Below are 72,089 nucleotides of genomic sequence, written 5' to 3' on the forward strand. Positions count from 1 at the left end.
AGAAGAAGAAAAGGGAGACTAATATTCTTCTTCTTCTTTCTTCTTCCTTCACCGCAAAGAACTACACCTTGCACTTCTCGCTGAAGAACTGCTTCCTATTTGCAACTCTTATCAGTGGGGCTCTTATTCGTGAAATCAAATGGGCGTGAAATGAAGCAATGCTTTGTTTCGCGGCTGTGGAGATGAGAGGAGATGGAACTAGTATCGCGACAGAGGGTGGCGCCGATTCGCGAAATGTATGAAGGAATGAAAGCGGGATGGTGAGATCGGCGGACCGGGTTCCATCATAACAGAAGGTTGAAGCCAAAGAGAATATTGTGTTTTGATTTGAGAAGTACAAACAAAAACAAGGAGGAGAGATCCAAACTAGAGTCACTGCAAGCTTCGTGGAGCAATCAGACCGAAGAAACAATTTTAGCAAGCTTATCAAAAATTGATTAATAAAATACAGTTATCATGAGAATAGTCTTGCACAATTTGCTTCTAACAAAAGCTTTACGATGACATACTAAGGGTTACCGAGCCCAAGAAAGTAGCAACCTTATAGTTTCAAATCTAACACGAACTTGCAACTTACTTGACACCAATCTAAGATTCTTATATGTTATGAGAAGATCAAGGGATAGGCTACGTGAGTTGCAAGATGGGAGACAAAATGGTAAATAGTGATATTGAAAATTCGACGCTACCAGTGGTTTGACAACAAACTGGAACAAAAAATAACTGATCTGAAGCAGGGGTTGGCAGTGCGGGAGGACTCCAAATGTCCGGGAGAGTTTAACACCTAAATCCAATCAAATAACAAGCACACCAAATGAGAGAGATCAAAGGATAAAACATTCCGACAAGAAAGAAACTAGGATGTATTTAATCAAAATTTGCTTAAAGCATTTAATCTTCATGTGCTTATGAAACACATTTACAACTTTGGGCTCTAAATGACTCAAATTCCACACAATATTTAAAAATAAGATTAGTGGTAATAATAATAAGGCCATAATTGCATAGTAATTATAATGAAATTAGTTAAAAAGCCAAGAAACAACTTGCAAATTACAATATCATGTAAAAATAACCAAGCTCATAACAACATTGCCTGAAAGTCTTGTTTTACATTAAATGACTGCATGTTTGGTTGTTTGCCTAGAAATACAATTTAATTCTTGTAGGATTTAGTAAATCATTAAAATTCATGTTTCAGAAACCTTAAAATTAGTTTGACATGAAATTATTAATGCTTCATTTAGTTATATCCATAGATTACACCATATCTTACTAACATACACCAAGTAAACTTAAAAAAGGAAGAGAAAGCTAGAGAATAGCTTTGGGAATCTTAATATACTTTTGTCTGACAAACAAGAAAACGTTAGAACATGCTAAGCCCGTCCTCAAACCCAAAACTATAGGTTTAGGTTCCGGTCAACATTCAGTACATAGGAATGACTATTTTAGAGCAACACAAATAAAATAAAGCATAATAATACTTGTTATAAAAATGATTAAATCTTCTTTGGTTATGGTTGTCCAAATATTTGGGCAAATCTCAATCAGTAGTTGGAGAAGAATTCTCTAGTGGTTAGACATTGAGTTCTCTGAATGAATTCCTTTTCAGTAGATGAGTAGCTTTAGGCGAATTAACAACTTCAATTACCAAGTTTAATGGGAGAGTATGTAGTTTCTCTTGGAGAATAGCATAGAGGCAAATAGATTTAAGCAACATGACGAAATTGCATCTCTGAATGAGTTAAAGCTTTTGGAAAATTTGTTGAAGTGTCGACATTATACCTAGCAATATGAATTTAACCAATCAATTATGGGTGTAATGGAATATGGTTAAACACTAATAAAATTTTTGCTCATTTGTTTTGGGATTTAAGATTTAAAAGAATAAAAAAGTAAAACAAGGCAACATAGGATGATCAATAGAGGGCAAAAGTATCAACTACCATAAAATAAGAGAAGGAAGAATGTTTTTCATTATCGACACAGTGAAAGGAGAGTCCAAAAGGTTGAGGCTGGGAGAGGAGACATATTTGAGAGGAGCTCAAGGGGAAATACAGAGAGATCAAGACGAGAACAAGGCAAAGAGAGGGGTGATTGCAAGAGAGACAAACATAGAGAGGCAAATGCGAGTGGGAGAGATGTTAGCGAAAGATTGTGATGAAGAAGTCAAGCAAAAAAGGTGAGTGTGTGAGACACTGAGGTCATTGAGATCGAGATTCACAAAGAATTCATAAGAGAGGGAGAACAACGATGATGGTGGAAAGAGAGAGAGAAAAACATACAAGGTCAAGTTAGAGAGCATGAGTTATATCTATAGATTTCGTTTGGATGCAAGCAATATTTAGCTTAAATCTTGCCAAAAAGTTGGGTGGTTTTAAATTATGTTGTTTTGATATAACACGTTTCAACACTAAGTTTGGTCCATAATTAGTAAAATCCTAAATCCTGAAATAATTAATTAATCAATAATAGTAAGGTTTAATTTATTTATATAGAAATAAATAATTAATCAATAATATGTAATTTGTTCATATATTAATTAAAATAATTAAAATTATAAATTATAGATTAATATACAATAAACATATATATTAATTTTTGTTTAATAAAAATAAATAATATAAAACGCCCCTCATAACGGCAATTAATGTTAACCACCCCTAAACGGGCAATTTATCTAGAACACTTTATTTATTTATTTTTTAGTTCGCGTTCCTTCCACAGATAAAATTATGTGCTCCTTTATACAATTTGATCCATTAATAAGATAACATAGCAATCTGACAATTTTAATTTCTAAAATAATCCTATATAACGAAGTTGTTTATAAAACAGAAATTTTAATTTCTTATACACTAAATAATTTAAAAAATAATGATGAAAATTTATTAGTTTGCCTCTCACAATGTGTGACATATTAAATAAAATAATGGAAAATTATCCCGCGCACCATACTGTAAGGCCAAGAGTACCGCGTACCCAGGTCTGTTGATTGGTATCCACGGTATAAAATCCCTCAGGTCGGAGATTTTAATCCCCTCTAGCACAACTTAAGAGGTGATATTTGAACTATTAGACACATTAGAGGTGGCAGGAGACTCATATAATAACCTCTCATCATTCATTTAAAAAAAAAAAAACTAATTACTGCAATGCGAAGAGAGAGCTCTTTTTAAAAGAATAACTAATCTCTCAAAAATTAACTTTTTTATGTAAAAATTCTAGCGAAAATAATAATAACACTTAAACTTTCAAGATTTTAAAAACCTTTTGCTAGGAAATAAAAAGGTTAGAACAAGAAATTTGGATATTGGAAATTTCACTTATATTTTAATTTAAAATATTTACATAAATAGCAATTTAAACATTGTTATTATGGTACAATTACATATAGACCACCCAAAACTTACTTTTTACTAATCAACCACCCTCTTTCATCCATTTTTCAAACTCACTCAAATATCAAAATTCATGATGAAATCACAACCCATATTTTTTTCATTTTTAACAAATTTTCAATTGTTTGACCGTGGCAGATTCGGAGGTTAAAAAAAAAAATCACCTATCAATATTTCAGGTGGTTTGCATGTAAAAAAAATAAAATATGGGTTGAAATTTTTTAGTGAATTTCGAAAATATGAGTAAGAAATTGAAAAATGGACAGGTTCGTTCTGTAAATAGCAATGTTTCAAGTTCCATGCATGCAATTACCCTTTAATTTTAAAATAAAAAATAATTCCAACTAAATAATTATTTTTAAGAATAAAAAAAATAGAAATTAATGAAATAAAATCCTTTATAAATCGTGACGTGAAACTCTAAAAACGAAAAGAAACAAAATATAAAAAGAATATTAAGGGTTTTAATAATTAAATATTCTAAAAAAAATACACAGGAAAACAAAAACATGTTAGTACTGTAATTTTCAAGTTTCTGTACCTCTGCTGCAATTTTTTACATATTGGTTGCTTTAAATCCTCTTATTTTCACCTTCAAGAATATAATGAACTTGATGCCTGTTATCTACCTTTGTATCAGATGACTATCTAGAAGAGGGTGTTGCAGATGTTCGTGCGGACCACCTGAACTTCTATTAGCCGCTGTAGCTCTGTCAATAAAACATGAATTAACTGATACAGCAGACAGCATGTTCATTAGCAATGATCATGAATTATTTTGGGTTTTGATCTAATTCTTATGTATTTACATATCTAGCACCTAAAGTTCATTATATATATATATATATATATATACCACCTAACCATGCATTAAAAAACACATTTTACGTCTTAAAAGTTAAAATAGTGCTATTTTTTACCTGATACGAAAAGATTTGGGTGGTATAAATGTTAAATGCAACATTTAGGTGTTAGATATGTAAATACATAGAAGATGGGTGGCATGTATGTAAATCTCCTATATAGGAGGGCATAAAAGCTGGAGGATAAATAAAGTTGAAAAATCAAAATTAAATCTCTATATATTCTTAAAAATTACAATTAAATTCATTGAAATCACCAAGCTATACGAATGAATAATTTTGAATATTCAAAATGAATTTTTCATCCCTTTCTTCGAATAAAATAAAAAGAGAGAGATATCTGTGTCTAGATTTTTTATATTCTGATCAAAATAATAGAAGTATCAAAGGCAGAAAAAATTAATTATAGAGAACTTTGCATGCTAGCATGCAAATGAAAATCTATGATTGTATGAGAGCGATAGTTTTATCACCCAAATAAAGAGCATATTGGCTAGTTATTAATTTAAAGGTTTGCATAGTTTCAAATATAGTATTAAAATCACAGCAAATGAAGAATAACAACCCTTCCACCCACACAACATAAGGGTCTGTAAATTTAATAACTTATATTTTTCACTAGCATGTATATATATATATTTGAAAGTTGCTGTCCCATAACATGTTAATTTTTATTTTATATTTAATATTTATTTTTGATGATATTGCATTTTAAGGAAATGTATTTTCATATTTTTGTTGCAGGTATTAAAGGTAAGAGAATTTGAACGAATTAGAGAAAAAACGGAGACGGAGGAAACATTAAACTGGCGCCTAGACACCACTCCAATGCGCCATATATAGGCACTTAGGCGTCGGACTTTCCCAAAATTCCCAAGAAGATGACGCTTTGGTGCCACATACTGGCAACTAGGCACCAGTTGTTTTACCTGGCTATCCGAGCAAGTGACTCCAAGGCGCCACAGACTGGCGCCTAGGCGTCAGAACTGTCCTAGACAGTTTTTGGAACAGTTTTACACGAATTTGGGGGTTATTTTCAGGGGGAGGCAGTTCAAACGGAAGGAGGAGAACATTTTGTGAAGTAGAAAGAAAGCCAAGGCGTGCAAGAAATGGGAGGAGAGATCTAGGTATTCATTTCTCTTACTGCATTTCTTTTGAGAGATGTGAGAGAAATTAGTAAGGGATTGTTGTAGCAGTGCAAGGAGGACTCAGAGATCACCTGGAGAGAAGTTTTCAATTCTTTTCTCAGGGAGAAAGATAAGTATTTTGTTAAACATTGTGTTGTAATAGTGTGAATTCATCTTGTCTAACTTTTATTTATTATAAGATGATTAGTTCTTGTGTTTTATTCATGCACTCTGAGAAAATATTTACTCCTTCCTCTTGTGATGCAATAGTATGTGGATTCATTTAGAATTAATTTTTACTCATGCTTGTGATGGCTTTTACTTAAATCTTCATTTACATATCAATCCGATCATTTGGTGTGTTAATATTTGTTGTGATTCCATTAAGATCTGGGAAGGCGATGGAGTTAACAACTAAGAAAAACCTCATTAATCTTTGAGGTGAAGAAAAAGTAATCCGTAAATCAGAGCAAATACATAGGGAGATACATTTAATGGGGGTAACTTTGAGGTTTTTAGGGTGACAGACATAAACACTTTCTTAGTTAAGCCTAATTTCTTTGTGCACTTGAAAAAGAGTAAGGAAAATGAATGCCCCTATATGTCACAAAATTTCAATATCATTTCTAGGTCTTCTACTTCTACACATATTACTAATTTCATTGCAAGTGGATGGTATTTTTAATAGCTTGAACTATCTTACTTTATTTGACTTTACTAAAATTAGCTTATTAGTAAATTTAGAGGATTAGAACTAAATGAAAATATGACACTAAATAGGGCGCAATGGAGAAAAAGGAAAGGATTCATGCATGTAGCCAACCCCACCTAGTGGGATTAAGGCTTTGTTGTTGTTGTTGTTATTGTTGTTGTAGTAAATTTAGAGGATCAATGATACTTTGATAGAATTCACTATCTCACTTTAAATCAAACTTATTTCCTAGCTAAGACTACTTAAATTCAGATAGAGCTTTCCTTAAGTCTTTACGATTAACTGTCTTACATGTGGGATCGATACTTTAGACTAAAGAAAGTTTTATATTACTTAAACGATATGTGCACTTGCATAAAATACCTAGGGAGTAGTGCTAAACCGTGGAAAAACTCTAGTTATAAAATTTATAAAATATATTTTAGAATTATAATATTTCATCCCTAATTCACTAGGTACTCCGTAGATCGGTCAAAAGTCACTTTGGTTTAGTTGTTGAGAGCCTTGCCTTTCAACTAAGAGGTTTCGAATTTAAGGTCTTGCATATGCGGGATGCATGAGTGTTGAGAGGAAAAAAAAAGGTGGAAGCTAAGGAAGCAATTTTTTTAGTTCGCAAAAAATTTGCATTTTTTATATCTGTGTTCCTAATAAGCAAAACTAATTAAGCAATTGGTTAACAAACTATAAAGAGAATTTTATTTAGAAAAGGCAGCAGTAAGACCTTACACTGGTGGTTTGAAGTTCCATGGCAGCTGAATTATCATTCTCCTGAAAAATCCAAGCAGCATGCAAAGTGTCAAATTTCTTAAAGAGGCTCGCCATTTGAACAGTTCAGTAGAGTACCTCAAATAACAAATCCTTCCTGGTGATCAAACCAATGACTCGAGAAGGGCGTGGTACAACAAAGATGTGCCTCAGTCCCAATTGTCGAAAAAGATTGTACACCTATACAATTGGATCAAATAAATAAATAAGGAAAAAAAAAACTCCATCTCTTCTCAATTAAAAAAGTACATAAATAATCCCTGAAATCAAAATAAGTCACCTTCGCCAAAGACATGTCCTCTGGTACTATATATGGGCAAGGATTTAGGAAGGGGGCAAGATCTAGATACATTTCCTTCTCATCCTCCGTGAGATGGATGTCATCAATGGTCATTCCCTTGCTAGAAATAGGTTTCACAAAATCGGTCCAGATGTGCCTGATTAAAAAAAAAAATCAACACTTGTAAAATGCTTGGAAGGGATAAATATGAGAAAAAAATGTTAGGAAACAACATACCTGCTTGTTACACCACTAGGATCACAAGGAAAAGGGCTGCTCTGGAAATCTATCTTTGAATGTAGAAGTACCAATAAGTGGCTTAAACAGAACAGAGACGAAGGAAAATCAGGCTTCCCATGCATAAATCTCAACAAAAAAGGAAAACCAAAACTACAATCTAAAAATTGCATCATATCAGAGTACAAACACAACTGCTGAAACACAGTAGGTTAGTGGGCCATACCTACGAAGCATAAGGCCGATTACAAGTTCTTCCCCATTCCGTCCATGACTTACCACCTTTGATTAACAAAGAGTGTGATAAGGATTAGGTAGGAAAAAAAATTAAAACTACCCATTAAAATGTTGCTAAATAAATGCATACTGTACAAAATAAACTCACCGGAAAGCCATTGTGCTTGTTGCTTCTTAAAACATATAATATTTCGGAAACTTTAACAATGCGATGAAAGGATATAACCTGCTTGATACCCAAAATATGACATTCCAAAAAATCACGAAATGAAAAATTTTTTTAAAAAATTGTCAATTTTGACAGAATTATAATGAAAAGAGTTTTACTTGTTGATTCTTGCAAGCCTCCTGTGCTATCATATTTCGCATAAGCTGTTTAGGCCTAGATTCAAGCAAAGGGATGCCCCTCAAGCGAGCCTGCTCCTCATACAATCCTTCATTGAAAAAATCACCGACAGCCTGACAAAATATGACTCAGAACTCTCTTCCAATAAGTTGTAAATCACAGTTACATAGACCTAAAAATAATACCTTGGATATAAGAAGAACGAGCATGATTAGAGGAAGAAGTTTTAAGTTGTTTGTGATCTCAACCATAATAACACACAAGGACACCGTCATTCTCATAGACCCTCCAAGAAATGAAGCTGCGCCAAGCAGTGCATAACTACACAACAGGTGATTTATCAATAGGAAAATCATACAATAATCCGTTTTTTGTCAATAATAAATTTTATTATAAGCAAGATCTGTGTGCAAAGCAACAGAAACATTAAAAAAAATATGCAATGAGGGAAAATAAATTGCCTGTTTAATTAAAGCTTAAAATTGCATTGAAAAAAAAAAAGACTAATTTGAATGCCAAAAATGAACCTAATTCATGGCAAATGTTGTAACTAATGGAAATGATCGTAATTATAAAAATAGTATTTTCCATTCAAAAATAGTGTGTTAACAACATACTAAGGAAGATAACAAGTTCACTTCCAACATAGAGAGTAAGCATTATTAGCCTAGGATCGGGCTGCTTAACAAATATTCAGCTCTGATGCACACTCATTATTAATCATCAAAATATTGAACCTCCGAATCTTATGATTTACCTATAAAACCCAGTTTTCAAAATTCAGTCACAATGATGCAAATGGAGCAGTAAACCGGAAAATGTAGTGAAGCCTGCGGTAGGTCTGCAGTCCAAGTGGCCACATAAAAGAAAAATTCATTAGTACGATCGTTTCAGGTTTTTCTCTGTTTTAAAACATGCCTATGACGATTCTAATCACCTTATTGGATTTTAATTTTGCCTTCTACAAAGATATGATTTTTTCTTCTACAAGTTATTGTGGTACAGCACTCATTAGATTCCCTAGTACAACGTATGTTCCAGATCCTTTCTCTTCTCCCTAAGGCTGTGGAATCCTTTATTTCCGTAGCAGGATATGGAAGGTTAGCAATCAAGCAGAATTATTTTGATACCGGAACTAGCTAAAACCAATGGAAATGGACGCAATTTTTACTAAGCAAATGAATTATGGTTACAAAACGACTCAAAATGAAAATAAAACACAACAAACTCCAGTATCCGGTTAGGATCAAAGAGAAGATCCGAAAACGGCAGTGGTGTCGGCATGGTAGTTGAGAGTAGTAGTGGTAGGGAATGGGGAATAGGCGTTGGAAGATAGGGATGGTGGTGGCAAGTGGCTAGGAGTGGGGGAGAAAAGGATAGGTTGGTTGGCGGTGGAATTGGGAGAGGCTGCAGGATGTGTTGGTAGGTTATAAGGGATTAGGAAGGGTTAGTAGCTGTACAGTGTGGCTGGAGAGGAAGGACAATATGTATGGCTAGGGAAGGAGGCGACAGGGAGCTGGTTGGCAGCTAAATAGGCTGTACAGCAAATGCTGCTGCTGGAAATGGGGAGGCAGGCCAACAGGTAGGAGTAGGAGTGGCCAACAGCTAAGGGGAAATAAAGGGGAAGAGATAGGGAGAAAATCAGAGAGAATACAACAAAACCTCGGAATAAGATACAGTCAGAGCACAACCTTAGAGCGGGATACATATTTTGATAGAAGTCTTATAACAGGTACTATTGCAGGGAAAGGGGCCCAAGCCAATGGAGAGGAGTAGGGTTGGCCGACGGCTAAGGGGAGATAAGGGGGAAGAGGTAGGGAGGAAATTAGAGGGGATAGAACACCACATTGGAGAAGGATTGAGTCCAAGCACCGCATGTAGTCAAATACAACCCTCACAAGGAAAAACAAATACTTCTACCGAAATCTGAAATGAAACTCACCAAAACATAACCATAATTCAACAAACACCCACATATGTAATAGCTAATAGTAAAATAGGAAGGGGAAGTCGCGCCCTTGGGCGGCAACCAGAAAAGGAAGGGAAGAAGAGGTGGGAAATAGACGCTTGAATGGTGGATACGCGATATCTCTCGCTTCTAAGAAGACTGACCGATCCAGAAGGGGTTGGACCAAGATCCATGCTGGCCAGTTTAGCAACTAGCCAATTCAATCGGCTCTAAATCACAGAGTGCCGCTTCACAGGTTCCGCGTTTCCCGTGACCTGCCTTCCTCGCCCGCATCTTGTCTCCCAGCCCAACTTCATATTTTCATTGCTTACCCTAGTAAATACTATGAAATTTGAGATTGATTTCATGTTCTTGTCGTGACATGTGGTTATAGAGCTATATAAAGCTGTTTTTTGTGGTTTTTACCCTATATGTGATACCTGAGGAATCGATAACATAAGTAGGAGGTATAAACCTCTTCCATGGATATTGTGTGGAACTAGAGGGTGGCTTTAGTGACAACGAAATTGATGATTTTATGAGGGAACTATAAAGTTGAATTTTTCCTATGCGTCACAATCATGTTTTGAGAACATATCATTAGTTTGTAGCTTTATTTAAGATTTGTAATGTGAGCAAAAATAAAAACATAGCTCTATTTGGAACAATAAACCCTGAATTCTATAATAAAGAGGTTGATACAAAGTCGCCAGCTCAGTTTATTTTACAATGCAGTACACTCTGTCACATTATTTTTATATGATGGGAAAATGAATCACCTAGCAATCTCTAATGCTATGGACATGACAATTAGTTAACTTAGAATATGTTATGCACAGAAAATTGTAACCCTAGGCAACCTAGACAATGATAGAAAGAAAAGTCTTCCAAATGGGGAGTCACAAAAATTTAACTGCTAAAAAAGAAACCTCCTTGACATACAAGAGAATACTTAATATTAGTTTTCCTTGAGATTGATAACTTCATTTTAATAGAATTTCTCTTTACATTAGACCTTGGTTTAAAATGATCTAGGTCGAACTATATATGGGGTAATGACGCATAGTTGATTATCCCTCTTGCTCATGAAAAGCATTCTAGATTAAAAAGATTTCTTAGGCTTAGATTTAATATGTAGGTTTGAATTTCATTGAGATAAGAATGGTGGGGTTGATGAAGACAAACTCAATAAGATCCTTGATTCCATCATCCAACGTCTATTTGTGAACCAAACATGCTAAATGGAGGGTTTGATCCAAAGAGCATGACGAGAAATCACGGGTTACCTGCCGAACAAATCAAGGTGACAAACTAAGGAGATTCTTTCAAGAGAGTCAACTTATTTATTGACATGGGAATGGACATACCTATTTCATTAAATGCTTCAAAGCAACACGGCTTGGCCGCTTATGATTCAGAGGTATTAGGCTGAAAAAAGAGCTAAAATGAATAGCATAACTATCATTTGTCCACAAATTTCAATATAACTTAAAAAGTGGGTTTGTAGCCAATGAGACTTGATTGGTTTATGTAATTTTACCTGTGGTTTTGATTTTAACTAGGGTGCCAAGCCGAGTCAAGCTCAAGTCAAAGTCAACTTGAGCTTGGCTAGTTTGCAAAACAAGCAACTCGAACTCAAGCTCGAGCTCGTGTTGAGCCCGTATTATGAGCTCAAACAAGAACCGTCAGTTTATTAACAAGCTCAAAAGCTTGACTCGAAAAACTCATGCCCGCGTTCGTGGTTCAAGGCTAGAGCTCGCCAAAGGAAGCATCGCTGAGATTGGCCATGAATAGGGTTGTAAACGAGTCGAAATTGAGAGAGCTCAGGCTTGGCTCATGTTCGACTCGTTCGAAATTGCTCGTGTTCGAAATTGGCTCGTGAACAGCGTTTCTGTTTTCCACTCAATTTAAATATTGCCAGTGTTTGAATTAAAATTGGCTCATTAAAATTAATTGAAAAAAATAGATGTAAAGTGTTGAATTCGAACCTGCACGAAATCTGTACAAAACAAGATGACCACATGCCCATACAAGATGTTATGATTTAAACTTAAATATAAATATAAATTATATATATATATATATATATATATATATAATTTCTTTATTTTGAGCTAAAACGAGCCGAACATGAGCGAATAAAAGGTTGTTCATGTTCGGCTCATTTACTTAACGAATAATCCGAACACGAGCTGTTCAGGAACAACGAGTTTTTTGACAACCCTAGCCATGGGGAATCGTGCTGGTAGAAGAAACGTATGAGAAATAAATAAATACTGGATATTTTATATATTTAATTTATTAGTACATTTATGAGTGCATTGAATGCAAAGCCAACTTTTCCTTTTTTTTAATTCCAATGAATTTTTCAAACACAAGTCATAATTTTATTTTTATTTATTATATTAATTACTTAATTATAAATACTTAAGTTTTGCTCAGTCAGCTCGCAGACTTACGAACCAAGTTTTACTATACTCAAACTCGAGCTCGTTTAATATATGAGCTTGAGTTTGAGCTTGACCACAAGCTCGTGACTAAACAAGCTCGACTCGAGAGCTCGATAGTGAGCCAAGTTCGAGCCGGCTCGGCTCATTTACACTATAATAACTGAATTTTAATAATAATAATAATAATAATAATAATAAAAAATAACCGGGAGAGCGCGTTTAGGAGTCAAAAAAGTTGTTTCTATTTGTTCTATATTTGTTCTCAGATGTTGAAGGAATTTCAAAATTCAAAAACTTTCGTACTATCATTTGAATAAAAGAACCATATATTCTAATTTTGCGTCAAAAGCCACTAAATCTTAGTCAAAATTAAAAAGTATAAAATTGATACAAATTATCATCTTTTATGTGTTTCTAGACACGCCAAAGTTACACATTGGAGAACCCACCCTAGGACTTTCAAGTGCAACATACATTGATTTATGGAAACTGTCTATTTGGAGATGAAAAAATTGTGCTGGCTCTCATCAAAATTTTAATATACGTGCATAAACTGTTATGAGTTAGCAGAAAGTGATGTATTTATCATTGACTCCCTCATAAGTGAAATAAGATCATTTATTACAAATTTACAATATGACCCAACGGAAGAATGTAATTCCATGTTAATGACATGAACAAATAGAACTAAAGAGAAATTTGTAGAGTCAGAGCCAATATTCTCACGAGCGTCCAGAAAATTGCCTTAAACAAGTTAAACTAAGCTCCGAGTAAAGGTATCCCAACCATACTGAATGTTGACCTGACATAAACAATGATTCTTTTGTTTTATCTATTACTCTCAGAATGTCTGCCAATTTACATCTGGAACTTGTTTTGTTGCTTAACATGAGCAAATAATATTATAACTTCATAATTTGAAAGGACCAGAAATATCTGATAGTGCATGGCGAATTGATGCTGCCAATTTGGTCCTACAAAGCAATAGGGAATTGGACAACCGATATTTGATTGAAAGAAAAATGCATGAGAGCGAACTTTACATCTTTAGTTTTTCATATTTTCTTTCATCTCAGAAACTGAGCCCATCCTACTGAACACAAGCTAATAACATTGGACGCACAGTGCGCTATAGTTATATCGGTGGAAATGGAGAAGAATCATTACTGTGCGCCATAGTTATATCGGTGGAAATGGAGAAGAATCATTACCCAAATTTGAGGAATATTAGGAGAAAATGCATCAAAATCAAATTCTCATATTTCCTGATAGATATTTAGCCTCACGTAATACTAAGCTTCCAATTTCCTTCCATATCAAATTTTAAAGGTGAGGCCAGAACAAGAAAGAGCTTCTGCTCATTGGCTAATAGCAAAATCAAACTGAAATTTAAAGAATATTAGAAGGACAAGCCATAATTAGATAGAAGAATATTATACTCACGTTCCTTCATCGACATTTAGTTTCATGTAATATTTAACCACAAAAATCCCCACAAGCCGTCCATAAGTTGAACCAATCATTATTCCAGGAACAAACTGGCCAGCAGGAACAGCAGCTCCAAATGTCACCACAGCCAAAGAATAAAACATAACCTGCAATGGATTAAGAGAAAAAAATTACAAGGGCAATTTGTTTTCGAATTTCCAATATACTAACTTATAATTACTATCTTCTTTTCTTCTCGAAGTATCAACATGAATATCCTGGAAGATGGAAGAGGTTTAGGAACGACATAAGTACGGAAATTTGTTCTTAAGGCTTTTGATTTTGAATGTCTAAAGTAAGCTTTTATATTAAATTTGCACTACCATATTTCTTCCTTTAAATCGCCAGACACTAAACACTTGGAGCCATCATACAGAGTACAGGAGCACAAGTTACTGGGAACATCACTCTATCGTAAAGAAGAGTTTTCTTAAGTTTTATTTGGATTGTTCTTTCTTTACTTTTTTCCCTTTATGTAAATATCTTGAAGCATGCAGCTACTTTAACTTACGTAACACCTCATTTTATCTCCTCGAGATCGAAAAGAGGGAGCTGAAGAGATTGGCCGAGAACGTGAAGGGGTGATTCGTCCTATAAATTATCATGTATGAGGAAGGCAGAGGCAGAGGCAGAGACAGAGGTGAGATAGAGAGGCAGGAGCCGACCCTAAGTGAGAATGACTTACCGGGGGAGTCAATCAACACGTATGAGGCAGAAAATCGACGAGCCGGGCTCAAGCTTCCTCATGCATCAATCAATGCCGAAGGTGAAGACGACAACTGACAACGACGTATGTGATCATCGAACATAAGGAGATGTGACACTAGGCTTAATGAGGACGACAAAGTTTTTGATTGAAGCCTAAGGAAGAGGTGTCGAGCGGCTCTGGTGCGAAGAAAAAGTGAAGCCCAAGCGTGCGGGATAGATAAGTCAAGAAGGAAAGTCCGTGAGATTTTGTTTCACTCGAATAGGAAGAAAAAGGTGAAGAAGCATCGAGTAGAAGAACAGAGGTGGAGGCGAAGTCGTGCGAGGGAGAGGGAAGGAAGCGGTAGCAAGCTATTGAGGTATAAATTATAACTTCTATATTTTAATAATATAATTTCTTAAATTTGTATTTATGTAATAACATAATATATTATAATAATAATAGTATAAATATAAAAATAAAGTTTACAATTACTTATTAAATTTAAAGTGAACATTAATTGAATACTAAATAAAATATAAATCATAGATGTTCAGTAAGTTGTAATTTTGTTAGTCAAATTAAAGTAACCTGAAGACTTAAAATAAAAGTTTCTAATTAATAATTAAAATAACATAATTAATTAAAAGATTGATTGAACATAATTAATAATATTCTTAAAATATTATTTTTTATTATATTTTAGGTAGCTAACTATTGGAGACAAGATTAAACGTGTTTGAAGATTTAAGACAAGTCATATGGTTTTGAGGCAAGTACTCATATTCTTATGCTATAGTAATATTTTACTTCTCAACCAAATGTATTTATCATTATTGCTATATTTATAACACTGCATACTCATTATTTATGACTCTATTGAATTTTGTTCAAATTGTAGAAATAACATGCACTTAACACTGTTTAAATTATTATAGATATTGAATATTATACAAGTATATTGACTTTTATACTAGATAATGCGTTATATTATGTTGGCATGTGCATGCTTTGCTGTGGTGGAGTTCACTTGTTTATAATACTAGCAGAAGAACACTTAGATACACATACATGTAAATGAAAAAAAATATTGATATTAAAATATCTTAGCTGGTATAATATTTAGACTATGCTCCTGTGACAGTTGTACAAATATAAATGATAAATATTATAAAATATAGTAAGTGATCATATTCATAAACTATTAAATGTTTTATTACTGATTTATTAAGGATTTATTTGACATGCATATTATTCTCTTTCATTATGTTGTTGTAGTCTAGAAGTTTGAGTATTCATTGGTTATCGTTAGCTCGTTTTTTTAAACTAATATTTCATATTTAATTAAGTGATTTAAAAGAAAAGCGACAGAAGATGAAATGTTTATGAAAAGTGTGGTGAATCAGTAATGAGTAGGGTTGTAAACAAGCCACATCGAGCCGAGTACATCATTGTTCGGACTTGGCTTGGCCTAATTATAAGTTGTTCATGTTTGACTTGAGCTTGTGTCGAGCTTTCATACATTGATCAAGCTTGATTTGTTTAACCTTTTTAATATTTGAACTTGATTTTTATTTGATTTGTTTATGACAAGTGAACGAGCATTTAAATGAGCTAATAAACGAGTTAAAAATTCAAACGAAAATTTAGTTTTTCATATAAAAAATTTAATAAATAATATTGTAATTCTAATTGCAGCTACTAATTTGTCGATTATGAACTCTAAATTCTTTGAACTTTAATAATCATCTACATAATTCATACTGATAGAACTACACTAGTTCAAATTTTGGAAGTGAAAGAATTAAATTGATCTGAAAATTTATAGAGATGATCATTTACTTAATCATATTAATAAAAATAATAATAGCAATAAAGCAATCCATATTAATATTATTGATAATTGCAGTGTGATGGCCATAAAAGATGAACCCATTACATTCAAGGTTATGAAAACTTCACAAGAAAAATCTTTTATGACACTCTTTAACTGTAAATATTTTATTCTAAATTATCATTCACTTATTAATAAAAATAAGTATATAATTAATAATTGTACTAAAAAAATTATTGATAAAATAATGTATTACTATTAAATCTATAATTAAATAAATTCTAACTAATTAAATTTTAATTAAATTTTAATTAAATAGTGTATATTATATATAATACGAGTTATTATCGAGCTTAATATCAAGTATTTAACAAGTTACTTGTTGAATGACAAATGAGTTTGCTCGTGAACATATGAACAAGTTCGACTATGTTCATGTTCAATTCGTTTAAGATTCGAGCTTTTAAAAATCGTTCAAGCATGTTTATTTATTAATTTGAGCGAACATGATCGAACCTTAATCGAGTCAAGTTCAAGTTGGTCATCGAGTGCATTGGTTCATTCACAACCCTAATAATGAAATTTAACTGTACTACTTTAATTTACTTTCCTTAATGACTATTTCATTAACTAAATGTTAATTATAAATAAATATACAAAATTTTAATTTCCATCGTTTGACCATTTGTACAAGACTTGGTTAATTTCAAGCTCTGAGTCGAGTCGTGATAATTTAAATATATAAATTTAAACAGGACATAACGAGTTTCACCAAAGTTTCATCAATGCAAAATTCAATGCAATCAAAAGTTAAACTACTCATTAAAAAAAAAAAAACTATTGAAGTACCGTGAGTACAAAATTTTGATTTCGTATGGTAAGGAAATTTTATATAATTCATGCAAGTAGTTTGGTGAAAGGTTATGAGAGTATAATGTAAAATAATACCATTTTTTAGAAAGAAGAAAAAAAAGGGTAAGGCCTAAACCAATTGGTTCACACTCGCCATTGAAATCAGGGAGAAAAAGAAGAAACCATAAAGGAGGTATGCAAAAAGTAATTTTGGCACCAGTGCAAGCAGAAGGCTCAGGGCTGACACACAGGAGAATCACTAGATACACAAATTCCCTCCCCCCTCCCCCCTCCTCGCTTTTTTCTCTTCTTCCTTTCGTGAATTGGAATATCAAATACTTGCAAGTGTAATTTAAGGTACCATAGCTATGGTAGCGAAGAAATTCGATTGACTGGATTTTAAACAAATGAATTGGGCACAATACAGTTCTTGAATGTGCAATAGAATGAGAAGTGTCAGTCTCTTGAATCGATATAGACATAATTGAGTGCCAGACCGATGGCAATAAAGGAGTGATGAAATGCAGCTTTAGATCTCCTTAGGTATTTTATGAGAAAGAACATTCGACAATGGAATCCATGCCCATTTAGAGAAGAAGTCTCTCCTATCTGAGGAAAATGACGTGGAAGCCGTTCGTGCGCGCAAGAATGCAGAATGGAATTCCACGAAACAGGATCCAACATTTCACGGTATCACGATCCTACAATAGCAGCCACCAGGCATTTTCTTGGAGCTTATCGATTTCATTAAATTTCAACCTATATTTTGGGAAGTTTTCACATACTATAACTCTAAACATCTTTATTTGCATATCTCACACTCAACAATTTTAATTTATGGATAAAACACTTCCGTTAACTTCCGTGAACATACTCCGGCTCATCTATATATCCTGCACTTGGCCACATGCCGACGCATTCTGACTTCCTTTCAGTCAGACGGTCTCTCACTGCGGCAAAAATGAATTGTCGGCTTCCACACTGTCATCTCGCTGCGACTGCATCTTAGCAGCTTCTTCCTGCCGGTATTAGAGTGCATGAGGCTAAGGAAAGCCGCTGTGAGGATGGGCATGCGAAAGATAGAAATTTAGTGGGGAGAAGATGAAGCTGGGTCGAGAGAGGATTCGATGCGGCTGGGAATAAATGGGCAGCTGATTCTCAAGCTTGTCGGAGATGTTTGGAGAAAGAAATGATGGAGCTGCTGTCTCTGGCAGCGTGATTTGCTGGGTGGAGTGGTGGGCTGCTTGGACAGTAGAGAGAGCAGGTAAAGTGTTGCCGGCGGGATGGTTTTATGTGGGAGAAATGGATCGCTGAGAGGATTCCAAAGAAAGCTGTGGTGAGTGCGGGAGAGATGAGCTTTGCGAGAGTATGTGACAGACGATAACCGAAGTGCTTTATTCGTAAATCAAAAGTTTATAGTGTGAGATTCATAAATAAAGATGTTTAGAGAGCTATGTATGTAAACACCCCATTTTTTTTTCTTTTTGGTTTATTTCTTATTCATTTATATCCATTTTATTTCCTATTTTACTAAGTAAAACTTTTACCGATAATTGTTATTATTGGGGAGATGTTATATGTTTTATGCTCTTTGGAATATTGTATCATTTCATTTTAACAAGTGGTCGATTTGTATCTTGCTTAGGAATAGGCGGTGGAACCAACTTGTTGCCCATACATTGTCGTTTCGTGGTTCTTCTCGCTGTTTTCAACAACCTATCCCCATCCAAACATAATAGGTCTCTCATATTTTCATTCCCTTGCTGTCCCACAACCACCTCCCCGTATCCACTTCCCAAATACTTGTTAGGAGTCCTAGAACGGTGTCACTTATCCTTCCCCAAAATGTGTAAAAATAAAGAATAATAAGAAATATTTGAACGAAAAAATTTCAAATAAAATTTTTCACATCCATACTTCATTGAGAACTTCACATAGTGATGGAAAAACATGGTAAATTCGGTTATCTGGGTAATTCTAACTAAGGAAATCCCGCAAACAAAGATAACATAAATGGAATAAGAGAATCAATTTCTTATAATATCCTAGAAATTAATAATATGTAGGTATATATATATTGAAGCTTTTTAATATCCATCAAAAATCAATTAACAATATAATTTAAAGGGTAAGTGAAAATGGAACTAGCCGCGCCACAAAATATACAGTAAAATGAATGACTGACACCAGTCTAAGCTAATAATTACAAAAGAAACAAGAATCACCGTTTAAAGATTGCCAGAAAGTCAGCAATAAATAAATGCAGCTAGGAAAGTTAAGTACCAAAAAGGTAAGAAGGCTTTGGGCACTATACTCGTGAAATGTTTTTGCACTAAATAAATTTCGAATTGCATCATCCTGCACAGAAGATATGTTCACTATTTGAATATAAAAAGAACTGCGTGGTTAAAAAAAAAATAAAGGTGTACGATACTTAAAAAAGGCTAAGCTCTTAAAAAAGAACCTGGGTATTGAAAAAAATGGTTGCAAGATCATTGTATTCTTTGTTTGTGCTGCAGAAAAACTGCTTGCAACATAAGTAACATGAAAAAAATAAAAACAAGAAACAAATAAGAAGGGACATAATATAAACCAATGTACAGCTGTAGATTGTAAAGTCAGCCGGATCACCCGGAAAAAAAAAGTTCAAATATATCTTACATTTACGAAATTTCCATCAATTCCAGGTGGGCGAGGACATTCAATATCAGGATTGGTTTCTGAATTAGGGCATGGGCTGCATTTCCTTAGAAGTGGTAAACCAAAAGAAATTACTGATGTCATAAGAGATATAAGTAAAACTTCAATTATCTGTGACAATACAAAACAAAAAGTAGTATTAGTTTTCCATCATCAGATGCATGCTAACAGAAGAAACTTCTAGTGACGGGCTGTAGCATACCCTGATCTTATTCCCCTTTTTATGTAGACAGTTTCTGCGCCAGCTAGATATATACAGAGTGAGCTGATTGAACAGAGCCCCTAAAAGGTAAAAAAAATAAATAAAACAATTCTGCAAAAATACCTAGCTAATTGGTAAAAGTCTGATATGAAGACAAGTAAAAAATTGATTTAAAAAAAAAACAGCACTTAAAGAGTGACAGTGGTTTAAGGAAATGATTAGAATATGTATCATAAAAGAAACATACCCAAAAGGCCTCCAATAATGCCGATTATAGCCATGGGCAGTAACTCCTGAAATGAATAATCTTCTTGACCACTTTGTCATTAACAAAATTAATTAGAATGCAAGATCAGTGTGAAACAAAATAAGGAATAACTTTTAATATCACAAAAAGTACTAACCCAGATATATCCCAGATGATAAAGCCACCAGACCCAAAATGGCCACACTTTCCACTCTTACACCAGGCCATTGCAGTTCTTACCACAACAGCCACGATAGCAGATGTAAAAAACACTCTCCACATAAGCTGGCTCCGCCACCTTTAGGCATAAAATGCATGCAACAAGTAAATAAAAAGCTATAGAATTCAAAAGAGACTGGCCAAAACATGTTAGAAATAAATGAAAAACATAGAAGAGCTTTAAAACGTGACTGAGCACCATCAGCTGTGCAATGGATCATGAACTGCAGGGTTGATTTAGCAAACAACTAATCTCAAAATTAATAAATAGAACTTACATACATACACTTAAATCTTCTCTAGTTGCATATTTAACACCCAATTCTACAATTTAATCTTTCTATTTCTCAATATTCAAACAACATAAAAAATAACATTAATCCAACAGACTTCCTCCGTCCCCTCACATGCATCCACACCACGAGTGCCTTTCCTGGTCAAGCATTTTGTAGAGCAGTTGTTTGATTCTCAAAGTCGATTTCTAAAATAGTTTCTAATTTGTAATATTATGATGATGAATAAAGATTTGATAAAAGTCTAATTTTTGGTACATGAAGAATAATGAAGTTCCTAGAGAACATAGCAATGGTGGAAAAAAAATGGGCACAGAAGAATGCTCATTAGTAAAAGTGAGCCTCTTATTTTATTCTTTCAGTAGGTTTCATATGCTTTCATTTGTTTGTGTTGGTGAAAGCTTTCAAAAGAGGTGAGAGAATTAGAAGACGGAATAGAAGATGACTAAAAGATTGGAGCAAGATTTAGATATCTTAAGTTAAGAGACTTTCATGTCTACTGAAGTTTGATGTCTGTTTTACCACAATTATTGCCAGTCTCCCTCAAAAACAAACTGTTACGTCTATGCCTAATTTAAGGGAAAGTTTGTCTTTTGTATGGCTAAGAGCACTTTAGTCTTTTATTATTACTGTTATTGGGTATAAATATGTTTATTATGTCTAGGGTTAGTTTTTATGCATGAGATTGAGTTTTGAGTCTTAGGTTTAGGGTTTGGGAGAGAATTCCAACCTCTCGAATTGTAGGAATTGGGAGAAATCACGTACATCTTGAATCGTAGGTGCTTATCTAAGTATTCTCATTGAGTTTTTTAAATTACTGAAATAAAAAATTTGTTTGATACTAGTTTTTGTGGAGAATTGTTTCGATTTTCGTTTTGAATCATATCAAATTGATATCAGAGCATGTTTCTGAGAGCTCAGAAGTTCCTTTGTGACTGAACACCTCCGACATCAAATCCTAGCAAAGAAGGCCTTGACTTGATCGCAACCTACAGAAAGTTGTAACACGCGTCTTTCGTAAGTTGTGTCGTCTCTTTCCCATTTTTTCCGCGAGTACAACCATTGCAAGGCAAGCGATGAACGGATCACGACTTATTGAGACCCGAAACTCCCTTCTTCGCCTCCTCCCACACCGTTTGCATAAAATCACAATCAGAGCGAGCCGGGAAGGCCCCGTCATGAAGGAATTGTGGTTTACAGAGACCCGAAGCTCCCATCATTTATCTCCTCCTGCGTAACATAGCCGCATGCAAGGCATGTCGAAAAACGAAGGAATCGTGGCTTACTGAGACCCGAAACTCCCTTCTTCCCCTCCTCCCGCGCCATTTGCATACAGTTGCGATCAGAGCGAGCTGGGAAGGCCTTGAAACAAAGGAATCATGGCTTACCGAGACCCAAAACTCCTTTATCTTCCTTCTGCTCCGTCGTTGCTTACGGTCGAGATTAGAGCTAAATAGGCAAGCCTTCAAAAGAATTACAGCCAGTCGAGGATCCGCAACTCTGGTCCTTTTTCTCCTCTGTCTTCCCAACACAGACGAGATTAGAGCTAGCTAAGATGGCCACATAGGGACTGCGACGTACAAAGACCACAAACTTCTGTCTTTCTCCTCCTTCCACTCTGTCCTCGCAATACACTAGCGAGATGCTGGTGTCAACATCCAAGTCCCCAGAAGTCAGCGACCAAATCAGGCGTACCCTCGGAACGAAAGCTCATGTAATGGGAAGCTAATAACAGAATTACGAATTCCTGTTGGGATGCAAGCTAGCTGGGAAGCCAACCACAAGATCGCGAGTTTAGAAATCCTAAAAGAAACAATAACAGTAAAGAAAGTAGATGCTTTGGAGGATAAATTAGAAAAAGGTGTGAACCAAATCAAATTCAAGATGGAAGAAATGTTCATCGCCATAGAAAATAGATTTTTTTCCTTAAAAAGTCGAATGGAGGATAAATTTAAGCACACAAGGGAAATGCAAGAAATAATGAACAAGATAGTGGAGTTTCACACAAAACCAACACGATTCTCCACAAAAATTAGTACAAAACAGTTTTTTATTTCAATAATTCAAACAACTCAACGAGGATCAAAAAATAAGCACCTACGATTCGATTCGAGAGGTAGGTGATCCTGATCCCTCCCAATTCCTATAATTCGAGAGGTAGGAAATCTCTCCTAACCCCTAAATCTAAAATTCATAACTCAATCTCATGCATAAAAGCTAGCCCTAAATATAATAAGTCTATTTATACCCAACAATAACAATAATAATAAAAGACTAAATTGCCTTAGACCAGGCATAGACGTAACACAAACCAAACAGATGTCTCTCCTCCCATAAAATGTGTACTAATAGCTTCACTTGTCCTATAAATGACACCAACGTCGTTTTGTGAGTTCTATAGAACCTATTATCCAAAAGATTTCTTTTCTATCTTAGGTCAATGAAGGTGTAAAAAAACTCAGAGAGAGAGAGATATATAGAGATCCGAAGCTACCCTAAAATAAAAAACTTTTCACGCTATATCATTAGCAAATGTCTCTTACAGAGGTCTAAAACTAGTCAAGATTCTAAAAACAAGAATTTCATAGCTTGAGAGAAAATTAGAGGGGTCACAGGGGCTCTTTCTCCAGTGCGGTGCAATAGGGTAGGGATGCAGAGGAGATGTGGCCAAGTGAGGGGATGGAGAAAACTATGGGAATTAATGGAAGCGAAAAATAGTAATAATTGTAATATTGTCTAAATAGTTAATTGATAAAGGAGTATTCCATAGAATTAGCAGATAAATGCATAAAGAAAGTGGATTTAAGTGTCATGCATGTAAATCCGCCGAATAAATATTCATTGCATCAGAAACATAAAAGATTGATATGCCATGTCACATGGATTGAATCTCCTCTAGCTGAGTTTTATGTGAAATCCATAAATGTATGGACAAAGAAGTATTTGAAAAGAAAAAGTTAAAATCCAATAAGAAAATAATATTTCAACATTAAATAAAACGAGAAGACTCCTTGATCAGTTTTCTTCAAAATTCGATGGAGTAAGAACATGATACAATAAGAGCATATAGGCCTTAGTTGTTTGTCCGCAAAATTGGATTTTATTCCGTCTATCATTATAATAAATGAAAAGTAACTATTTTGAAATGTTGGTTGCTACATGCCAAATTTACCAAATAACATTTTAGATACCAAGCTCTAAGGATCAGTTTCATGAAAGTAGGTGAATGGTTTAAGATATTCAAATTTCTTTTTAGCAAAATGAAATGCAAGAATATTAGATCAGTTAAAGAAATTGACTACCTATTGCAGGGTAAGGATCAAGTATTAAAAGATGAAGGAGAGAAATGAAGAAAGCTTAAACGCAGCAAATTGTGTGAATGATGACATGACTAGGCCTGAATGACATGACTAGGTCTTCCCTTTAAACAACCAAAACCAAAACCAGTAAATTACATGGATTGCAGAAGATAACGTTAAAAAAACTCAATAAACTATTAATAACAGAAAGATGGGATTGGGTGAATCAGGCATAACATAGTTCACTAATGCACAAAGTTATAAAATAATAGTGGTGAGAACATTTAAAATAATAGAGGATATCTATTAGTGCTTAAGGCTGGTCATAAGACCATGAGTGAAATCCAAGTAAGCATATTGTTGCTGAGGCAGCATGTAGCATGATTTGCAGCCAAAAGATATCATGCCTACCAAGATGTTACATCCATGCCTAGTCTAAGGGCAAGTTCGTCTTTTGTACGACTAAAGATAATTTAGTCTTTTATTATTATTGTTGTTGGATATAAATAGGCTTATTATATTTAGGGTTAGTTTTTATGCATGAGATTGAGTTGTAAGTCTTAGGTTTAGGGCATGGGAAAGATTTCCAACCGCTCAAATTGTAGGGAATTAGGAGAGATCTCCTACTCTCGAATCGGAGGTGCTTATTTTTGTATTCTCATTGAGTTGTTTAATTTATTGAAATAAGAAATCTACTTTGCACTAATTTCTGTGAAGAATCATGTCGATTTTTATTCTGGATAGTATAAGAATTGACACAAGTCTCCAAATAAATTAGTACAAAAAATATTTCTTATTTTAATAATTCAAACAACTCAACCGAAATACAAAAATAAACACCTATGATTCGAGAGGTAGGTGATCTCGCCCAATTCCTAGAATTCGAGAGGTAGGAAATCTCTCACAAACCCTAAACCCAAGACTCACAACTCAATCTCATGCATAAAAACTAACCATAAAAATAATAATCATATTTATATCCGACAATAATAATAATAAAAGGCTAAATTGCCCTTACGAATACAAAATACAAATTTGCCCTTATACTAGGCATAGACGTAACATAAACCAAATAGATGTCTCTCCTCCAATAAAATGCGTACTGATAGATTCCCCTCTCCTATAAATGACAGCTCCGCCATTTTGTGAGTTCTATACAACCTATTATCCAAAAGATTTCTTCTCTAACTTAGGTCCATGAAGGTGCAAATGAACTCAGAGAAAGAGATATATATACAGATCTGAAGCGACCCTAAAATCATAAAATTTTCATCCTATATCATTAGCAAATGTCTCTTATAGAGGTCTAAAAACAAGAATTTCAAAGCTTGAGATAAAAGTAGAGGGGTCACAGGGTAGGGATGCAGAGGAGATGTGGCCAAGGGAGGGGATGGAGGAAACTATGGGAATTAATGGAAGCAGAAAATAGCAATATTTGTAATGTTGTCTAAATAGTTAATTAAAGGAGTAGTTCATAGAATTAGCAAATAAATGCATAAAGAGAGTGGATTTTAACTGTCATGCATGTAAATTCGCCGAATAAATATTCATTGCATCAAAAACATAAAAGATTGATATGCTAGGTCATGTGGATCGAATCTCCTCTAGCTGACTTTTTTTGTGAAATCAATAAATGTATGGACAAAGTATTATTTGAAAAAAAATTAAAATTCAACTAGAAAAGAATAGTTCAACATTAAATAAAAAGAGAAGATTCTTTAACCAGTTTTCTTCAAAATTCGATGGAGTAAGAACATGATACAATAAGAACGTATAGGCCTTAGTTGTTTTCCAGCAGAATTGGATTTCATTCCTTCAATGATTTATAATAAACGAAAAGTCACTATTTTGGAAAGTTGGTAGCTACATGCCAAACTTACCAAATAAATTTTTAAACACCAAGCTCTAAGAATCAATTTCATGAAAATATGTGAATGGTTTAAGATGTTCAAATTTCTTTTAAACAAAATGAAATGCAAGAATATTAGATAATTAAAGAAATTGACTACATTTTGTAGGGTAAGCATCAAGTATTAAAAAATGGAGGATTAAAAAGAAGAAAGCTTAAATGTAGCAAATTGCCTGAATGAAGACATGACTAGGCCTTCCTTTTAAGCAACCAAAACCAAAAACAGTAAATTACATGGATTGCAGATGATAACATGAAAAAACTCAATAAACTATTGATAATAGAAGGATGGGATTGGGTGAATCAGGCTTAACATGGTGCATTATAAGCACGAATTGACAATGTTATAAAATATGAACGGCGAGAACATTCAAAATAAGAGAAGATATCGATAGTGCTAAAGGCCGGTCATAGGACCGTGAGTGAAATCCAAGTAAGCATACTGTTGCTGAGGCATCATGTAGCATGACTTGCAGTCAAAAGAAATCATGCCTACCAAGATGTTACTTCTTCTAAAGCAAAGAGCACGCCGCCAACTGGAGCTCTAAAAGCAGCAGCAACCCCAGCTGCACATCCACAGGTCACCTTTCAAAAACCAAAAAAATGAAGAAAAAAAAGTTACATCAAATCAAAATTATATACAGGAGTCAAATCATAAGGATAGTCTGTATTGATATCCGTTAAGTTTCAATGCAAGCACTAACCATTGAAAAGCATGATATTCAATGGCCCGTGGAGGAAATTGAAAGATTTATACTTGCATTAGATATTGCAGCACCAAGCATGCATGCAAAAGACTGAAAAAAATCATTGATGTATTCAGAAGAACTTACTTCAGTTCCTTCCTATTTTGATTGAGATAAATTAAATCATGAAAGAGAGAAAGAGAAACAATGGGCTTATTTTTTCAACCAAATTAATGATAATATGATAAAAACAAAGTTTAGCAAGGGCAAGTTAATAAATCCAAACAGCTAGCATCCACCACACAGCATAAACGCCTACTCCTTTGTTTCCTACATGTCCCTCAGAAGCTTGGACACACATTTCTCAACCAAAAAAAAATGACACGCTCCACACTGTTGACTTCCCACAATCTCATTTTCTCCATATTAACCAACCATCCGTGAGTAGCCATACAATTGAGGATGATTTTTCCAAACAATTGTATATGCAGCAATGTAGCCATAACAAGATCATCAATTATTAAAACATAATTCCTGTAAGTTCAAAAAATAATATTCTTTACTTTATAATGTGAAAATGGATTTTTATTTACCAGGTTTTTATCAATGCCGTTAATAGCTGAGCAAGTACCAGCAGCAGCGTCCATATGCAACTTGCAAGTATGAATTACCATCCACAACTTTCATCATCTGTTCGCATTCTCAGGAAGTAGTCTATCGTGCATAATTCAGTTAAAAGTTGAGCTTTAAGCAATACAAATCTTTGAGAAGCCTTGCCACAGCAAGCCAATCTATAGAAGTGTATGTTAACACGATTTTTGGGTGCATTCTTCACACTAGGATCCTTTATATCTCACCTATTCTCTCTAGCCTATTTAGGAGATATCTTTCAAACATACACACTTAGATCTTCTATTGCGGCACATACACTAGGGCTGTCAAAAAAGCTCGTTGTTCGCGAACAGTTCGTGTTCGGTTCGTCAATGAGTTTGTGTTCGATTTGTTCGATAAGTAGACGAGACGAACATGAATAAATTATTTTTGTTCGGTTAGTTAAATGAACCAAACACGAACAATGATGCGTTCGTTCGTGTTCGAATCGTTATTGTTCGAAAAATAAAATAATTTAAAATAATTATATATAAAAAATTAAATTTTATAAATTATAATATATAGTAAAATAATAATAATAATAGTATATTAATATACTATATTAGTAATATGCTGAGATATATATTATATATTTATATAATATAAGTTATATAATTAATTTTTATATATTAATATTAGGGATGTCAAACTAGCTTGTTGTTCGCGAATAGCTCGTGTTCGACTCATTCGTTAAGAAACGAACACGAACAGTAACTTCACGAACAATTTCAAACACGAGCTTATTTCAAACGAATCGAACACGAACACAAGCTTTGTTCGTTCGTGTTCGGTTCGTTTACACCCCTAACATACACCCAATAGAAACCTTTCAAAGTTTATGGTCAATCAACTGATATTCTAGTTTTGACTCATTCCAATCAATTTGGATTACTAAAGACCTCATAGATTCACTCAATTTTTAGTACATACACTAACTGTTCGCTAGTTTCACATTCTCCTATTGATTGACTTAGTTAGATCTCTTTTCATATATTGGATTTTCTATCCTGGTCTTTTTATAAATCGAGCCCATCACTGACCAACTCATTAACCCAAGTACTATATACTACTTTGTCAACCTACGACTGACAAATCGACTACGCCAAACTCACTAACCTTCCCCTTACTAGACCATTGGCTTGGTCAAGTCCACCCATCACATAGAGACAAAAAACTCGGAACATACACGCAGCCAAATCAGCTCACATCCTACATTAGAGAGACCCAGGCTAATCAAGCTAAACTATAGATCAATCCTCAGCAAGTCTAGAGTTTAGACCATACAATCCACCCTGTGGCATAACCTAGGACTCCTAGGCTAGCCAAAAGACACTACATATTAATTCTAGACTCCTTAGACTTGGCTTGGCGTATCAGGCCAATTATAACTACCACCGAACCTTCTCTATTGGTTTTATGTTAACCCTTGGCCAAACCAATTTGACCTGAACCATATCAAGGACAGTGAGACCCACTCTCATGTCTCTAATCCAAAATGACCCACTTAGGACTCATTAATCAACCTTAAGCCTATTAGGTTAGATCGAGTCAACTTTAGATCAAATAGGTCTCGATTATCAAACATTGACCGATTACGACCTCCAAGGGTAGATTATAGTCAACTATAGCAAACCATAAGACACATTGCACCTGAACAAAAATTGTGTTAGTAATTACTTGCAACGAGAAACAAGAATTTCTAATAAGGCTGCAACAAAAAGGGCTACAAAATAGAAAATTAGGTGGGAAAAAAAGAACTATAGTACTGAAGATTTATAAGTTCTAGGCATTAGAATGATAAGAATATAAATTTTTATTAATAATGAGGCTCACTAATTCATGGGCTATCCTATCAATCAATGAGATGATAGCAATGATCCCATCAATCATGCGCTGAACGAGAGAATAAAGAGAGTGAGCAAGCAGATAAAATGGTTGGTAGGCTAGTAGTGCCAACAAAACGCATTTGTAAAGGTAGAAGACTTGTAAGATAGAAATTTCATAGTTGGGAGGCAAACAACTGCCGAAGTAATTCTCAATATTATTTATTTAAATATACCAAAAACTTATATTATGTGTGAAAGCTAATGTTCGCAATAGAAAATGTGGCCTAGAAATGATAAATTAGAAGGTTCACTTTGAAACTCACTCGACACGGCTTATTTGTCATTCTAATTCAAGAAAGTCTCACTTAAGAAAAAAACGAACGGTTTCCACCATATGATCAACCATAAATAAAATAGAGTTTTAGAAGTTTATCATTAACTATAAAATATCTCCGCGGAGCAAAATATTTTTAGAATTTTCAACTATGCCTATTTAAAATAAGGAACAAATTTTTAATAATTTAAATATATGAAAGGCATCAAATCGGATAACAATTTCATTAACATTACTAGTAATTTAAAAAGCATTAATTATCTATTTTTTATAATAGTTTGAATAAAATAAATACCGTCCCTATAAATTACCTAATTCATCCATTTTTTTAATCAATACTACAAATAAATATTGCTAAATATTCCACTAAAATAAAATAATAATAAAACTTTAGTTCCAACTATTTTTATTCCTAAAAACATATCTACATATTAAATTAACCACATATCAAAGCAAGCATTCGCCAAAGTGCCTAAGCAGCGGGCTCCATCACTATGACATTGCCAAGAATAGAACATTGATACAAGGTGCATAGCGTAAGGGCTCTCGCCTGTGTGATTAATTTTTTTAAGTATCCACAATCATATTATAACATGGAGAACTACAAAACTTGTAGCGCTCGGCTTTTATGTAACACTAGTGTTACAATCAAGAGTAAACAAATCAAGCTTTTAAGAGAGGATGGGTGAGGGGTAATTGAGCAAGCACCCTTAACTCTAATTATGACGAATTCAAAAGAGAAAAAACAAAAGGCAGAGTAAAGTGGATCGAAAGAGGAAGAAAAAGCAAATGGGATCGTGTGTGAGATCGAGAGCAGCACAGAGCGATCAGCGTTGCGAGACAAGCCAAATTGAGCTAGTGAAAGCAACCTTAGGCTTGTGTTCGAATACCCAAATCAACGAGCTAATGTGTGTTAAATAGAAATCCAATAACGAAGACGAGAGTGGCATGTATCGCAGGGCAGAGTAGATCGAGTGAGCCTTGTGCTCATGTTGGATATGCAAGGTGTTTGAATGGGGTAGTAAGAGATTGCAACCCCGCATGCTATAGCAACCGAGCGAGTGCAATTGTTGTTTCAACATCATGAATTGTAGCAATTTTTTTAGCAGGTGTTATGGTGTGTGCGAGGCCAATGAGCAGTGATATGGACAATTGAACTTTACGATTCTTGACTGAGTCAAAGCTTCTTGAGCACAAGCTAACTGAATGTCAAGAGGTAACTTATTTTATCTTAATTTGGTTATTATTTATAAAATGCATTATGGACTTTTCAATCTTTAGTAATGAAAATTTCATATTGATATATGATTCTATTAAATCAATTAATTTGATTAAGAAATTTTAATATTTAGAGCATAAATTCAAAATATCAAAAGACTTGAAATAAATTTCAACAACAACAAGACTTTATCCCACTAAATGTGGTTAGGTACATTAATTATTTTTCTTCGTTGCATCCCATTGAGCGCAGAGTTGTGAGTTTAGCTCGAAGATCGTTAATCATTCAAAAATTGATTTGAATTTTGGCTCTGATCGAAATCAGATCGAAATAAATGAGTCAAGCTACGAGCCAAAATTTTAGATCGAATTTTTTACAAGCCAACCCCAACTCAGCTCAAAATAGAATGGTTCGCAGCATTAGTGTTGTCAGGGTCATGAATTTAGCAAATTTAGCTTGAAGATCGTTAATGGCTCAAAAATCGATTCGAATTTTGGTTAGGATCGAGATCGGATCGAAATAAAAGAGCCGAGCTACAAGCCAAAATTATGGATCGAATTTTTTTCGAGCTGGTTTTGAGTCGACTCCAGCTCAACTCGAAATTGGATGAATAACAGCCCTAATTGAGTGTCATATTTTCACTGATTATAATAGATTAAGATCATTTTTCATATAAGATGCCCAAGACTTTTTAGGTCTACCTTTTCCTTTCTTAACATAAGTCGATTCTAAAACATGCTCTCATAATTGGGTCATCAAATGATCGACGTTTAATGTGACCAAACCATCAAAGATGATTCTCTCTGATCATGTCCGCCTCTGGAGCTACACCAACCCTACCTCGGGTATATTCATTTTGCATTTTGTCTATAAGTTTCAAGCCACTCATTTATCTAAGCGTTCTCATCTCAGCAACAATTAACTTTATTTAATGCTTCTCTTTTAAAGACTAACATTCTGCATCATAGAACATTGCAGGTGTCATCGCCATCTTATAAAATTTTCCTTTAAGTGGAATCAAAATATTAATCAATTTAATAAGAAATTAACTTAATTATTAAAAAGAGCAATGAGAACCAAAATACAGAAGTAAAATAATATTAATAATAATAATTGAAAAATAATTTAATTAACAGAAACTTGTTTGAATCTTAAAGTTTAATATTATGTGCTAAAGGTTCTTAGGGTTAACATAAAAGTTATCGTGATGTCAAGTTGGTAACTCAAATATTGAAAATTTAACGTGATAATTGAGATAAGTAATTATACTTCTTAATTACAATAATGTTTCTTACGTCTAAATTTATTCCCGATTTCAAATTTTCCCATTTATATTCTATACCAAAAAAATATAAACTACATCGTATCCTTCATATTGGCAAACATGAAAATGTGTATTTTAAATAATCGTATAATAATTTTTCTAGGAATGCATAAGTCTTTTACATGACTTTTACATTCAATTAGAATGATATTTATTCATTAATAGATGAATATATAGTGTCTCATAAGAAAATAATGTGTTTTGTAGAATAAAATGTAAATGTTGCATATATGAATAGTTTGTATGTGCATGAAGATAAAAGTTCACCCCCTTATGATACTAGTTGGAGACAACCGCATCGTAGATATGTTTCTAGCAACTTAAACAATCGTGAAATTTAGATCATGAATCATTATACTGACAAAAACATATCAGTCATGGGTGAGTAGGTATATTTCTATCTCAAATAGAAGACATGTTCAAAGCCCACCATGTTGATGGGGGTATCAATCGGCCAAAATTGTTTTATGTTATGTTTATAAGATGTTCCTAAGACGGATGTACAAATTTAAAAGTATGAAGTATAATAAAAGCTAAAACATTAAAAAATAAAACAAATGTTAATGCCTATAGAAATTATAGATTTCTTTCATAAGAAAATGACATTAATATTATTATATGATTTTTTTACGATGTAATAATACGATCACATATATATTGATTTCTTTGTATTGAATTAGTATAGATCTACTAGGTTATTTTAAATAACTCATTATGTTCTTTTAATATTCTAGGATAAAAATGAGAGATAGAAGACTAGATCATTAATGGGTAAACACAAGACCAAGGTATGCTATTCGAACACGAATTTTTGTTTTAACCAACTTTTGCTCTTTCTTTATTTTTGAATTTAAAATTATATAAAAACGAATTTCACCGTCCAAACATCGATTCTCGCTTCGAAATTCCAAGTCCCAGGGGTCGGGCCATGAAAAAAAGAACATCAGACAAAAGATTTAGATTAATAACATAAAACTAAATAATAGAACTAATATATTTGTGATTTTTAATCATAATTAATTTAAGTGATTTAAGTTAGGTTAACTCTAACTAGATAATTTTATTTTTATCTTAAACATATGGATGCTCAAGAGAAGATGAGGGATGCTCATGTGGCGGGAGAGAAATTATCACTCAAAACAAATGCTTCTATATCAAAGTTTAAAGAAAATAGAGGTATATTTGCTATGGATAAACATTTGAAGATTTTTTAGCTGATTTAATTTGAATGATAAATTTTTTAAGTGTTTTTAATTGTTAATTAAAATTATGATCAAATTTATACATTTTAAAGTTTTTGAACAGACTAACTGTAAATGCTGTCAATACCAGCTTATTAAAGTATATTATAAATATATGAAAAAACATATCTTTATATTAAATTTATTTTCAAGAAAATCAAATTAGTTTCGAAGTTCAAATTATATTATACATTTTTTTTAATTTTGAGTTGTTTAAAATTTTCAGTTTTAAACCAAATTATCAACTTATTTAAGAAGCAAATTTAAAAAAGTTAAAAATATAATCTTTTATTTATCATTTTATTATTTAAAAATATCAACTTTTCAAAAAAAAAAAATAAAACCGTCAATATCAATCTCAAGCTAAGATGAAAAAAATGAAGATATTTTTAAAATTAATAATTTGTGCCCTTGTTGAAAAAAATTTGCAGGCGTAGCCCCTGATTATATACACGAACAGTTTGTATATGTATCATGATAGGAATTCATTGTCTTGCGATATTGGTTGGAACGACAATGCACTCGCACATGTAGATGTTTTCCAACTATTTAAGATAATTATGAAATTTAGATCACAAACTATTGCGCCAACGAAAATATATCGATCAGGAGTATGTTATGTTATGTTTAAGAATATGAAATACATTAGAAGCTAAAATATTAAACTTCGAAAAAGAAAAACAAATGTTAATGCACATAAAAATTTTAGATTTCTTCCATGAACAAAAGACAATGATATCATTATATGATTTTCTATAAGATACTTAATAAATTCAACATACATATTGTTCATTGGTTTATTATAGTTTAGAAGTCTAATTGCTTCATTGGAATATTTTAGATAACTCATTATATTATTTTAATATTTTCATATAAAAATAAATGATATAAGAGAGACTGTGTATCGTAGACGGGTCAAGGCTAGAGCAAGGTATGTTGTTTTAATATATATATATATAATATATATATATAGCATTTTTTCTCTCTTTCTTTGTTTTTGGATTTGGAATTACTAATTAAAGTTGAATTTCATAGTTCAAACGTCTGTTCTGGTCATGAATATTTCAAGTTCCCGAGATGGGTCATGACAAATCTAATGATAGGAAGAGAATATGGGTGATAAAGAAGATGAAATAGATACTAGCAAAGATTAGATTAACAATTTAAGTTTTTATTTGCTTGTTCAAATCTGAAAAAAAAAACTTTAGAACCTTGTAACTTTGCCTCAAACACTCTACCCAATAAAATTGTTATTTACATAATTTGAATGAAACAAAAGTTGTAAATATTTTTTCCCCATCTACATTTTAATTATGTTTTCAGAGAAATATCATATTTTATGCTATAAAAGTATGAAATTATTTATAGCTTCAGTTCGCCTAAGTTGATGCCTAATGCCTTCGTCACTGGGATGTCTTGCCACCCTGAAGGCGTATAGCATACTTAATAAAATATATTTTATCATTAAATTTTAGTAATTAAATCCTTAAGCAACTTTTTAAATTGTTAAACTTTTAGACTAAAATAACCTTGTGTATTGACATTGACATTTATAATTCAACATTATTCTGTTGATTCAAGAAATACCAGTAACGCAGAATAAATAAAAAAGAAAATATAATAAAAAATAAGACAGCATGAATTCTAAACACAAAAATAGAAATATCACTTCAAATAGTGTGCATAGAGATAAGATGCAAAATAGCACCAATGCCTCAAAGCAAATGCATGCCTTCATCTATGAGTTATTGAGGTACTGTTAATTTTAAATTTGACTCTCATTTATTAAAAATAGCAATTAAACAGAAATTAAAGTAATTAATTTACAAAACATATTCCATGTAATCAGATTCGATTGGCATGATTAGTTCAATGCAACACGCATGCCAAGAGTTACAAGAGACTCATAATTGCCCGCATTGTAATGCAAAAAAAATTGAGATTAGACCTCAAAGCTCACGATAAAAAGTTAATAACCATATATTAGGACTAATTAATTTTTCATTTTAGTGCTTGACAAAAAAACCATTGTGAGTTAGGATGTTATTTTAAATTTAATTTCTATTTCACAATAGTATAATCATAAACTATTTCAAACTGTTATTACATGCAAATTTAAAATATACTAACTTTAATTTTTGAATGAAAACATTGCCTACATGCATTTAGAGAATGGACATTTTTCCTGGTTCAGCATAAAAGGCCATGAACAAAAGAAATTTAAGGTTCAGCCATTTCACATTCCAAAGGATCTAGAAAAAACAAAAACAAAAACAAAAAAAAACTAAATATTTTTTTATAAAAGCAACTTACGAGATCACGCCTTTCTCGATCACTCTCAAATGGGCGTAGCCATGATGAACTGAAATGATATTTTGTAGACCCGCCCTGCAGTCAGCCAAATCATTGTGATGCAACCATGTTAGCCAAGTGGAAAACTATATATTAGCAAATAGCAATTTGCTAAGATACAATCATCATTAGAGTAGAAGCATCTAACCCGCCTTCAGGTCAGTGTCTTACTCCTTCCCATTTCAATGTTGTTTCGATATGTCAACAAAATGTTTCATATTAATTTACTTTAAACAAAACTTTCAGCAAATTTTATTTTAGTAAATAAAAGAAATTATATGATGAATTCTGGAAATATAAAAAAGAATGTGTATCAAAACTACAAGCATCAAGAGAAAGCAAAACTAGTATAATAGAATTCGTCCTAATCAGCATCATTACTGACCTTACCCCAAAATTTTGCAGCCAGCACTTAAACATAAGAACCTGTAAATACATTTACACATGTGGAACTATTTTATTTCATAAAAGCTCCTGGAATGGCACAATTCAGAAGGAAGATGCAGAACTTTCTAAATAAAGTCTCTAGCAAACGATTAACCAAAAGAAAAAATTAAATCCTGAAACTTCAAAAAACATACAATTCTTAAATGCAAATTGGTATACAAATTAAAAGAAACATCCTGGTTGTGTTCAAGATGAGGCCTGCAACTAACTAGTGACGACAGGGACTTTATTGAAAAACAATGAATCCGAGTGATTCATATGGTGAGAGAGATGAATGGGCCAACAAAAAATGAAATTCCTTTCTATAGATGAATGGGCCAACAAAAAATGAAATTCCTTTCTATGTTCATGGATTGAATGATATGCCTTGTTACTAAAATCAGCGAACAAAACACAACGAAACGGCAATAGATAGGAGGAAGAAACACAAACAAGGGCTGCTCCTACGAAAATCAAAGTAAAACAAGCAATATACAAGGTTGATCTACTTTCAAGAGGTAGATCATCTCTCCCGCACCCTAGACGTCGTTAGGAACACCACGAAGAAAGAAAAACAAAAACAAGCATAAAAGAAAGCAAACACTATGTTCCCCTTAATAGAATCCCCTTATAGCATTTCAAAGATTTCCCTTCTTAACTTTACCTGCAAACTCCTTTAATTTATCCTCCTTACATAGGTGATTATGGCCCTGGTGGAACCCAAACTTTCCTTTCTCTCTTCTGCGACTCCATCAGTTTGCTCCCTTTCTTCTCGTCGCCAATACCGGCCAACCTATGTGTCGGTTCCACTGCTTCCAGCTGGACTGGTGCGTGTAAGGTTTAAGAGGACGTAATAGTACTCCCTTCCCAAAAAAGTGTCTTGTTCTCAAGGTGGAGGAACTGAAACTGCTTCTGGATCACCTAGCATTCTCTTCCATTTGACCACTACCTCCTTTGCCCCCTAAACCTTGACACACTGATTCGATCTCTAACGGTTCCAAAATCACATCCAAGTCTTTTGTCAATGTTGGCGGTAATGTAGGCGAGGGTGTACTGTGATACATGGAAGACCGATTGTAATGCAGATAATGGAGGTAACCTAAAACGGTAGGTTACCGCCCTGATGCGTGTCATCACCTCATAAGGCCCACAGTATCTTTGTGACAGTTTCTCGCTCCTCATAGCCAATGTATTTTGTCGGTAGGGCCTCAGCTTCTAAACCATATTCCCTGTCTGAATTGCACTTCCTTCATGTGCCCATCCGCTTTCCTCTAAATGATTTTTTGATCCCTCAGAGATGTCTCTTGAGTTTTGCTAGTATCCTGTCCCTCTCCTCCAAGTATTGATCAACGTTGGATACTTATGTAATGTTATACTCATAATGTATCAAGTGAGGTGGATCTCGCCCATACAATATATTGAAAAAGGTTGTATGTTCTGCGGTGTGGTAACCAATATTTGGCGCAATCCACTTAGCCCATGACTTCAAAGTATCATATACAAAATAATGCGGGCATGTCTCCACACTTCTGTTGACCACATCCGTTTGCCCATCGGTACGGGGATGATATGCTATGCTCCTCTTGAGGACTGCCCCTTGCAACCTGAACAACACTTTTTAGAAGTGGCTAAGAAACACCTTGTCCCTATCTGAAACAATTGATTATAGTACTCCGCGCAAACAGATCACTTCCCAGATAAACATCGTCACGACTAAGACCGCTATGTTGGGATGTCGTAAGGGAATGAAATGTGCATACTTACTCAGGTGATCCACAACCAACATGATCATCGTGAACCCTTCTGATCGTGGCAATCTAATGATGAAATTCATCATCACTTTTTCTCAAACCTTCCCCGATAATGCTAATGATTGTAGTAACCCTCCCGGTGTCTTGGTCAAGTACTTGCACCGCTGACATACATCGCATTTTGCCACCATATCCTCATTGTCTCTGAGCATCCCCATCAAAATAAAGTTCTGCCACCAAACATTTGAAGGTCTTCTGCGCTCCTGAATTTCCCTTGATCACACAACCATGAAACTCCTGTAATAATCTGGGATTATACTCCGACGACTTAGGTAGAGCACGAATCGCCCCTAGTGGAGCAATTGTTGTCCCCTCAATGCATATCCTGGGCGATTGTTCGGATCTTGTAATAACTCGGCTCTTATCATCCTCAGCTCCCCATCCCTTACATTCTCTTGTCTCATGGCTTCCCAGTCTAGGATGAATCAAATCGATAAGGTCTTCAATTGAGGTTTATCCACCTTTTTCGGCAATGCGCCAGTTCTCTTGTCTCCAATTTTAGCCAATACTGAATCTCAAAATCATACCCAGTAGCTTAGACAACAATCTCTTATGCACATCAGTCACCATCCGCTGCTCCAGAAGATTACTTTAAACTCCTCTGATCTGTCCTGACCAAAAAAGTGTCGTTCTAACAGGTAGGGCCGCCACTTATGCATGGCCAAGACAATTGCCATTAATTCTCATTCATACATTGACTTTAACCTCACTCTAGCAGTAAGAATCTAGCTGAAGTAAGCAATCGACAACTGATCTTGCATGAGCGCTGCTCCCAATCTGTAGTCTGATGCATCTGTCTCCACCACGAAATTTTATTGAAATCTGGAAGTGCTAATACTGGGACGTTTCAGCTATTCAAATGTTTATGTTGCTACTTCCCCCATTTGAAATAATATTTCTTCAGATGTTCCGTCAGTGGTCATGCTATCATCTCATATCCTCTCACTAACTTCCGACAGCATCCGGTGAGACCAAAGAATCCTCTCAACTTCTTCAAACTCCTCGATGTAAGGATCAATCAACACTAGCCTCGATCTTGGACCAATCCACCGTTGCCCCCATTTTGGATGCCACATGCCCTCGGTACTTCACATGCAACTATGAAAGAACATTTCTTCAAGTTGACATACAACTAGAGCTCCTTCAATGTATCTAGAATTGTCCTTAGGCGCCCCACATGCTCTATCTCTGTACGACTGTAGATCAAAATGTTGTCAAAGAAGACTAGGACAAATTTCCAAATGTAAGGTTGGAACACCCTATTCCTGACGGACTGAAATGTCCTCGGAGCGTTGGTGAGGCCAAACGGCATCACTAAGAACTCATAATGTCCTTCATGTGTCTTGAACGTTGTCTAGTGCATATTCGTTGGGTTCATCCTGATCTAGTGGTATCCCGACTTAAGATCATTTTTTTTTAGAAAATGACTAACTCATAAAGCTCATTCAATAACTCATCAATCATAAGAATAAGAAATTTGTCCAACACCATCTCCTTGTTCAATGTTTGGTAGTCCACGCAGAATCTCCAGTTATCATATTTTTTTCACAGACAGGACGTCACTGAAAAAAGGACGCACTAGGCTTGATAATCCCGATCTCGAGCATCTCTTTGATTAGCTTTTCTCTCTCATCCTTTTCAATCTGGGGGTACATGTAAGAAATAAATTTGATGGGAAAAAAACCCTCCTTCAATGTAATAGTGTGCTTGTGCTCCATCGAAGAATGTAACCCGCTTAGCTGCGGGAAGACATCGGTATACTGCCGTAGGAGCTGTTGGACCCTTCTCTACCAATTCTGAATCTTGAATCTCCTCAATGCCCTGCAACTCCACCAAGTAGCCCAGTCTCGCTCCCCGAATCGACTTAACCATGGTTTTGAGTGACATCATGGTTATACAAAAGCTAGCATCTCCTATCAGCATCACTTTCCTACCTTCCACTTGGAACTCCATCATCAAGGACTTTCGATCCATCTTCATCTCTCCAAATGTTCACAACCACTTCATCCCCAAAATCACATTTTTGTTGCCCAAATCTAAAGGAAGTCTTATACCACCCGTACGTCATGCAGTGTTAGAACCCTTGTATTATCCCCAATTTTTTTACACATTCCCTGTTCTAATAAGGATGTCGAAGCTCCCTGTAGTCACCAGCTTCAACCCTAGCTCCTTCACAGTCTGATTTGAGATAAAATTATTATATTTAGCCCTGCTATCCACCAACACCACCACCGGTTGTTCCCCGATCTATCCCCTCACCTTCATGGCGTGATTCGAGGTAAATACCATCATCAAATTGAGGGACACCTTCACCACATCCAAATGCATATGCTCCTCTTCCGTTGTTACCTCCTTCTAGTTCCTCACTCTCTGTATTCTACTTTTGAACAAAAAGAACCTGAAGGGCGCGCTACTTGCAAAGGTGTCCTGGGGCGTATTTCTCTTCACAGCGGTAGCAATTGCACTTCTACATTTTTGAGGCGTTTGAAATTACCCCTAGGCCGGTGTCTGGTACTCTTTTCCTTCAGCGTCTCTTGCTGAAATGACACCGTCTAGGTCCTCGGTATCGTGACTGTCGCGGTGTTCTTGTAGAATCCTCTAATGTTGTCACCATTGTCAGTCTTCTCACATGTTTCTTATCCTCTATCATATGGTCGAGCTCCATCATTTCCCTCAATCCCCACGGCCTCGAGGGACAGATGATTGCTTGTATGTCGGGCTTTAGGCTTTTTAAGAAGTTCCCTGCCAGTCCTGCTATAGAAATCCCCCTCAATCTTCCTGATAAGAGCTTGAACTTCTCTTGGTATTTCATAGTTGTTCCCTCCTGAGTTAAAGAATATAATTGCTCGAGTAGATCTCCTTCCCGAATGGCTCGGAAACGCTCCAACAAGCGATTCTTAAACTCCTCCCACGAGTGCATAGGATACCTTGCCTACATGCACTGGAACCACGCTAAAGCCTTACCTCTAAGCATAATCCCGCTATCATGAGCTCCTCTTCCTCAGTCAACCAGTTGATTACAAAGTATCGCTCCACACGATATACCCATCCATGTGCATCTTCCCCTTCAAAGATTGGCATCTTTAGTTTCCCGACCCTTGCATCTCCACCCCAACTTCCTCTCCCTCTAAGATTTCCCCCCATATATCTAGGGTAAACTCCCTCCTGCAGTCATAGGCATACCCCGACTTCTGATTCTCTCATTCCTCCATCATACTCTTTTGTGTCCCTTCCACCATCCCTTCTCTAAATTTTGGCCCATGCCCTCCATCGGAAGTCTCCACTCCCACGCCTCTCGGAATCCTAGGGGGACGCCCTTGTATGTAGATTATATCTTCTTTATGGTTTTCTCGCTCGATCTCCTTCTATTTTGACATGGACAAGGATTTCCTGATTAACCCTTGGTTAGGATTTGCAATTGGAGTGATCGACACGGCCTTGGATTGCATCTTCGTGAGCTTTTTCATCATCTCCCGCATTTCCCCTATGTCTTCAAATCCATCATTCATTCGACATTCCATAAAAGAAAATTTGTCCTCCACGGTAACAAATATTTCTTCCATTCCCAATCAGAATTGTTCTACCTCTCCTTCTAGCAAATCAATTTTCTTTGTTGTCATCCCACCAAAATCTATGCTCTGATGCCAATTTGATATACCATGATACCAAAATTAGCGAACAAAAACAACGAAATGGAAAAAAAAAGGTGGAAGAAAAATAAACAAGGGCTGCTCTTACAAAAATCAAAGGAAAACAATCAACATAAAAGGTTAATCTAATTTTCAAGAGGTAGATCATCTCTCCCACACCCTAAACGTCGCTAGGAACATCACATAAAGAAAGAAAACAGCAACCAAACAAAAACAAGCACAAAATAAGAAAAACCCTACGTTCCCTCTCAAATAAAATCCCCTCACAGCATTTCAAAAATTCTCCTTAACTTTCCCTCCAAACTCCTTTAATTTCTCTTCCTTGCATAGGTAATTATGGTGCTAGTGGACCCCACCCTTTCCTTTCCCTCTTCTCCCTCTATCCACTGCCCTTCATCCCAACGCCAAGACCGGCCCCCTCATAGCATTTCAAAAACTCTCCTTAACTTTCCCTCCAAACTGCTTTAATTCCTCCTCCTTGCATACGTGATTATGGCCCTAGAGGTACCCCACCCTTTTCTTTCCATCTTCTACGGTTCCCTTTGTCCGCTCCCCTTCTTCCCAGCGCCAAGACTGGCCCACCTATGGGCAGGCTCCACTGCTTACAGCCTGAGAGGGCATAACATTGACCTCCAACTGGAGGAAAGAGAAAAAATTCGCCCATGAAGCGTCTACACTTTTGCTCATTTAGTTCATATTTTTGTATTGTATGTTTAAGAAAAAACATTACATAAACCGGGCAGCTGCGCATGAGTGCATAAAAGCATATGTTTTTTTATGAAAAAAAAAGGGGGCTCTCCAAACATGAGCAAAGAAGCAGTGAACAGGTAAGAAGTTTGCTGTATGGAATAAAATATATAGGCGCCATTTTGTATGATGGATATGTTTTGGACCATGTCACGTCTATCAGCCTACTTATCATACAACAATGACTCAAACCACCATAAGGCATTTGAAAACTAGGACACTGTTTTCACATATATATAATGAAGTGGAATTCAACTGGAGAGTAGATTGAGCAAAGAAAATAAGCACCAAAGCTATACTTGACCAAGAAGAGAAGCAATACAGGCACCAGTGTGAACAAGTGGACCTTCTTTGCCCAGTGCAAGCCCTCCTCCAACTGAGCCAATGCTTCCAAATATCTGCAGAGCAAATAAAAGAAATATTTTATAATGTATTCACCATTAGCAAAAAACTAATAAAGGGCAGGGAAGAGGAGCTGATAATCCAGACCTTTCCAATCAAAGTTCTAAAGAGAAGAATTCCATGTGTATCAACTCCTATATCAATGTTCAACTTCATCATAGTTCCAAAAAGAATCTCAATCATATGTAAATAAATAATACAAACCGTTTAGGTAACCCTTAATCTCTGGGATACCAGATCCTGCTGCTGCTGGAGCAAATTGAGTCACGATAAATACAGAGGTAAAAACTAGAGCGACGTTGAATATAGCATATACCAAGAAACCCAAAATGTAGGAATGCTGTATAATAGAGAAAGTCACGGCATATTTCCAGCCAGAGAAGTTCTCAACAGCTAGATTAATAAACACTGCAGCTAATGCAGTCCCTGAAAAAATATAAAGAACAGAGGGAGGGAAAAATTAATCTTGAATGTGGCAAGCTATAGAAAAGAAAGCAGTGAAGTAAAATACCCAACATGTATGTAAAGTAGATAAGGCTAAATCAATGACCAAACAGCTAGCAAAGTAAGAAAGCAGTGAAGTAAAATACCCAACATGTATGTAAAGTAGATAAGGCTAAATCAATGACCAAACAGCTAACATATTAATGGGATTGAAGGTAGAACTTGCTAAAATACCATTGAAATAACAGGGGATTTAGCTGGACTTCATTGAACAGAGAAACATGACAGAGCTCTTTAAATGATATAGGACTAACTATAACTTGGGTATATTTGAACAACTCTCTCACCTAGTTGCCTCTGGCCGCCCCTTCTTTTCCTAATACTTTCAAATTTAATTCTACCTTCATGCTTTCTTAGGGCGGTGATTGCTCTAGTTGTCCTCAATTTACAACAAATTCAACATCACATTCTCAATTTCACCACATGCTTTTTGCATCAATGATATTCAGATGACCAAACACTAGGATCCATATAGCATAGTCAATCTAATTGTAATTTATAAAAACTAACCATTTAGACTTCAAAATACATTATGATCACGCAACATTTAAGAAACACTTATCTATTTTAACCAGTCATGAAAACTAAGCTTTCAAATGTTGAAGATTATTTGATATTCAACAGCAATATTCGAAATTAACCTTTGATCCGTATGATGATAAAAATTAAAAGATACACTTTATTTATATTTATTGAATAAGCTCAGCTCTAATTGATTTCATGAAGGTGAACAGAAGAAGTAGCTTCACACTTCTAATGTCACAACAAATGTTGCTTGGTTTTATAGTGCTAAAAGCACTTGCATTAGTTTATAATGCACCAAAGAAAAAAGTGGGAAACTTCTTGTCATTGCCCTTGCCAAGCAAGCACTTATAGCTATAGCCAACCAAAGCTTTGAATCTACCCTTAATTAATATAAAAAATTACAGATTTCCCTTACAAGCAAGAAAATTGATCGTAAAATTATAAAAACAAAGCCATTGTAATAATTTAATCTTTCACTAGCGATTAGAAATCTGATCCAGAAATTGGAAATGGAGTCAAAATGGTCATTACGGCTGTAATAGGTGCGGTAAAGACTGCATTGGGGGTTGAACTTTTAAAACATCAATAGTAATGTAGCTTCACACTTCTGATTGTCGCCACTAATGTTGCTTGCTTTTATGGTACTTAAAGCATTTGCATCAGTTTCAAATGCACCAAACACAAAAGTCGGAAACTTCTTGTCATTGCCCTTTCCAGGCAAGTACCTATAGCTATAGCCAACCAAAGGGCAAAATCTAACATTCAATTATCATAAGAAATTACAAATTTCCCTTGCAAGCAAGAAAATTGGTGGTAAAAATACAAAAATAAAGCCATTGTGATAATTTAATCTTTCATTAGCGAATTGAAATCCAATCTAGAAATTGTAAATGTAGTCAAAACAGTCATCACGGCTGTAATTGGTGTAGTAAAGGCTGCACTGGGGGTTGATATTCTAGAACATCATTACTATGGATACATTCCCGCAACATCATCTCACCCCACGTCCTTTAAAAATAAAAAATCATTAGAGTCCTATTTCTTGATTCTCCTTAAATTGTCAACCTCTTCATCATCTTTTCAATTAAAATATAAAAATTGCTACTTTAAACAATAAAACACATTGTAGTCCCATCCAACTTTTGCTGAGATCTCAATTTTTTCTAGCTAGAAAGCCCTCAACCTCCTTGGCAAGTTTAGTAAGAGAATAAAATTTAAGCAATGAACATCATTTTAACAGTCAACAGGGATAAGCAGACACTGAAAAAAAAAAGGTAAGGATCAGACACAAGCAAAAGATTTCATGTTTTTAACTCAGTGTTCCTCATCATGCATAAAATTAGCTAAAAGATGACATAACCAAAAAGGAAAAAAAATATTTCAATCAGCACCTTATTCAGCCATCTTCATTGTAAGTAGATAACCATGTGATGAAATCAAAGACTATTGTAATTTTTTTAAAAGCTTCTGAATCAATCTTTTAGTTTCTAAAAAAGGTTTGCAACTTCAGCCCAATATTCTACTGATGCAGTGCAAAAAATAAGCAATATAAAATTTCAAAAATGTGCTACAATTTTTTGCATATATTATAGAACTGCTTTGTGATTTGGACATGCAATCTTTTATATGCAATCTTAAAGTCCAATTTAGGTGTAAATTCAATATTTAAGATTAGAAAAAAATAAAATTACAAGTTGAAACAAAATATCTTATTTTTATAAAGAGCAATTAGCATGTCATCATCATCATTAACCTTATCCTTCAGCTTTTCCAAAAGCCCTCTTTCTTTGTTAAATACTGTTGTGTTATGAGTTAACAAAAATCTATGGACAGCATATCTCTTCTAAAAATAAAAAAATGCAACCATTTCAAAGTGTTTCATGCAGTCATATTATTCAAGAATACAAAACTACAGCAAACCAAACAATACAAGAGTACTTTCTTGATATATGATGCCTGAAATCCTGCATCTATCATACATTCATGATACGTTACATTAACCAGGTAACCTGGGCATTATTTTCCTCTTGAATGGCTAAGCAAATTTGCTTTACTTTCTTGATTATCGTTCGTTTCTGGAGTTAATAGTGAAAAACCTAAAGAAGTTGCGGGCCCTGGTCCAAAACTAAACACCTACAGAGCTCCGTAACTTATAAAAGACAGGTAGACACATGAAATAGGCTTTAGCTAAACATTAAAAGATAAACTGTCAATGCCCGGCAGCCAAAAAACACTTATCAGGATAACACGGAGCATATCAGAAAAAAAAAAATTAGGGTTGAAACCAATAAAACTAACCGACGCCAATTAACAAGGCGATCAGCCATTTCAGCATTGCATAGTACCAATTGAACAACTTGCTCCTCTTTGCCTATAACATCTCAAAACCAAAAATCAAACGGAGATATCAATAAAATGGAAGCATAAACAACACGGCGGAATCCGTCATTGTCAGACCTGCGCCTCCCTGTAAGCGTAATTCTCGATGACTTCGTAATCAAGGCTCTCCGCACCTCCGATGTCATTCATTATCCTTTCGTGCCCCTCCGTCTCCGCGTCATCGGAGCTCGGCAGACGCGACCAGGCAAGCTTCGCCGTCTCAATCCCGTTTTGGAAGTGGTTCGAAAGCATGATTCCTGAAAGAGGAAGCGCACTGCGGGAGGATCAGATCCTTCGAACGCTGCAAACCCGCAAATCGGAGATCAATGGGATCTTGTTCTGTCACGGAACAGAGATGCCGGGTGGTTGATAATTTCGGCGGGGTAGAACGGTAGGAGGAGAGGTCGGTGATAATTCAATTTTGCGTAGAATGAGGTCCTCGGCTCCGGGTTCACCGGGGAGGGCTTTTTATTTATTTATTTATTCTTTGATAAATATCTAAAGGCCCCATTGTTTAAATACATATCATATAGTTCCTTTATATTTATCTAGTACCTAAAGTTTACACTTTTAATAATTTATGATGTACTAGACTTAAAAAAAAGGAAAGTAATATAATAAAAATTTTTATTTATTGTTGCAAATATGTTATATATATATATATATATATATATATAAGAATATATTACACAAATTCTTGACATTATATCCAAAATATCACTATAATTGTTGTTTATTGGAAAATTGGCTACAAATGTCAATATAATTGTAACATTAACAGTCATATACAAAAGTCATTTGTTTGTTGTTGCACGTGCAGTAGTTGATCACAAAAGTCGGGATTAAAAATTGTAATATCATTAATTGGCTACAAATGTCATAGTTAGTGGTCGCAATATCATTTGTTGGTCATATAAGTTATGGTTGGTGATTGTAATAGTGTCGGTCGGTCACATGTGCTGTAATTGGAAGATGTAACCATAACAATTAGTCATATATGTTGTATTTATGGAATGTAATATCTTTAGTTAGTCATATAGGTCATACTTAGTGACTACAATAGCATAAATTTGTCACAAAGGTAGTAGTTGGTGATTGCAACAACTTCAGTGAGGCACATAGGTTGTTGTTGGTGACTGCAATAGCGTTAGTCAGCCATGGAGGTCGTGATGAGAAGTTGTAGAAATAAATAATCGCATAGATCATAGTTGGTAGTTGCAAGAGTGCCGGTCGGCAAGAGAATTTGTATTTACAATAAGCCACATTGGTTATAGTCGGTAATTGTAAGAGCGTTAGTTGTCACCCATAAGTTGCAGTAGTAACTGATCACATAAGTCATAATTGATAGCTGAAAGAGAGTCAATCAACTAAGAGGCCATATTAGGAAGTTATAGCAGAAACTGATTACATAAGTCATAGTTGGTAGTTGCAAGAACATAAATCGATCACAGATGTCGTAGTAAGAAGTTGTCATAGCAATTGGCCACATTAATCATAAATATAGCAGTAGCTAGCCACATGGGCCATTATTGAGAAAATTAGGGCGAAGAAAAATAGTAACGACACAAATCTATAAAAAAACATAAATTTAACGAGGTTCGGCAAAGATTCCTACGTCCTCGGGAGTAGAGTGACGAGTTTCTTTCACTATTCAGAAAGGATATTACATAATAGATGATACATCTTGTGGTTACTAACTTGTCTATTTATAACCCCAAGAGTAAACCCTAAGCACAATATGTAATTACATCATTACCCCTGTACCATATCGCGGGTTTCGCCCCTGCACCCCAACCCACGTAACTTCCCAATTTAAACAAATTCTTCTGCTCTGCTCCACTCTGATCCAACATTTATCCCTATATGGTATCTGAGCTATACCATTACAAATTTACACCTTGGAGAATATCCAACCCCTTGGGAGAAAAATACCTGGGAGTTACACCTGCACCACTATGGGTCAATGCGCCATGCTTCTCTAGGAACTGCAGACATTGTTGATAGTAACTGGGTCAACATACATATCAACTGCATTCTCATCAGTATGAACCTTCTGCAACAGTATCTCCCCAAAAACAATCAATTCTCTGATCTTGTGATACCTGACATCAATGTGCTTGGTTCTCACATGGTACACCTGGTTCTTAGCCAGATGAATAGCACTCAGACTGTCACAATGCAACTGAACTCTACCTTGCTCAACGCCCAGTTCCTTTACTAGCCCAACAAGCTATAAGGCTTCTTTAGCAGCTTCAGCTACTGTCATGTACTAAGCTTCAGTTGTAGATATTGTCACAATAGACTAAATTGTTGATTTCCAATATATAAGTCCTCCACCAAGAGTAAACACATACCCAGTTGTAGACCTTCAGCCATCCAAATCACCTGCGTAGTCTGAATCAACGTACCCGACAACTGAAAGATCATTCTTCTGACAGCCAAAAATAATTTCATGTCCTACAGTACCCTTCAGATACCTGAAAATCTACTTGACTGTTTCCCAATGTCGTTTTCCAGGTTTAGTCATGTATTTGCAGACTTGACTAACATCATGAGTCAAATCAGGACGAGTACATATCATTGCATACATCAAGCTGCCAACTACACTGACATATGGAACTTTTGTCATGTCTTCCATTTTTGTATCTGTCTTAGGACACTGTTATGAAGAAAGCTTAATATGATTTGTCAAAGGAGTGCTCACAATCTTTGCATTGCTCATCTCAAACCTTTCCAACACTTTCTCAACATAGTCTCGTTGAGATAAACATAATCGTCTTGAGCCTCTGTCTCGATGAATCTCCATTCCAAGAATCTTCTTCGTAGAACCCAAGTCTTTCATGTCAAATTCTTGGCTCAATAAAGCTTTCAAACCACATATATCATTCATATTTTTTTGCTACAATCAGTATATCATCAACATACAGTAACAGAAAAATAATAGAACCATCATCAAGACTCTTCACATAAACACAAAAATCATACTCACATCGTCTGTAGTCAATCTGCATCATGTAGGAGTCAAACCGCTTGTACCATTGTCTTGGTGACTGTTTCAACCTATACAACGATTTCTTTAACCTACAAACCAGATGCTCCTGTCCAAGTTGAGTGAACCCTTCCGGCTGCTCCATGTAAATCTGCTCCTCCAAATCACCATGCAAGAAAGTAGTTTTAACATCCATCTGCTTCAAATGCAAATCCCAAATAGCTACTAATGCAAACACTATCCTAATTGAAGTATGTCTGACCACATGAGAAAAGATTTCATCATAATCTATCCCCTTCTGCTGTGAAAATTCCTTTGCAACCAGTCAAGCCTTGAACTTTTTCCCTTCTTTTTCTGATACTGTTGGTTTCCTTTTGTAGACCCATTTGGAAACTTGAATAAGTTTAGATAATAATATATTAATCTCTGTCAAGAGCCTTAAGAAAGGATAAAAATGTATTTTGTTGACTTTGGGTGATATTGACTTATCTTAGGAGATGGGCTAGATATAGGGAAATATAAATATGTTTATAAGAGAATAGCAAGCATTAGGACATAAATAATATTTCCTATCAAAGAAGGTCACTCAACCCAACAAAATAAAATTTTTTTCCAAATTTTTTGTCTTTCAATTCAAAAAGTTTTTATTACATATTCGCACTATATGCAAAATTTATAATGTCACTTAAGCTAGTATTACTTAAATTAAGGAGCAAAATCTTTTGAGAGAAATGAAAATTATAGTTGTAAGGTGCTAATTGTATTCATTAAATCTTCCACTATTTTAAAAAATTATTAAGTTGCTAAATCCTCATCCCAAAGTAAAATATACAGAAAAAATTGATAAAATATAAAAGATGTTTTAAAATATAAAATTTTTTTCTTGTTTTGGCTTTTGCATAGGCTTTTATAATTTCGCATCTCCTATTTTAAGCATCTTGATATGCTTGGCCTTTTGTGCTGAAACTTATACGTGATCCTTTTTTAGCTTGATTATTTTGATCATCTTAATGTTTCACATGAACTCCCCTAGAGCTCATTGAACTATTCTATAGAGTTGATATCCAATAGTTTTCTATGATTTGAGGGCCAAGCTCCTTACAATCCATGTTATCATTCAAATGTCTTTGATTGTGGTTTGATCTTCTTTTTAGCATGAATCTATGGTTTGCCGCTTGGTTTGTATGTCTTAAAAAATGATAGATTGTAATTTCATGAAAGTGAATTGAGATAATCTGCTAGTGGAGGATATTGTTCTCTACCAATGACTTAGATTAAATATACAGAGGTTGGCTATGTCCCATCATATGATAAGTATCATTAATATTAAAAATAAGGTTGATAAGAATATTAACAAATAAAGCAAGTTGGTATATATTAGTTCTTATTTTTTTCTAATAATTTGGAATGATTAATAGATTCTATTATGTAATCTATTAAATTTAGCGGATTAATATCTCTTATATCTAATATGAATCAACACAATCATCATATTTATATTTTTTAGCATAATGATCATGCTGTATTGCATTAGTATTTTTTTTAGTTGCTTTCTTATTTCATTGTGTCTAGGCTTTGAGAATCTCTATCAAAAAGAAATAGAGCATCGATGTATGAGATAGAGTGCACTAGGGTGTAAATGAGCCAAGCTTCGTGTTCGACACGTTCAAATTTAATTTGCTTGAAACAAACAAAGGGTTGTTTCTGTTCAAACGATCTAAAAACAGCCGAACTTGATCAAACAAAGGGTTGTTCATGTTCAACTCGTTTATAATTCGATATTAAAAAAATTATTTGTCTTTGATTTGCTTACTTAACGACGATTTGAGCAAGAGCTACTCAACAAGCCAAACACAAACTATTCATGAACAACTAGCTTTTTTGACAACCCTAGTTGTGACCCAAGTATTAAATTTATAATATGCTTCAAAAAGCAGAATAGGCTTGTGAGTTTTAACAGAACCAAATTTAACCTCTCATAAATTTAGTAGCGTAGTATAAACAAAATTCAAGGCCTACTCTCTCTTTCTGAGGAGTAGTCCTAACTACTGGTAAAGTAGGTTTAGTAGTATTAAGATCAGAAACATCATCACTATGTATCTCAATGGGGGATCTTATGATTATCACTTGTAGTTTTTATTTTATTTTTCTTAGAACTAGATTGTTATTGAAAAAAGAAAAAGGATGTGGGCTTGCAGAGTACAATAAACAATGCTTTCTCTTTTGATTTAAGTGGCATTTAGTTTTCTGGTCTTATGTGCAATTGTATGAGGTGGAATAAAAACTATTATTATTTTATGTCATGCAGGTTACATCTAAGCTTCACTTTCTTTTAATATTTTTGAGCTAATTCTTAATGCATGTACTATTTAAGTGGCATCTTCTTCAGTTATTTATTATCTTTTCTTCCATCACCATTGCATCTCCATTCATGTCAGTTTTTTCTTTTTGCAGGGAGGACTTTCTTGTTTAGTAATTGTAAACCCAACAAACCATACTGTCACCAGACATGATTGCCACATCCAGTTTAGCCATAATTTCTCACTGCAAACATTAAAACAAAACCGTTTCTTCCACTTGCCAACAATCCTTTCTCTTTTCTAGTGAAGGGAAAATAAATACAGGAAGTCTTTATCAAAGAGTTCTTTTCACCTGCTCAGAGGTAACTACAAGACTTTAGACATTAGATGTTTAGCTTGTAGATTATACAACATCCATGCAGCAATATTAAGCTTATTATATTAATACATGGCGTGAATGTGTATTGTTGCAAACCAACTTTTAGCTAAAGTTTTGGTGGGATAGCTTCATAGTTTAAATGTAGTTTGTTATTTCGATTTAATGCAATCTTTCTCATTGCTTTTGAGATCATATGTTGGAAGGAATTCGTAAAACCTAATGAAAGTGTGTGAGTTGAAAATTTAGTAACGATTTAAACCAACATAAAGTTGATTTTAATAATATTATCTACCAATGATATCATCATACCATCTAAATCCAAATGTTCGTTTGACTCTAACTACCAAAATACAAAATGGAAATAGGACTATACAATTGAATCAAATAAATGATCCTAACCTTAAACATCTCTAAAATTATACTCCAAGCAGAAGCATACAAAGTTCTTTTAACCAATGCATCGATAGCAACTTGAAAGTTATAATTTTGAGGTTTGGGTTTGCCAGAAGCAAACTAAGTAGGTAAAATCTCACTGAACAAAATATAAACGGCCAAGGCACATAGTATAATATGAGCAAAGAATTGGCTATGAATAAAATATTTGTTGTGTTATGACAGTTCCAAATAATATACAAAAGTGAGATTTTTTTTTTCTTTTCTAATTGAAATTTATTTAATTATGCACAACAAACAATAGAAAGAAAGACGAATTTATATAAACAAATGCTTGTCGTGTCCACATAATAATGTATCCACTTACATGCATTCACATATATATATATATATATTATATATGTATATAGTCGGTTTATTACAACACTCTAAAACTGGGAAATGCAGGCGCCAATGCCAAGAAAATCCAATGATTTCTTGTAGGGTCGTTATTCCATGGATATGTCGGTCTGATTGGCCAACATCCAAGATGGTTTAAGGCCTTCATACACATTATTAATAATCACATACATTGCATACATTACATACCAAACATTTTCAGTAGTATAAGAATCATTATCATGTATACACAACATATTTTGTGAAAATAAAAGGCTTTCTATTTGATGGAAATAATGTCAAGTTAAATGTTGTAACCATCCATAATTATTTAATGTATAGAAGTTTATGCAACAACAAATCAAGAGAAAACTAAAATCACATCATATCAACATGATAATGTGAAATACATTAACTAAAAAAAGCATATTCCATCATAAATAGTACAGACACAACGATAAATAGCAAGGAATCCACCCCTAACAAGGAAGGGCATGTTTATCTCTTGCTTAATAAGAACTAAGAAGTCACCTACAAACATAAATCACAGGGAACCCAGCATCATTTAAGAGGCAGATCTTCTCTCTTTATGGCATTATGCTCCACAAATCCTAAATACAAAACGATCTAAATAAATTACGCATTCAACACATTATATATCAAAGCATTATATAATAACAACAATCAATTACAAAAAATAAATTAATAATTCTAACGTATGCTTAGAATCCTAAGCATTTCATTACTACCTTAAAGTAAAAAATTTAGTAAAATTAAAAATAAAATGTTTAAGCTTTTCTTGAAAAATTAAGTCCAACATGGATAAAATCCTCCAAATGAGTAAGTACTTATAGCAAGCCCTTCATCAACCTCAAGTATGAAAAATTTCCTTATTGTATCAAGTTATGATTAAAATGATGAATTTTCTTACCATCAAGTTAGAATTTCTCTTAGAAAGTAAATGTCGACTCTTAACAACTTAACACCTATTAATCATAACCATACATTAATTTAGATATATAAATATATATAATCTTTACAATATTTCCAAACAAATGAAAATTTGCCAAACTTTTTGTTAGGGAAGATATACAGAAAATTGATTCTAGAGATCTGAAGTAAAACTTAGAAAAACAAAACACAAAATAAGAAATCACAGAAAATACAAAAAACAACAAGTTTTAATGTGGAAAAAGTCGAAAATGGGAAAAAAACTACGAAACCACCCCATACCAAAAATTCACTATGAAAGTGAGGAGAACTGGACTAATCACACCACACACAAGCCTATCTACACCTTGGAACACTTTAGGAATTCTCTCCTCTCTATGTAACACAAGAGAAACCTAAATCGAACTCCACTTACTAGTATATGGACCTATGTTGGGCGTTGCTGCCCCCAAACCCAATATAAGGGGACAATCCCTGTACCACTTGAGCAAACTCATCATCAAATTTGATCAGTAAAACTGAGAGCTTTGAGTAACCAATTGATCAACACAATCAGACTCCACATCATAAAACTTGTCATATTCGTCCCTACTGATTCTCATACCGAGGATTTTCTTGATTAGATCCAAATCCTTTATTTAAAACTCCTTTGATAATTGTTCATTCAAGTCTCTAATTTTCTCCATACTTGCTTCTACAATCAACATGTCATCCATATACAAAAAAAAATATATATCAATTATCAAAATGTTTAATGAAGCAATAATGATATGTCTGACACTTCTTATACTCACAATCTGACATAAATTTGTCAAATCTTTTGTATCACTGTCTTGGTGTTTGCTTCAAACCGTAAAAACTCTTATTTAGTTTACAAATCATGCTTTGTTTTCTTGAAACTTCATATCCTTGGAGTTGCATCATATACATCTATTCTAATTCATAATGTAAGAATGTTGTTTTACATTCATCTATTCCATATGTAAATATTCTCCTGCTACTAAACTCAACACAATTTTGATTGTTGTCAGTTTCACTACTGGAAAAAATATTTCAGTTCAGTCAACTTTTTTTTTTAATTTTATTATCATTATTTTTTTTTTTTGCTAAAACCTCTTCACAACGAGTTTTATCTTATAGCACTTGCCACCATCTCACTCTTTTATCAACATGTAAAATCACTAGTTGTGTAATGCATTTTTATAATCTAGTACTTCAACCAATTCACATGTATGATTTGACATTAGTGACTGCATTTTGTTATCCATGACAAACTTCCACCAATTCGAGTGTTTAACTTAAGTGGCCTCATTATAACAATTTGGTTCACCATTATCAGCTAGCAATATATAGTACAAAAAAAGAAAAATATGTTTGTATCAATAGTGTGATCTTCTGGACCACCTGAATTCAGTAGCAGTTATCTAGGGAACTTCATGTTTTTAGTCAAATTGAGCACATTTCCTTTCTCCATCTCCCTTCTCACTTGAGTCTTCTATATAAGCATATATGGAAGAAGCTTCATAAGTAATTGATAGACAATCCCAAGTTTTATTTATGTCTTTGTACATCTTCATTTCATTGAAAGTGAAATCTTTGTTCTTAATGAATTTCTGATTTTGATAGTCTCGATTTTTTAACCAAATTCATGAGACTAACAAAATCAGAAATTCATTAATAATTCTAGGTGAAATAGATTTCACTCTTTATCAACCCTAGCTTCTTTAATAAGGCTTCATTCAAAAGTACTGCTAAACTACAGTTGATGAGATAAACTATAATGGAAAACAAAAAATGAAAAATCCCAAAAAAAAAAAAAACACTAAGATTTAACGTGGAAAACCTTCAAGAACGAGGAAAAATCAGTCACAACGATCCAAACATAAATTCAAGCATTGCATAAGTCATTGCAGTGCAATAATTCATTGACACCCAATGATCTACACAAGCCAAACAAAATTTAGAATTCAATGTATGTTAATATGATATTTCAACAGCACAATGCAAGTAGGATATGATCAACAAACATCACTTATGAAGCAAGAACAAAAGCTTATTGAGAGTAAAGTAACACTTGCACGACCATTTTCATACATTTCTTTTCCTTCAACAAGGCTCTGTAAAATATTCATACACAAACAAACAAGTGTCAAAATTACATAAAGAATTAACATACTAGCGGCCAAACATATCAAAAACCAAGATGACATAATGAAAGTATGAAGTCGCCTAACAAAAAAGTCATTAAGGGTAATTAATGCAATCATCTCTACTACTTACATAAGCAAAACATCACAACATAGAAAACATGAAGTCATTTAGTGCGAAGCAATCAAATTAAAATCTCAAGAGTCATAATTCACCACAAAATCCCATTAAAAGTACAAAATTAGTTCGCAATTGATTCTAAATCAATTACAATAAATAATACTAACACTGCTCCAATTAAACAACAATTGGCATCTGATCAAACCTAAATTCAGATACCATTTCATCAAACATTGAACCGCAAGTAATAGAAGCAACAACTGTTAATTGTTAAGGAAATCTTCCGTATTTGTTTATCATCCCTTCGTTTTTAAATTTCATAGTCAAGACTCAATAGAATAGAATCATAGTCATGTAAATCTGAAAGTTGGATCCAGTAGCGTTTAATAGAACATGATTCAACTTTCTGGTAATTCCACAACATGATTCATATATTCAGGAATTACCAGAAATGATAGACTAACACAAGAGCCCCTGCAACAATGTCATACAATCAGATCAGTAATCATAAGATAATTGCATTAATTCCCATCTTCATAACAAACTTAACTAATACAAACAACGCTGCCCATAAGGTTTCTTACCTTCAAATAAGGTTTGTTACGTTTCAACCAGAAAGAAAGAAAAAGGTAATTAAAAAAAAAAAGATCTAACGTACGCATTTCTTAATCGATTAAAGCATAAACCCCAAACTAAATCTAGAAGGTAGAATAACTAAACTTAAAATCACTTAAGCCGTTTCACCGCAGAGGTCAGTCTTTAAGTCCTGTGCGATTTCACGCACAACCTCTGAAATGGAATCTTGCGGATGAGAAACTTCGTGCTCTTTTGGTATTTCCTGATCTCTCTTAGAGCCACGGTTCCGGTACAGAAACAGTGGGGCTTCTTTGACGCCGCCGGTCGCCGGAGAAGACCATGTTACGTTCTTAACCTGCAGTTGCTTGAGCGGAGCCTTGCCGGCTGTATACATTCGAGCAGTTATCTTTTTCCTCGCCATGAAGCTGAAGAACGGAGGAATTCGGGAGTGAAACTTTAGGTCTAGGGTTCTGTTGAAGAGGAAGTAGAGGTGGATGAGATTGGAGAAGAGCGCAAGCTGATTAGTTCGAAATTTTGGGATGCAGCGGATGTAAATATGGAGCGTTCGATTGGATTCCAATGAAGGGTGCGGATCTCGTTTTTGTGGAGCACGAGGATCGCCAGCTTGCCAATCCTTTTGTTTGTGCAGGTGATGAGTCCTTGTGCGGTCCGGTCCTTGGCCAGTCACGAAGTGATTCGAAAGAGCACTATTTCATAGCACATGCCACAAAGGCCCATCTATTTTCTTACAAAAATATTGTTGAATTTTAATAATATATTATTATTTTTATGAATTTTAATTTATAACTTCATTTAAAAATAACATTTATAAAAAATTTCTCTTCGTTAAATATAAAATTAATGCATGACCAAATACTGAAATTTGTCTGCCAATATTCTCATTGTTAGTTGATAAGCCTCCAACTAATCTTCATTGTCTGATTCAATTTTTGAGGTGTGACACATATGTTGAAGTAATCTTTCAAACAATAAATGTTCAAACTTTTAAAAAAAGTTACAGGAAGTTATGATTTCAATAAACTTATACTCAAACTCACTGGCTTAACGAGACGGACCAAAATGTACCAACATTGATCCAATCTGAACCAATCGAGCATGTTAGAAAATTCATATTTCAACTTTATACACAAATTTCAAAAGAAAAGTACATAATAGCCAATATCTTTTAAATTCATGATTTTTACATATGTAAAATAAAGTGACGCATATTTGTATTCATGATGAACAAATTTGATCTTGAAGAGATGAAGTTTCTCTCTCTAATCCCTTAAAACTTTCTGTACTTTCTGATAGAGAGAAATGTACGAGGTGTGTTAGGTGGAGAGAGGACTCATTCTCAAATTCATGCTCTATTTAACCACCATCCATCAAGGGGGTTACTAGCCAATAGGATTTATGATAATTTAATAAATTAATTGATTTTTATTAATAAAATCAATCACATAAGTTAGTAACATTTATTTATTTTAGGGGTTATATGAGTTACAAAAAATAAATATCATAAGTTATGACATACGTTATGAGTTAAGAAAATAAATAACTTAAGTTATCAAAATAAATATCATAAGTTGTCATAATCTATGACATAAATGATGAGTTATGAAAATTAATAACTTAAGTTATCAAAAATAAATCTCATAAGTTATTAAAATAAAAGTGAGTCATAAAAATATAACAGAGCATTGATCAAGCCATTAAACTGCTTTTTAAAGTTTTTTGGACATATTTGGAAATTCAAGTAGATGTCAAATTGAACGAGCTTATAGTCTAATCGTGCATCTCGATAAGACAAATCTAGCGAGCCAAACAACATTCAATTTTGACATCATTAAGACAGTCAAATGTCTATCAAACATTATATGATCAAAAGAAGTTTTTCGAACTGTCCAATTAGAGTGATTCAAATTTCATCATTAATTGTAGCCGGGGAGAGAGAGTTTGGGCTTGAGGAAGAGCTTGAAGCTTTGAAAAGGAGCTGAAGTCCAGCATCACCCCTACTGTCGTTGATCATCGTGGACTGTTGTCAACCACCGCCGACCACTGTCGATTATCATATGTCGGTCACCGCCGATAACTATCGGTTACAGCCCGTTCCTTGCAACATGTTCATCTGCACGTCGACACTGTAACTTGGGACATCTTGTAATATTTTTTTGTTTGTGGGACAAGTGATCACGCTATAATCTTCATTTTATTGTGGAACTCTTCCACTGTCCACTGGGTCAGACACCGTGGTTTTTCTATTTACGAGTTTTCCACATAAAAACTTCTAGTACATATAACGTTTGTTTTTTTTTTTTAATCTTAATGTGTGTTGAATTCTCGTGTAACGCTAAGAAGATAATCTATTACTCTACCACCGTAAATCTTCTAGCATGCACCGTTATTGTTATGATTGTAGAAACTAAAGGGGATGAGTATAGTTTTTTGCCCTACCCTGTTATCTGTTGGCGGTTTTGTTTTTTTGTTTTTTGTTTTTTTTTTTTTTTGAGATCTTCTTTTAGGATCTGTTAGATCTACTTGCATACCTTTTGTTTGTTGTAAATCATGGATTTTTTGTGGCAAACCTTAGATGTCTTCAATAACTTCACATATGTTTCTCTGCCATGGAGAGCACATGAACAACAAACGAATCCTTTTTTAAGCTTAAAAAAAATTTAGCAAGGGTTTCAAAGTTAAACATTGGCCCTGTCTTTTACTTGTCAAAAGAATGGAATGTAGATTTTAAAAATTCTCAATAGTTTCATATATCTTACTGCCTTGGAGAGCATATGAACATCAAACGAATTTTTTTATCAAGCTTCAAAAATTTCAGCTAGTATTTCAATGAAACATTGGGCCTGTCTTTTACTGGTTAAAAGAAGTCAATGTAGATTTTTTTAGAGATTTGAATAGCCTCAGATATCTTATTCTGCCATGGAGAGCATATGAACATCAAACGAATCTCTCTTGAAGCTTCAATAATTTCAGTAAGTATTTCAGTAAAACATTTTCCTTCCTTTTTTTCCTGTAGAAATTGAAGTGTAGGTGCTAGCTGTGTAGATACATAAGAATTGAGTGGCATGCATGAAAATTTTCCTTCCTTTTTTTTTATTTCACCTTCATTTGAACATCATCATTCTATATTTTGTCTGATTTATGCCTTATAAAGTGAGAAAGTCTATAGTTCAAATTCTTTGCAAATGAACTCAATTTTGGGATGATCATATAGAAATTTTCCAACCAAATTCAAAAGACAGTTGAAAGCAAGTTAAATACCTTCAGCTTATGTAAAAAAATATATCAGGCTTCCCATTCTTCCTAACAGGTTTCTTGATGTCCTCCGCCCACTCAAACGAAAGAGGGAAAGATTGCGATTTAGTTGTGTCTGAGGCGTGAACACCCACAAGGGCGGCTACATACTATATGTCTGAAACCATTGAAAGCTTTAAAAGAAATAAGAGAGGATGTTGTGAGCGCAGAGAAGCCGCAGAGGAGCCGTACCTGCGAGAGAGAGCCGCAGAGGAAAGACGTGAGACGAGTCGCAGAGATGCGAGACAGGCCGAAAAGGAGCCGCAGAGCGTGAGATGCGTTTCAGACCCGGAGAAGAAGCGTGGAAGACAAACGAAATCGAGCGCGAGAGCGAAGCCGTAACGTCTCAGAGCCGGAGAAGATGAAAGGAATCGAGCGAAGCCGCAATTGTTGTTTGGGTTAGCCATCGGGCGAAACCCTAGCACAGCCGAGCGGGAAGGATGACGACGTTGAATCAATATGACTGTTGAAAATAAAAAAAGGAGCTTGAGTTGAATCAAAAGGAGCTTGAGTTGATTAAGAATCAAACTGTTTCGGGTTGTCTGAGCAACTCAAATCAATATGACTGTTGAAAATTAAAAAAATTAGACTTTGAGTCGAGCTAAACTAGCTTAAATCCAAATTGATTCCTCCCACCCCCTCCTTTTCTTTTACATGCACTTAACTTAAAAATAGACTCACGTCTCTTTGTATGAAAGAAATTCTTAACAATAATAGTGTATAGTTTGTCATCAGAAAGTGCCACTATGCCAAGTAAAAAAGAAATTTTTCTAGAATTTATTTATTCCTACTTTCTCCTGTTTGCAGCCATATGGTTGGTCATCTGTAGCAAATTTAAAACTTTTATGTTGGACACATATTCATGTGTATTAAGATGATTGCTACAATTATATAGATAAGAACAAATGGAAGGGTCTATTGGAGTGGCTACAACTTATATAGATGTCTCTATGGCTGTTATAAGAAAAGCAATTTTTTTGAAAGTTATTTTGGTATTATAAATATGTTCTCTTGGACGAATGAGACGGTGACTAATTTATAATTATCCCACTAATAAATCTAGTTGTCAAAAATTTCTGAAAAATGACAAGAAAATAATAGTCACACAGAAGCGTAGCAGCAGTTTTAAAAGCAAAGCATTGCCTCAAATGAACTTTAACTTGATTGTCACAAATAATATTTTTTGTTCTCGTCTGAATTTAAAGAATTCTTCTATTTACATTTATAGATGTAACCAGGCTTAATGCATAGAATCTTTCTAATTGGTGATGTAACAATGCAGGGATCAGGACTAGTGCCTCCTATTCTGATGAAGAGATAGTGTTTGAAGCTGAAGTTAAACACACACATCAACACAGATATGCGATTGAGACGATTATAAATGGAAAGTTACTTCGTGGCTGCTTTTCTCATGCACCTCGCGTTCTTGTGAAGATAGCCTTGCATGCACGGGCAAGTAAGAAACTTTGCATTATGCTAGATTCCTTTCGTTTATGAAAACATTGTTTTTTAATTGCAATTATACCTGATGTTATCAGGAAGATGAGGGGAGAGGTTGACAGTAAATTGAACTTAAGTCTGCAAATATGTAGTACCGCGAAAGACATTCCTCAGGAAATAAAGTCAGATCCAACAAATATTAAAGATTGTCAGAAAAATCTCAATTCTAACATGGCTGATACAACAACAGAAGATGAAAAAAAACCAGAAAATATGGTTAGTTTTTATAATTATATTTTATGTTCTTGTATATTTTATTTTCATTGCCTAAAAACTTGTCAGAAGAGCTTTGGAGGAGAGAAATTTAGGTGATTTGAATGTTTACAGAGATGAGAAGATGTGTTAATAAAGCTAGGAGTGGAAAATGTTGTGAAAAAATGACGGTAATAAAATAAAAATCTGATCGAGAAAAACCGCAAAACAAAAAGACTGCGAAAACACACAGATTTACGTGGTTCAGCAAATTGTCTATGTTCACGAAGCTGCAGAAGATTTTATTAGCTTGAGGCATTACACTCGCTGATCACCTCGACGATTACAAGAAATTACTCTTTCTCTCTCCTCTCATCTCCTTCTCTCTCTCTCTACCCGAGAGCTTCAAACCGAAGCACTCCAGAAGAAGAACTTGGAAACCAATGCCGAAGAGCGATAACAAGGGGAGCTAACATGTTTATTTATTAATTTCATCATGTCATTTTGTCCATTAAGAAATTAATCTAATAATTAATGAAGCCCATTAATTATTTCCTTTTCTCCTCTACAAAAATCACAAAAGGAATTAAGAACAATTAATTTAACAATTAATTTTGAGTATCAAATACAATTTATTGTCAAACATGAGAAAAAGTAAACTTGGAGTAGTTGACCGATTTTCATATTCGCAACAAAAACAGAATTAGCTTTTCCCTCCCAAATACATCTATTAGAATCTTGGGACTCTCCATTTGAACTGGAGAAAAAGTGAAGAAAATGAATTGAAATGCAAGTGATTTATAGGTTGATTATGAAACATCGATCCTTGATTTGAGATTTTGGTTTCTTTTCATTCAAATTCCTAGCTTGCATATAACCTGAAGCTAAAGCAAATGGAGAGGAGCCAATATATTGGAATAATACAGAACAAAAGAAATCAAAAGACTTAGTTTATGAGAAAAATATCAAAGTGATTCTCCGACTCTTTGCATGGGCTCATTTTAGTCATACAGTCTATGAAATTGCTAATTTAATCCCCGATTTTTTTATGGATTGAAATAGACATCAGAATCTCTAAAGGAATGACTATTTATGCAGGGTGTAAACGAACCAAATATATCTGGGCTAAACTCGTCCAAAAAACCATTGTTCGTGTTCGGCTCACGCGTATTTCTAAAAAAAAAAAATACATATTTGGCTCTTTTTCTTAGCGAGTCTAACACGAGCTGTTTGCGAACAAAGAAGCGTTTTGACAAACCTAGTCATGCAACTCTTAGGGTATAAATGCGCCGAGCTTGAGCAAGCCTAGACTCGGCTTTTGTTTGGCTTGTTAAAAAATATCATTTTCGTGTATATTTCAAGCCAAAACGAGCCGAACATGAACGAACAATTTTTTGTACGTGTTTGGCTCTTTTATATATCGAACACACAAAAAATATTCATATTCGGCTCGTTTGCTTAACGAATGAATCAAACATAACTTGTTCACGAACAAGCCTTTTTGCATCCCTATATTTATGGTTTTAAATTGACTCTATTATACTCTCTGGAACTAAATTGATCACATGTTAGTAGTCGGGGGACCATATTGACACTTTACTTCTTAGTTTATTATGTCCATGCTCTTATTTGTTTTTCACTTTTCCTCTTTTCTTTTGAAGATATATCTTCCTATTTTGAAAATAACTTAAAAGAGTATAATTCTCTTCTCTGTAGGCCCAAGGAAAATCAGTGCCAGTACCTGTGAGAAATGAATCCTCAGGTGCCTTCTGTAAAAAAAATGTAGAAAAATATTTTAAGTTTTCTCTTTGTAAGTAAAAAAATAATGTTGCTTAACTTTAAGCTTACCAACAGATATTCTATTTCTTAGTCCAGTGATATTATTCTCATTTTCATTTATTTATTAATCTATTTTGTATGTAGCAGGAATAGTTGATGGCTCTTCAGCTAATGGACAACCTAAAATGGCAGCAGAGGTGTATACATTTACAAAATTAATGGAAGCAACATTAGTAAAGGTTGTATTGATCCCCAAGTGATTCAGTTGAGAAAGCCTTTGCAGGTTGATAGCGCAGGAGATGAAGAAAATTAAGATAACATCATCAAAATATTGTGGGTAAAATAGCAGTTGTGCAATCCAAAGAGGGGAATAATAAAAGATGAGAGAATGCAAATATGATTGACTAACAATGAATTTAGTGGTGTAAATGTTTTATGTTTTAAGGTAATGTTCATTATTTCTCATTTAATTAACATACATAAATTAAATATAATTTACGTGTAATTTTTAAAAATTTAAATAAAATCAAAAAAAAAGAAAAGAAAATGAATAATTTATAATATAACTAAGTATATTCTAGGACATACTCATTATTTCTAATGATATACTTCAAAATCTTGATAAAATAAATTATAGTTTATTTTCAGGTGAGTGCAATATAAAGATTATATTTGACTCAAAAAGACATCCTATTTTACACGAATCTCAAAGAAAATCTAATAACTACATTTGAGTCAAGACATTCAACACAATTTTTGGGGCCATTTACATATATACCACCCGATTCTTACATATTCATCCATTTTATCAATGACTGAAAATGTGCAATTCACTTTTTAAAAAAAAGTTAAAAAAGATCATACTTTTGACATGATATGAAAGATTTGGGGGTAGTAATGTAACAAAGTAAATTGTTGATGTTAGATATATAAATATATAGGAATTCTATGAGGTATGTATGTAAATGCCCCCAACTTTTATGTCAATACATCTTTGATATGATTTTCATTGGAAAATAAATCTCACCAAAATCCCACTTGTAAGAATAAACATTTTTGAGTCCGATGAGTTTCAAATTTTTATCAGCAAAAGCTTTACATAATTTTCAAGTTCTTGCGATCTCCACCAAGATCTTGTGCAGAGCTTGAGGCTTGGAAAAAAATGGGGAGTGATCTGAGCCTTCAAGCCTAAAAACCTTCTCCGGCGGGTTCAATTCACACAGTCTTTGTTGCAGGGGAAGAGGCAGAGCATTGTCTTCAGTAGTCTCGATGTAAAATCTCCTGACTGAGCCATACTTGATATTTGTAAGCTCGAGTTCTTCTAGTATTGGTGCAAAAGGAATAGGCCTCATTAAACCTGAAGCCAGAGTGATATCCTACATGAAAAGAGCAAAATACACTTTAGGATCAAGCTATAGTTATAAAAACAAGAAGAGAATCGTTAGTAACAAGGTTTAGAAAATCGGACTGGACTGGCTGCTTTGACCGCGAATTGGTGGCCAGCTGGGTTTTAATCATATACTAGTATTACAATAAAGTACTTTTTACCATTTGTATGCTCTTTAATTGCCTATACATAGGCACTTTTATGCAAAACAAACGTTTACCTTAACACTAACTATACAGAAGACAAGAAAATAAATAAAATAAAAAATGCTGCTGATCGCAAGAACAAAACATACCATCGTAGGGCTTTGATTAAACAAAAGATCTTTTAATAATGATGTCTCGAGGCAAATAGCTGTAGGAGTTTGATCTTTTCCATTTGCATGCAAAAAGATTTGAGCTTGTTGCATCAATTCATTGGTAGCTTCCTATTGTCAGAAAAAAATGGATAGCAGATATGGTTAGGAGTTATCAGCAATCCATGTACCTCACAACAAACTACATTTGGTGAAAATGACAAGAAATTTCTATATATATATATATATATGTATTATAAACATACCACACAATTTTCATTTATTTATATATCTAACACCGAAAGTTTGATATTTACATTCATAACTCTTTGGTGTTATAAAACTATGCGTGAAAAAGGTGTATTTTACTATAAAAAAGTTAATAACAGCAGTATTTTTGATGTGATGTTAAAGATTTTAATGGTATGCATGTAAATATTACATTTTGTGTCAAATATGTAAATATATAAGAAATTGTGTGGTATGTATGTAAATAATGATTAGTAAAAATGAATTGAAACCTCTTGAGAGAGCATGTCAACGGTTCTTTGGCCATTTTTCAGCATAAAGGCAGCAAGAAAGACAGATTTGGCAATCTTCGCCGGAAATGCTTCCATGGCATATGAGATGCATGTACCACCAAAGTCATGCCCAACTAGGATCACCTGTTAAAAAATGCTTGAGATTAAAATCCAAGAGAATACAATTTTCAAGTTCAGCAAGATCATCTATGCACCCAAAACAAGAAGTGAAGGCTACAATGGTGCGAGGCAAAGAGCACCCATTTCAGAAAAAGCATTGTAATAATCCCCCAACTCTTCGCGGGGGAATATTTTAATCCCAAAAGTTATAAAAACATCAATTTAATCTCCAAACTTTTTAATTGGTGGCTAAAATAGTCTTCCCTGAAACTATTTTAGCCCATATTAAAAGAGTTTATGGATTAATTTGATATTTTTATAGACACTAAGACAAAATGCCCCATGTAAAAATACTCGGGGGATTATTTTGACACTTTAATCGATAAGATGAATATTAGAAAGATATAAAGTAGTGTTGAACTAAGTAGATTCTAAAATGCCGAAACACATGAATAATAGAAGATATTCAATCTTAATTTAGGAAGAGGAGAGCATACCTTCTCAATACCACCCAGCTTTTTAAGGAAAGTAATCAATGGATTTAAGTATTCGGAAAGACTTGTAATGTTGTTAGCATCGACGGAATGAGTTACAGATCCAGCAAGGTTTATTGCAGTGACCTCAAATCCAGCATCCCCCAAAAGCGACATAGTCTTATACCAGCACCATCCACCAAAACCACCTCCATGCACAAGAACAACTTTATTTGTTTCTAAATCTTCTACTCCTCTTTCCTGCAAAGGTATCATTTAATAAAACAGAAACAACAATGCAGCACCTTTTAGGAAAAAGGATTGCGTCAGAAAAAGTAATTTTCCAGAAAGAAAAAAGATGAAAGAATTCAGAATGAGACAGACAGCATATGCATTCACTTTTTAGATATAGATGATTTTCATCAAAAATGGATAAATTTGCCTTCTTTCATAGGAAAGAAAAAATATAGGGTGACATATCTTTCTATGACTAAACATACCAAAAAATGTTAGAAAAATCTGAACCTGCTATATATTTATCTACCTTTAGAATGTCGAAAAATTTGAGAAGATTTAGTGTTTTTTTCTCAATTCACCTTCAAATATAGGAATATTTATCCAAAGGACCTAAATTTTAGAATGTTATTAAAGATGCAAGAAATTAGGATTGATTCCATGCATAAGGTTAAATTCTTTAAATTTTGAGAATTTTTAAAGAATATTCAAAATAATAATAAAAAAACAAATAATACTACTATAGATGATGTTAAATATGAAATGCCATCAAAGCTACATGAAAAAGCCTTGCCATCATATTTTCTTCTTCAAAAGGGAAGCATCGATGGATGAATGTGAGACTAGGAATCAGTGTCAATCATGTCAATGTTGTCCTTTATTAAGCTACTACTTCCTTTTCGATGGAGAGTTGTGACACGATAAACCACTTTTCAATGGAGAGGCGTGACAAGATAAACCACTTTTCGTATTAAGGAGTGCTCAAGGAACCTCTACTTGGCTGATGGATCGTTAAAAAACCTTAAAAAATATTCCTATAACTCTTTTTGATTTCGTTGTAGACTCGTATTGTAGCCTTGTCATAACATCTATAAGTTAGCTATGGATCAATTGAATATTGGTAAAAAAAAAATGAAATTGATTTTGCATGGAAAATATATTTAAAGATAAGGCTTTAGGTCCAATAAGAAGACAACGATTGAGATTTGGAGAATTATGTGGCATAATATAGTAGTTTAGTCAATAGAATTTTGATATCAATTTTTAATAGCAAAAAGGATGTTTAAGATTGTGCATCCCATAAAGGGGTCAAATTTATGAGTTATAAATCAAAGCTAATGGAGAGTAATGGAACATAGACTTCGGAAAGTTACATGAGTTTTGGAAAATCAATTTGGTTTTATTCTAGGAAGATCCATTACGAAAGAGATTTTAGTGTAAGACAATAAATGGAGAGGCATAAAGAGCAAATAAATGATTTACATGTGATTTTTATTGATCTTAAAAACCTATAATTGAGTATCACCTGAATTGTTGTGTGTGTGTTTTAAGGTAGAAAGGTGTATCAAAGATATTTTGACTTTTTAAAAGATATGTATGTTGGCGCATAGACTTCTATTAGAAGTTATGGATCAGGCATAGAGTTTTCAATTATTTTAGGTCTACATGAATGATTAGCAATAAGTTCATATACTTTATATCAACCATGGAGATACTTATAAAGGATTTGCAAGGACTTCTAATGAATGATTTTTGCGGATGATATTATTTTAATTGTCGAGGCATCTATCAAAATAAGTGAAAAAATTATTAAAATATTTTGAAGTTAAGAGACCTCTGAATTAGTATAATATAATATGTAATTTTAATGGATATCATTTTAGCAAATAATTTCTTATTATTATATTATAATGTACTATCTAAACATAATATGTTTAAATGTATTGGATCTATTATGAGGATATTGATTAGGATATAATTTCTAGATTTAAGGCTTGATATTTAAAAAGAATAAGTGTCTCAAAACTTTTATGTAATTAGAGGACATTAAGGAGGCTTAAAGTTAATTTTTATATAATTGCTACTAGGGCGACGATGTTGCATGGGTTTAAACATTAGCAATGAAAAATTCATTGATATTTGAGCGTGTAATGAATGAGAATGTTAAGATGATTATGTGACAGTTATGAAGGATAAATTAATGAAAGAGCATATTAGAGGAAATATTAGACGTCTATTAAAGATAAGGTCATTGAAAATATAATTATGTAATTTCGACATGTATAATGAACGATAGAAAGTTTACTTGTTAAAAGGTTTAATAAAGTTAGTATCATAGCATTGGAAAAGAAAAGTGGTGTATGAAGTTAAATGGATAGAAGTTGTTCAAATTGATTTGTGATGAATATATTTAACACCTTAGATAGCCATCAATAGAAATGAAAGTAAGATGAGGATTCATAACACCGTTTTAGTACTAAGGAAGAGGCCGATGATGATGATGATGATGATGTTTAATTGACCCTTTATTGAGAAAACAATTATTTTCATACATTGGTAGGATGAATTTGCTAAGTTGGGAACTCGGAAGCCTCCGTTTTCTAAATTGCATTTCCATTTCTTAAAAAGGGATCGATTTCTTTAGCTAGGGATTTTGTTTGCTTTTATTATGCTAGTATATATGCTTTGGTGGATGTTATTTAGTTGTTGGTTACATAACAAAACAATTTTTTTTCTTAATGTTTCCTATGCTATAAAGTTTCAAAATCAATTGCAATGCAAATAAGATTCTTATTAGCTCTCATTGATATATATTTAACTTGAGATGTTAGTAGTTGAATGACGTTTACGCTACACTATTGTGAAAGCTTTCTTTGTATGGTATTATTTTCCACAAAACAATGAACGTAAAATAGAAAAAAGCGTAAAACTAGAACATTCTAACGGATAGTGAAAGTTTGAACGCATATACACTTCTCTATTAACAATACAAACACATAAAGCCCTCAAACTCAAAATAATTCAGGCATCAGAGTTTGAGATTAAAATCACCTTCCCCGCAGTAGAACCAGCTATTTCACCCAGCCTGATATCTGTGAACAAGTAAAAAGTCCATTTTTTAATAGATTGACTAAGAAAAAAAGCAAACTCCAATGCTAAAATGATAAATTAAAACAAGAGATTCATTAAAAGAGCTAAAAAATTTTCATTTTTCAACAAAACTCTAATTCAAACTGTTTAGAGTCAACCTCCACAAGAAGTAGCCACATCCTCAATGGGATTTCCATGGTTCATTTTTCTTAGTTGTGCTGCCTGATCAGGTTCTTCATCTTCCTCGTCAGAAATAATCAAACGAACACGCTTCCGACCAAGAGATTGGAGGTTAACATCATGATCGACTAAATCTCTATTCAAACGCTCGCCCGAACTATCTGACATTTTGGCTTTCGTGTTTAATGAAGACATCTCCATCTTGGATGATTTTTTGCTTTTTTCAATGAGCATTCTTAAAGGAACATCAACATCAACATCATCACCAGTGGCTAAATTTGGCTTATCCTCAAAAATTGAAGGATTATTAATTTCCAATGAATCAGATTCATCGGATGAAAGAAGAGATGCAACTACGCCCTCTGTTTCAGTTTCAGAACAGTAATCTTGATCCACTCTCATCAACAACTCGCCTCCATTCAGTAAACGCTCAACATTTTGAATCTCAATATGTAATTTTCTGCTTGGCACAAACACAATAAAGGGGTTCAAAATATAAGGGCAAATTTACAAAGTCCCAAATGTCACCAAGCATACCTTGTTTCGTCGACATTGTCAAATCTGATCATATGACTAAAATGCATATTCTGAAGTGCAGATAGTTGTAAAGATGGTAAGTTTGCTTCAACTGATATTCTGCATGAAAATAAATCATCAAAGATGCAATTTACCATTCAAAGGATAAATAATTGACATTTTGCACTCTTGAAGATATACACTGCCAATTTAAAAAAAAATCTGTGCAAATTCCACAATGCACTTAAATCACCTATAACCTTCCTTGAATGCCTCTAGTGCCCCAACCCAGTCACCGGAAGAATCCAAAACCTCACCAACATTAATCTTGGCTAATGCCTGCCCCTGAGGTTCTCATAATCATAAAATAAGATTCAATAGGATTCTAGTAAATGAAACAATCCTGCACATTATAAGAAAACATATATTGAAAGATACATATCATGTACGATACCATACAAGCAAGCCGTCCAGTTTTATTAGCCACTTAAGGATTGAAACAAGCTTTGCAACCCCCAAAAATATAAGATCCAAAAGAAAAGCGTAATGTTACCATTATCGATAAAAAAAAGAAGCCATGCAAAGGCTGTTTGGTGTTTAGACTGCAATATTATTGACACGGTAGCCGTTACAGTAGCCACGGTCTCCATGCAAATGTACCCCTTTTTTTGTCATTTCTTTTAATCTTAGATAACTTTGTATTCAGTAGTTGCTAAATTTGATCAGCACCATAGATCATTAATTGGCATCTACTAATAAATCAACATTAAATAACCAATCCCAGCAAGCCAAAAAACCCCTTAATAAGCACATTTAGCTTTTAAATGAAACAATTTATCTTAAAAACTTCATACACGGCTGGACTACATGATTCAAATGCTCAATATAAATATCATACCTGAAGGTTACCAATAGATCTGTAAGCATTCCAACTTTTCATATACCATTTGAGTGCTTTACCAAAGTTTCTAAGTTTCTGGTAAGACTCTCCCATAACCAGAAAAGAATCACCGAGTTTTCCCTTGTCGCAAAGCTCAGTTGCTACTCTTTTCTTCATTTTTGCAAATTCTTGATGCTGTTAATTAAAATTTAAAACATTAGCCCAATAAATTTTGATATAAATATGATATTAAGACAGAAGATCAAAATATAATTATATGGAAAAACTACCAAAAAATGCAGTTACAAATCACAAAATCAAAATTGAGTTTTTTCTTTAAGAAGATCATGGGTTCAATTCAGACAGAACTATTAAATCAAGTATTTGTTAACAAAGGAAGGCTTTAAGCAATAGTTAGATTGCCTTCATTTATTATGTGAAAGACGTTAATTAGATCTTCTCCAACTTTCCATGCCTACAAGTACTTTTATTTACAAAACTGATGATATAGTTGGAGGTTTCCACAGAATCGCAATATGCAAATCCACTTAATAAATATTAGAAGTATTGGGCTCAAAGAAAACGAACTAGGTGTAAACCCATTAAGATAAAGGGAATAAAGTTATGTATATTTTAATTCATAATACGAAAGAAATATAGCTTACCATTTTCCCTTAAGAAGAATTTGATCATTACCAAGATCATGATGTAAATACCAAAAGCAATATGACTATGGCAGTAATGATCATTACCAAGATCATGTGGTAATTACCGAAAGCATTATGACTATAGCAGTAAATGCAACTTGAATTTCCACCCTCCTTGAACAGGCATGAGACAGAAGATAAACAAAGACACAACATATTTTACTTAGCGTTTATCCTGATCTTGTCTGATCTTATAAGATGGCGAAACTTACAACTTATGCAAAAGTATAAAAAACATAATTTGAGTTTTCTTTTAGGAGAGTTGAAACATAGAGCTAGAATATGCTATTAATTGTTACGATTGCTGGTCAATAACATCAATTAATCTTCTCAGAAAAATATAAAAATCCTTATTTCCATAAAGAATGGCTCTCGCAATTCTACTAACTTACAAAGAATAACTGCCTGACACCTTCAAAAGAAAAACAAGCAGAGAGATAAAATTGAAGTATAAATACCAAACATACCTTCGTCCATGCAAAAATCAACATAGATTTTTCAATCAAACTATCCAAGGAAACATATTGCTCTAACAAAAACTTCCTTTCATTTGCCGTTCCACGAGCATCACTCGTGGCCCTCTCCAATCTTTTGAGTTTTTGCTCGTCTTTTATCAACAACTCTAACACCTTAGATGCTTCATTTACAGTTTCAACATTCTGAGAAATAAGATCTACTAAGGAATCCTCATTCTTCATTCTTTTCGCAATATCC

General features: G+C 34.0%; 3 protein-coding genes across 4 annotated transcripts in view; all 3 read right to left on the minus strand.

Moving 5' to 3' along the window:
• Nucleotides 1-3,860: 3,860 nt before the first annotated feature.
• On the minus strand, nucleotides 3,861-46,642 carry LOC110031679 (chloride channel protein CLC-d). The gene is made up of 23 exons (XM_020735009.1): nucleotides 46,253-46,642; nucleotides 46,094-46,166; nucleotides 42,971-43,192; nucleotides 42,854-42,900; nucleotides 42,664-42,762; nucleotides 35,692-35,766; nucleotides 26,594-26,682; nucleotides 20,535-20,675; nucleotides 20,378-20,448; nucleotides 20,131-20,210; nucleotides 19,890-20,039; nucleotides 19,693-19,752; nucleotides 19,512-19,586; nucleotides 13,813-13,964; nucleotides 8,157-8,292; nucleotides 7,953-8,084; nucleotides 7,774-7,851; nucleotides 7,615-7,670; nucleotides 7,389-7,469; nucleotides 7,152-7,308; nucleotides 6,950-7,051; nucleotides 6,828-6,874; nucleotides 3,861-4,114 (listed from the first exon to the last, which is right to left on the minus strand). Exons 1-23 carry the CDS (start codon nucleotides 46,424-46,426, stop codon nucleotides 4,030-4,032), a joined length of 2,382 nt encoding a protein of 793 aa, XP_020590668.1. The 5' UTR covers nucleotides 46,427-46,642; the 3' UTR covers nucleotides 3,861-4,029.
• A 9,770-nt stretch (nucleotides 46,643-56,412) lies between these two features.
• On the minus strand, nucleotides 56,413-60,127 carry LOC110031561. The gene is made up of 2 exons (XM_020734810.1): nucleotides 59,913-60,127; nucleotides 56,413-57,115 (listed from the first exon to the last, which is right to left on the minus strand). Exons 1-2 carry the CDS (start codon nucleotides 60,125-60,127, stop codon nucleotides 56,563-56,565), a joined length of 768 nt encoding a protein of 255 aa, XP_020590469.1. The 3' UTR covers nucleotides 56,413-56,562.
• Nucleotides 60,128-64,050: 3,923 nt separating this feature from the next.
• LOC110031599 (protein TONSOKU-like) overlaps nucleotides 64,051-72,089 on the minus strand; it is a 32,161-nt gene continuing 24,122 nt past the window's right edge. Inside the window, exons 2-11 of one of the 2 annotated variants that reach the window (XM_020734869.1) lie at nucleotides 71,843-72,089; nucleotides 70,687-70,863; nucleotides 70,042-70,133; nucleotides 69,810-69,908; nucleotides 69,251-69,732; nucleotides 69,054-69,094; nucleotides 66,012-66,248; nucleotides 65,395-65,538; nucleotides 64,874-65,005; nucleotides 64,051-64,567 (exon numbers count right to left, since the gene is read on the minus strand). The exon at nucleotides 71,843-72,089 is cut by the window's right edge and continues 554 nt beyond it. In XM_020734869.1, the coding sequence (XP_020590528.1) occupies nucleotides 64,298-64,567; nucleotides 64,874-65,005; nucleotides 65,395-65,538; nucleotides 66,012-66,248; nucleotides 69,054-69,094; nucleotides 69,251-69,732; nucleotides 69,810-69,908; nucleotides 70,042-70,133; nucleotides 70,687-70,863; nucleotides 71,843-72,089 (1,921 nt within the window). In that variant the 3' untranslated portion in view covers nucleotides 64,051-64,297. The remainder of the gene's footprint in view (nucleotides 64,568-64,873; nucleotides 65,006-65,394; nucleotides 65,539-66,011; nucleotides 66,249-69,053; nucleotides 69,095-69,250; nucleotides 69,733-69,809; nucleotides 69,909-70,041; nucleotides 70,134-70,686; nucleotides 70,864-71,842) is intronic. The other variant, XM_020734870.1, reaches the window with a different exon arrangement.

The sequence above is a fragment of the Phalaenopsis equestris genome, unplaced genomic scaffold (genome assembly GCF_001263595.1).
Source record: "Phalaenopsis equestris unplaced genomic scaffold, ASM126359v1 Scaffold000840, whole genome shotgun sequence".
NCBI lineage: Eukaryota > Viridiplantae > Streptophyta > Magnoliopsida > Asparagales > Orchidaceae > Phalaenopsis > Phalaenopsis equestris.

Bases quoted from the DNA above. Each gene is read 5' to 3' on its own strand.
- LOC110031679 (XM_020735009.1), bottom strand. From the start codon at position 46,426: ATGCTTTCGAACCACTTCCAAAACGGGATTGAGACGGCGAAGCTTGCC. The intron at 35,767-42,663 runs GTATAGCTTTGG...GGCTGACTGCAG, and splicing joins TTGCTTCTCTTCTTGGTCAA to GGCGGGTCTACAAAATATCA. The intron at 7,470-7,614 runs GTATGGCCCACT...GTTCTGTTTAAG, and splicing joins ATCGGCCTTATGCTTCGTAG to CCACTTATTGGTACTTCTAC.
- LOC110031561 (XM_020734810.1), bottom strand. From the start codon at position 60,127: ATGGCTAACCCAAACAACAATTGCGGCTTCGCTCGATTCCTTTCATCT. The intron at 57,116-59,912 runs GTACGGCTCCTC...GCTATGAAATAG, and splicing joins TCTGCGGCTCTCTCTCGCAG to TGCTCTTTCGAATCACTTCG.